The sequence below is a fragment of the Brachycentrus maculatus genome, unplaced genomic scaffold (assembly GCF_059751285.1).
Source record: "Brachycentrus maculatus isolate JH-2025_06_01 unplaced genomic scaffold, ASM5975128v1 h1tg000914l, whole genome shotgun sequence".
NCBI lineage: Eukaryota > Metazoa > Arthropoda > Insecta > Trichoptera > Brachycentridae > Brachycentrus > Brachycentrus maculatus.
In genome coordinates, this window is record NW_028281639.1 from 123,034 (window position 1) to 195,122 (window position 72,089).

General features: G+C 29.1%; 2 protein-coding genes across 2 annotated transcripts; both read left to right on the forward strand.

Annotated features, from left to right (window-relative positions):
- Positions 1-41,747: 41,747 nt before the first annotated feature.
- LOC148299856 (cuticle protein 19-like) lies at positions 41,748-45,335 on the forward strand. The gene is made up of 4 exons (XM_088275596.1): positions 41,748-41,870; positions 43,698-43,811; positions 43,964-44,060; positions 44,872-45,335. The coding sequence occupies exons 1-4, from the start codon at positions 41,856-41,858 to the stop codon at positions 45,024-45,026; spliced, it is 381 nt and encodes a 126-aa protein (XP_088131722.1). The 5' UTR covers positions 41,748-41,855; the 3' UTR covers positions 45,027-45,335.
- A 6,393-nt stretch (positions 45,336-51,728) lies between these two features.
- Positions 51,729-58,879, forward strand: LOC148299857 (uncharacterized). The gene is made up of 4 exons (XM_088275606.1): positions 51,729-51,837; positions 54,325-54,432; positions 56,768-56,864; positions 57,417-58,879. Exons 1-4 carry the CDS (start codon positions 51,823-51,825, stop codon positions 58,622-58,624), a joined length of 1,428 nt encoding a protein of 475 aa, XP_088131732.1. The 5' UTR covers positions 51,729-51,822; the 3' UTR covers positions 58,625-58,879.
- The last annotated feature ends 13,210 nt before the right edge of the window (positions 58,880-72,089 follow it).

Genomic DNA, 72,089 nt, shown 5'->3' on the forward strand with positions numbered 1-72,089 from the left:
ATTACTGGATAAATAATTCATTGCTTGGTAGAAATCCATTATTTATTCAGTAATTGTAAGAGAAGATCACTAGTGGTCTAAATCCTGATTTTTAACTTATTGCTAATAGTGTTATCTGCTTGCACCGCGACCGTGGAGTATGACAAAATATTGAAATAGTAAAAAAAAATCGTCAATAATAAATAATCTTATTTGTATAATCACTAAAATAGCAACCATTTTATGTTCGCACGTAATTTGACTACGAGCAGATTTAAATTTTTGGATTTAAAACTTTAAGTAAAAGTAACAAAGTAAATATACTGTGCCTCAGTAAACTCAAACTCCAAACATTTATGGGACTTAATATTTGTGGGATCAAAAAAAAAAAACAAATAATACAACTTTAGATTCTGTGTTTAATTTTTTTTTTAATAAAAAAAAAAATTACCATTTGATAGTAATTATTTTTCGCTTATAATAATGTTCATTACGCTGAGCTAGACTAAGAACTTGAATGGCAAATACATACGTAGATTTTATTATCTTCAAATATATGGTTATACAAATTGTGCCTTGTGCAACAATATGCATAAACAAGATCCTACAGCTTCGTCGAGAATACCATCGACTAAACGAGTACATCAATAAATTTGATGAATCTTAAAAGTTTTTGATTTAGAATGTACCTACAAAAAACCCCAATGATTATAATCAACATGTAGTAGGTTTTTAAAAAATTATATCCATTTCGACATAAGAATTAAATAATTAAAAAAATGGAATAAAAACATGTTTTTGTTTAAACAGGGGTGTACTAGTACATAAAAACTTAAGAAGGTTTTGAATTTAACACTTCAATAATTCATGTACACAAAAAAATAAATGCTAAAGGGTCTTAACAGACGTGTGGATGAATGAAGTATAAAAATAAACATTTTTTAAATGCCTATACGTAATCATGTTCGCATAGTTGTATTCTTTAATGGTTCTTTATGGTATATAGAAGGATATAAAATTTCAATGATTTATCTTTTAAATAATAATTGAGCAAGATTTAATAGAAGAGATATTTTTACTACGTAGAAAATGCAGCTGAGATTGAAGGATTCAGATATAGTCATAAATTGAAATTCTTCGTGCATATTCATTAAAATGGTAAGCTATTTTCCATTTCATTATATATGTGCTTCTAATAAATCCAAAAGCAGCTGCATAATGTAACATTCAACATTCTTAATTTATTATCTCTCGCGTAATGTGCAGCAAAAACACTCACGGATATATTTATTTTTTAAACCCAGTGTAAACTTAGATTTTTTCAATTTTAACGAGTTTGCCGGCTTTATTTCAATTGGGTCATTAAAACAAACAATTGTTACTTTTTTTTAGACTGAGATAATCATAAAACAAATTTCAAAAATGTTAGTGGCAAACGATAATATATTAACATAATATGTATCTCAATTACCAGGAACTGAAGTTAGTAATTGTAATGAATTAAAATATTTAAAAAATAATAATACGACCATTATTATTCTTTTTTACCAGTAATTTTAGTTGTTTTCGTGTCAAACTATTAAATTTTCAAAGTGAAAAATAAATAATTTTAATTTGGATATTTGCCTTCCAAGGCATGCAAAGTTTTTTTTCTGCAACATACATAAATAATAGGTGTCAAATGAAATATTGCTTGCTTATAAAATTACGTTTTTATTTCGTAGTATCAGAATACAAGTGATCTATTTGCAAAAAATAATATGTAAATGTGATCTTTGAAGCTTAATGTTTTTTATCATGTCCCCGTATACTTTATTATGCACAACATATGCACGCATACAGCGTTCTGACATCGCGATATGTCTCCTTTGGTGTCAGTATCGTTTAATGGCTATACTACGATTACGAAATAAGCGACGAATAGGTCAAAATATTTATTGACCAACTGTCGGATGCTCGAGTATTCCTCGTGAAGACTATTGCGGCGCATTCGAGGTGTATCTGTGTCGACATTGACAGGTGTAATGATAATCAAATATAGCACTCGAGCTTTTATTGTCATTTGTGGCATGACTGTATAATTAAATTGCTGTTTTATTTTATGGTTTATTTCGTAATATTATTTACTCAGAATTAAATCTGGATACACGATCGACAAGCAGTATGAACGACTGTATTGAAGATGATTATTCCACTTATTTCTATCCACACACTTTCAAAATTACATTTATCTGTCAACTGCAAAGATAAATTACAATTAATGAAGCTATAGAAATAAAGTATTGCTATTTTTAATTAAAAACAAAAGTTGAATAGTTGATTCAAACATTAAACTTACTCTTTATGTGAGGTGTATTGGTATACCTACTCGTATACACACTATTCAAGGATTTTTTCTTTGAATTAAATAGGTTAAATAGGCTTGGACAAGTATTTTAGGTATATATATATATATATATATATATATATATATATATATATATATATATATATATATATATATATATATATATATATATATATATATATATATATATATATATATATATATATATATATATATATATATATATATATATATATATATATATATATATATATATATATATATATATATATATATATGTATATATATATATATATATATATATATATATATATATATATATATATATATATATATATATATATATATATATATATATATATATATATATAAATATATATATATATATGATATTTATAAATAGTATCGCTAAACTTGTATTAGAGAGGTTTTATGTTCAAAGAAGATTTTGAAAATGTCAATTTTCTCTACTGATATTCTTAATTTTGCTCTTGAATCTTTCACATTGTATTTGTCAGTCCCTCATCATAGCGATCGGGTGCTACACATAGGCGTGCATTCCATATAGGCGGAAAAGTAGTGTCTACCTTGGATTACTCGCGTTCCATATAGAAACACGACCAGTGCCTACTTTGCCTTATCCTTGCCTACTCCTAAAGCCTATCCTGATTAAAAACTCTGTGCACGCCACTGGTACTGCATAGGTCACTTCGCCCTGCCTATATGTTTATTTACATTTGAATTAAGTACGAATTAAAATAAATACTGTTAAAATGTTTTATTTTATTAATTTAGTCCAAAACATGGCGTAGGATATATGATCGGTGTTATCGAGGTTGTCGGTGCAAGTCCATAACACATTGACACAAAACTCAAAAAGGAAACATCAAAATATTTTATCTGCGAAATTGAGATCACCATACTGAAATGTAAATTAAAATACAATATTTTTATGGTGGTACAGTAATGTTATTTAAATCGCGAAAAAATCACCACGATTTGACCGCCAGTAACAACATTATAAGACACAATTTCAAGGCTGCTATAGCAGTTATAAGGTAACGCGTTAACTACGCAGTGTTGATAATTTTAACATTACTTTTATTCGATTTGTTTTTTCTGGTTAACTTTGCTTTTTGACAAATCGACAGTGTTTTCAAAATGCCAAGGTCGTCAAAAATAAGAGACCGGAAGTAATGTTTAAGTAATTTACTGTAAGTTAACGCGTTATCTTTTCCCTGTAATTCCAGACCTGGTTAGGTAAGATCAAAATTTGTTAGAAGTTCTATGAAAGACCTCCTAACAGTCCTGTACCTGGGTATTAATTCGAAAGAAAGTAATGACTAACAATTATTATCGCAATTGTTTCACACTTTTCACGGTCTCACTTTACTTTCATTTCTTCCATACAAATTGCATGCTAAAAACCCTTCAATAGGTACAACTTGTATTCTGCATTTGTCACAGTGACACATTGATAAACCAAGAGCGTTTACACATCCGATGATTTAAGATCTGATTGGTTAGTTTTTGGCACTGATTCGATAAATTCAAGGTCTGAGTTACATAAGAAACATTGTAAACTCTGGTTCTTCAATAATTCATGAGAACGTGTTTAAAACCTTCACGTACGCAGCAAATGAAAAAGTGCATGGTTTTGATGACTCCAATCGAGGACACACAGGTTTCTCATTTTTGTTGAGTTTTTTTAATTAAAATATTATAAACATATTGTATGCTTAAAAAACTGATATTCGAAGAATATAATAGGTGTATTTTAAATTTAAAAAGTTTAAAAGTGATGTTTGAGATTAGGAAAGTGTTTTCTGAGAAGATTTTATTATTTTATTCATTAAGAAATGTTCAAATATTACAACGATTTTTAGATGTTCCTACACATTTGCGGATTACAGCCCCTTTTCTCATTTACGTTCACATATTTCATGTTTAGATAAATAGTCAAATAATATTTTTTTTTATTCAAAAGGTTGATAATATCGAGATTGCGACGAAAACGTTATCGACCAAAACCACGGGGACCAAAATAAGAACCTGTTACTTGTTGATTTCTGTTTATTCTCGATGACTATTCTCTATTCACAATGAGACTGGGTTGCAGCATCAACATTTAGCGAAGATGATGGTCTTTGCATTTCTATACGAAATGTTAGTATGAAATGCGAGAGGCAAGAGGCAAGTGTCATAATACCCGGAAAAACACCATCAATGCTCGCACATTGTTTTGCGAAACCTATTCCTACAAAAATATTCTTATACTACTACTATTGAGCCTTATCCACAACCAATGGTGCATAAGGTATTGCATCAAATATACGCAATGTTAAATTGATCGGTAATTATATTAATTATATTAAGGCAAGGTGATCAGTTCTGCACATCATATACCAGTACAGGGTAATTTAAGAAATATTACAGTGTGAAAATACTTTCTACATATTTAATTTTGACCCCCTGGGAATCAAACTCGGGATGGTAGCGAAACACACTATCAATTGCACAAGAGATGTGATCAAAAATACGTGCGTTGTTAGACTGTCCTTGGTGTCGTGTTATTATGTTCCTGCAACTGTAGTAAAGGACTGAACACTCTCTTCATGTAACGATCAACTTTAATTTTTTTATAATTTTTATTTTTAATTTTCATTTACGAAACTCATTAACAAAAAAAACATAGCAGTTTATTAAGTTATCACCAAATTGCTCCATAACTCAAATGCATGGTTTGGATAATGCTGTTAAATCCAGTGCGCAAAAGTTGCTACCTTCGCTTTTTTACGAAATATATCAACGAGGTATATGAAGTATGCGTAATTCTATTTACGAGGTATAAATATATATATATATATATATATATATATATATATATATATATATATATATATATATATATATGTATATATATATATATATATATATATATATATATATATATATATAAATATATATATATATATATATATATATATATATATATATATATATATATATATATATATATATATATATATATATATATATATATATATATATATATATATATTTATATATATATATATATATATATATATATATATATATATATATATATATATATATATATATATATATATATATATATATATATATATATAATATATATATATATATATATATATATATATATATATATATATATATATATATATATATATATATATATATATATATATATATATATATAAAGTTCAATAAAAAGTTTTATATCTTCTCTTTTTCTTAACATATTTCAACAAGAGTGGTACCGACTCTCTTGTGAATTGTATTTTAATTTGTTTTCGGATCAGAAAAATACATGATAATAGCCTCCGAATTAAATAAACATATCAATTGATTTTTATTCATACCGTTGCATTGTTATAAATTAGGTAGGTGGTGAGAGTTCAGTAGGCAGACAGAATACACAATCCTCGGCGATTTCCTAATCATCTATACTTTTATTTCTATTCGAAAATGGGTACGTACCTCTTCTAACATTTATTAGAATGTGGGCAACGTAAACATAAGGAAATATAGAGGTCTTAACCAAATTTAGTAACGTTCTTATCTTGAATATTGTTCTACAAACAAAACTACTGTTAACTGATATATCGATTTGTGAGTTAGTTTTTTTAAAATTCTTATTCTTTATGTGTTCTACCGGGTCCCACGCACGTTGACGATCACTTGGGAGAAACCTTGTCCGTCCTGGGCAGCACGAAAAAGCTCCTCCACACCTCTCATCCCTGTCTACTTTTGAATGTTTCGAAGCCAGGAAAGCTGCCTTCTTCCAAACCCTCTGTGACCCTCATTCTTTCGTTTTACCTTTCATTATGTGACCAAAATATGAAGTTTTACGGAGCTTGATTGCTGTGAACAATTCTCTGTGTGCATTTGCTCTACGCAGTACTTCAACGTTACTTATCATGTCCAGGACATTCTCAAAAATTAAAATAAAATTAAGTAAGGTTTTCTTAATCAGACAAATGAAACTAACGAACTGTGCGTCGTCAAGCTAGTTCAGTATAAATTAATATTTCAGTCTGATAATGTCGGTTACGACCAATCAAAACTGGATCGTTGGTTATATAAATGATTTAAGCCAACTAATTGTCGTTTTAATTTGTAATAAAATACTTTCAATCAGCAATATTCTATAATTTTCGTTTTAAGTAGTCAAATTATTTTTCTTTGATGACTTTTACCCTTTAAGTATATTTAAGGAACTCGACACTAGACATTACCTTCACCAAACTTCAGACATAACCTAGGACAAGTATGGATATGCAATTCTGAATACCCTGGGCATTTCTGATATTCGGCTTTTCCAACCTACTATTTTTCATCTTTTTTCCCATATAGCAGTAACGTCCTTCAGTTACATCATACGTACATATGATGTATTTCGCTCACGATTTTCAAGAATCTGGAGCGCTGGACTGATTGCATTGCCTTTGAACGCATCGAACTCGCATGTGAATGGATATTTAGACATTGATTACAGACAAGTTCCAAAATAGACGTTCAATGAGGGGCAGAATGGTGTGTTGTATATTTTATACAGTGTGTTAAATGATCATTTCAACTATCCAATGACAGGTCATAAGTTCTGAAATTCGATATCCTTATTTCCTTCTCATAAATTGCTTTGCCCCTGTTTGAATATTAATAAAACCTTACTTTTTCCCTAAATAAATTGTAAACAGTGCCTTATGCTCTATTGGATGCGGATAAGGGCTAAAAGAAGATATAAGAAGATATATAAAAAAATATTTCATTTTCTTCGCAATCATGTTTTCGAAACCTGTAGTTATTTTTTTGAAAATAATTTTTGATGGTACGTTAAATTACCGCTTTTCTTCTGTTTGGCAAAAATAGAACCCAATTTTTGTGCCTGTAATATTAAAGTCTTGATAAAACGTATTGATGACCGTTTTCAAAATGTCAATAGAAAGAACCGTACAATATTTATCTACACTCCTTAGTCCGCGCATTTGTAATTCCACCCCTGAACCGTTAATTCAACCATAATACTATATAATAACATTACTTCATAGAAACAAATGATGTAGTTAGATAGGTAAGATAAGATAGTCATGAAAAAAAACATTTATAAGAAACTGTCAGAAAAAAACGAAAATCAATTGACTTATTTCTAATGAGATTTAAAAAAAGAAATAAGTATTGTTTGTTTAGCTCAATTGTTTTGTTTGTAAATTGTTGTTATTGCAGTCTATTTTTTATAAATATAATTATTTTAAGAAGTTTGGAGAACGCCTTACTATGATAATGAACAATTACACAATACGTTTGAGTACAACATTAACATTTGAATGATTTGATAAATACATTAATCTTTCCGCACACATTTTTTAAATCGCATTTCAGATACATTACATTTGAATTCAACGGATTGTTATCATGATGCTGTTATTTAATGCATTATCTTATTTTTTACGAATCGATTAAGAAAGTTCATATTTATTTCAATATAATTATACTCCAAGCAGACCTTGTCGACTTCGATAAAAACGTAAGTAGCGCGTATATTATGCTAGTAGATTATTAATAATCCTAAAAATTTGGATCTCCATTTAAAGGTTTTATAATTGCAATATATACAATACGTATGTATGTTGTTATTGTAGTATAATAAAAATAATTATTGTGTAATTTTAATACAACATTTTGAGTGTATCCAAATACTTGTTCACAAAATCTGGATTATCTCCAATTACAGGAGTTATTTTTATATTCTTTTTTGACATCTCATCAAAGATGAAGAAGAATATGAAAGTCTGGGCAATTACGGGGCTGACGACCGTCGTAGGCTGGTTTAAGTGATCACTTTACACACGTAACATTCACCAATTCTACCCATTATTGACAACCACACTACTCAAATTCTTGGAAGTTCTATATATATGAACCAATTTAGAAACCTTATTCTTGAATCACTAGAACTTTACCAGAGACATCTATTGGTGAGGTGTAAAGAAGCTTTTTACTAAGCAGAACCTCTTATATTAGTATGTGAGGTCCGAATCCTGGATTATAATCCATTTTTTTATACCATTTTTATTTTTATTATTCAGACTTCCATATTCTTCTTCATCTTTGATGAGATGTCAAAAAATAATGTGTAATTTTAATGCAAAAATTGGTCGTTGGTAGGTATGGTAAACTTAACCCGTAAATTGAAAAAAGGATTAGAATGTATTATTTTATTACTAGAGGCAAAAGTAGAATTCTCTAATATTAAAAAATGGAAGAACGAGATGTTTTTGTCAAAATTAGTAGTGTATAATTATGTACCTAATATATGGTACACATGCGTTTTAAAACGATTTTAATAATTAATAATTAGAGATTATTTTATATATACTATTAATTCTTGGGATTTTAGAAATTATTTGATAAATTTGAGTTAATTGACGTCGTCAACTTAAAATTTATTTAAATGAAAAAAATCTTAAAAAAAAAATAAAAATATGCGAACCCGAGCTATACGTGTAAAGACAAATGACACTTTTTCACTTATATACAGGGAAATATAAAGGTAAACATGATGTGATAAAAAATGAGGTATTTATATTTAAATAATTTTCCACACAACTCCTACGCGTATGTATGATGCATGATATTTTTTTCTGCCAAATTTAAACGTTCTCCGAATTAGCTTCTACACTTCATATATGTAAATTGTTTTTATCTTACAGACTGTGACTTGTGGAAATGAAATGTGTATTTGTAATTATAAAGAATATCAATTGTTGCATGAATCAATAAATAGGCATAAGATACGTTAATATTTTTTGTAGCAAACTTTCTTATTTCATTAAAAAAAACCCTTCAAAAACTGGATTTCACAAAATAATATGATAATTGAATTATTTTCTCTATTGCGACAAAATAGTCAAGTCTATTTTTAACCCTTCTATTGACAGAATAATTGTTTTCATAAGAAAACAATTATTAATGTTATCAATGTTATAAAACAAAAATAATTTCAAAGGTTAAAAAGGTATTTGTTTTATTGCAAAAAAATATTTGGACTGAAATGTAGAAATGGAATAAGTATTAGCATTTTTAAATAATATAAATGGTCACTCAGAGAAATTACGGTACAATCGTTGTGAATTTCAAAACAGATACACAAAATCTTTAAATGCAAATATGAGTCATGTGATGCAAATTTGAGTCAATTTTAATAAATCATATGTAGCTTTTGACCAACATATTTTTAAAATTCATATTAATCATAAGTACTAATTTATTACTTTTGATTGTTTATTTCATTTATAGATTCGAAAATTCACTTTGTAGTAATATTCATCCATTTTTAAGTAAAATTCTACTTGGTAAATACCACTATTTCTCATATTTATTGTGACACGTGTTTCGATGAATTTCATCATCAATCAAACACATTTATTTTGCATTTTCTTAACAGCGCTGGCATCAAAACTTACCTATATTGATTCCAAGTCAAATTTAATTTTACTTGGAATCAAAAATAGATAGCACAAAGTGATTGCCGAATCAATAAATCTTTTTTTTAATCCAGTACAAAAGGTGTTTGAAAATGAATCGGAACATGTGTCATAATAGACAATAAGAAGTAGTGGAATTTACCAAGTAAAATTTGAATTAAAATATATAGATAGTACCACAATGTAACTGCCGAATCAATTAATGAAAGCGTTATTTTGATGAAATCCGCCAATAAAATATAATGCTTTCTTAAAAAGATTTTTTATATCAAAAGATGCATGTATATGTGCAATAGCTTCAAAATTTTGCGACAAATAATCTATTACGCTTTTTATTAATTCAGACAGAAGCGATTCATTATTGTTGTTGAAACCGAGACAGTCATTGTTAAGGCGTCAAAAATTATCTCACTATTTCATAAACCCAACCTATTATTATTCTAAACCTTTCATAACTAACATATCCTGGGGCATACAAAGAGTTGCGTGAATTATTTACAAACTGCTATCGAATTATCGAACAGGTAATGTATAATAGAAAGCCAATTGAAGTCGGGAAGTCACGAAGGGTGTAAGTGCCAAAGTTGTTTTTAAATTTCGGTTTAATGGATAATATTTTTTGAAATCATTAATTTTCTTTTTTGTGATTTGATTCTATTTTATTACTAATTTGGGATGAAATATTGAAATTTTAAATAATTTCCGTCAGTTTTAATTTAATTTGTAATCTGTTTTTGTGGTGAAAAATGGATTTCAAGAAATGCTTTTCTCAGAAAGATTTTTTAAGAAAGTGAATATAAAGATTTTTCTCAAACATATATGTTACATAAATAAGTATGTCATTGAAATCTAAAAATAGAAGAACAAGTATATGGAGATCACTAACTATGGTTGGGAGGAGTATATATATATCTATATATATATATATATATATATATATATATATATATATATATATATATATATATATATATATATATATATATATATATATATATATATATATATTTATATTTATGTATATATATATATATATATATATATATATATATATATAAAAATATATATGTTTATATATATATATATATATATATATATATATATATATATATATATATATATATATATATATATATATATATATATATAATATATATATGTGTGTGTGTGTGTGTTCCTTAATTCGGTTAAAATTACATTTATTCAAGTAATAGTCACAATAAGTGTCAATCAATATCAGTAATTCGATGATTCTCAAAATGGGATATACATCCTTTGCACCTTCCCGGCATGATTTTTTTAGGATTGTAATACCAAAGTAATGTGATTAATGTGTCTGAAGAGTTCTTCACTTCATTTATAAAATTACAGATTAGGTACATATTATATGTGTACATATGTTACGTAGGTTATGACATACGCTGACCCCAGAAAAATGGTTTCGCATATTACGTAACATCTAATGTTACAAAAAGACGAGGTTAACCTTTCCATACTTGACTCTTCTGAACTGTTCTAACATTCCTTTCGTATGTGAGGTGTCTTTTTGAGAGATTCGGAATTTTGACTGATGGTGTTATCATCAGTTTCTTTCAAGTTTGTAGCTTTCTTCAATATAAAATCTTCATCTTCTTCTTTATGAGCCCTCTGACCTCCACTGCTGGATATAGGCCTCTTCCACTTTTATTCCATTTCCTCCGGTTGGTTGCTGCTCGCAGACAGTTTTTATCCCCCAAAGCGACTTTGTCTCTTTTGTTGTCTTCCGACACCTCTTTTGTATTTCCAAGGCCTCCATCGTAAAATTCTTGGGGTCCATCTTGTGAGGTCCTGTCTTGCAATGAAAAAAAGTCAAACTCCTTTCAAATAAAATAATATATACAATGGTGTTATTTTTGTTTCAATTAATACAAGAGCTCAGTCTCTTTTTTGGAGAGGCACAGCGAATCTAAAACTATAAGTTTGCCATATGTATCAATGTTTAGAAATTGTATTACGTTGTACTTAAAAATGTAGCCATATTAAATAAAATAAAAATAAGAATAAAATTAATTCATTTTTTAGAGAGGCAACCTGAAATAACATTATTTGATAATTCTAATTTGACTTGTTGGTAATATATAATATATTTTTTAATTATTTATTAAGTTTTTAAACGTCTAAACGATTCAACCATCTCCGAATCTTAAAAAAAAATAATATCTATCTGATAGAATTTTCTTTTAGTTTTTATAATAAATTATAAACGAGTTTTTTTTAATAATATGTACAAATGTTTTTCCACACTAACATAACAAAAATTGGTAATCGAGAAAAGCTTGTCAAATGCCAAAACCAGAAAACTCAAACAATGCCATGCTCAAGAAATAGTTTAGTATTAAATCTTTATTCTTACAATACGTAGGTGGGTTATTAATCATCCCAACTTCATCTTATTTGATTGCTCCAATTTAAATGCCGGAGGTTTCCTGAACAGTGGACCTCCAAATGTCAAGGTTTGTGTAATCCACTTATGAGAAATTGGACTCCGATTCATAACTGAATTCTAATGTGAGACATTTTGATTGTGTTTACTGCTTGGATGATATTTAACACGTCTGTTGTCTTAAACAAATAGCCTTAAAAATAATCAACAAATTTTCCTTCAGTGTTTAATGCTAAGATTTTTTTTATTGTTTATTCTAATATACACATATAGTTCAGAAATCATAAAAAAAGGTAAACAAAAGCGATTTAACAATATCCGCTGTCAATTAAAATTTCTCAAACGAACGAAAGCTTAAAAAAGTATATGCAAGAACTACAGTTTTCCAATTTTCAACTTAATGTTGTAAGAAATTTCGTAAACGTAACGAGTTTGGTTGGATTCATAATGATTTTAAGTATATGAAGTACAAACCAACTTCAATTTACTTCAATGGTTTTGTAAATAAATGAGGATAGGATATGGGGAGAGAAATTTCCCCATATTCTAACCTTTAAAATTGTATTCATTCGTTTAAGCTATAAAAAATAATCAACTATTCGTAACATATAGTTGATTAATATTTTTTAAATCATATAGAGCTCAATACTTAATAAGATGCCTTATATTTTTTTACATTTAAAATGCATCAAAATCTGTGTATTTTTTAACGTATTAAGCATCTAAAAGTAATCTTTAAATAAACTACTTCATTTGGGGGGTTAATGATCGAACTGATAGCCTAATGCATGTGCAAATGTTAAATTGTTTTATGACCGGTCTAGCGGCTACTGAATACTGACGTCTACTAACTGCTGACATTGCGAAATATGTAGATCGAAGCGTGAGATTTCCGTCTCAAGATACTTATACAAATCACACCGAATATTAATCATTTTATTTCGACCAAATTGAAAAGAATTCAAATTTGTTTGTTGGAATTAAAGGATTTACTAAATATGTTAATTTGTTAATATATAAATGTCTAAAATCTGTATTGATTTGAAGCTGAGTAATAGTTTCGTGAACGACATTTCTCAGTCTGATTTGTTTTTTTTTTGTATTGTGAGATACATAAAAATTGTTTTTGACTAAAAAACGAGTAATGTTCTTAAATTGTTTAATGACCATCTCTACATTATTAAATGGCTCATCGTCTCCAAATTCAGCGTATCATATGGTAACTTGGCCACCCAAATCACCAGATTAGATAACACTAGAAAAAGTGGTTTTATCTGAAAACGGTATTCCTTAATCTTTTTTTAATCTTAAATATAACATTGAAGTATTTCGTTAGAAACACTGCGCCACGTCAAAGGAAGTGGCCAACAATAAGTCGACGCTTGCGTCGATGCTAAAGTGACCATTTTATGTTTAGTATGTATTGTGTATTTTCATAACTCAATAAATATAATTAATATTTTAAGTAGTAATATTATGGTTTTCAATTTATTACTTAAAAATAGCTATATTATATTTTAAATCAGGATAACCCTCTTTATAACTTAATTATGGTGGTGACTTGTCGTATTAATAAGTCTTGAGGAAGAAGCTATTTGCTTCAAAATCCGTCGACATCATAGTTAAATTGTACTGTTTTTATAGCTAAGTTATGTTATAAGTTGTAAGTTGCAATAAACTGGAATCTCCTACACAACACTCTAAATACGTTTTATACAAAACGTGGCAGATAAATATAACAGTAACATTTGAAATAAAATAAAACATATACTTTCCTTGTATGTTTCACATTCTTTCTCACGTATTTTTCAACAAGAACACAATACTAACAGAATTACTTTTTTATGTGTCAGTATAAAATTTGAAGCCAAATTGAATTGACTTTTTAATTAACACGTTTTTTCGAGAAAATATGTTTTGAAATCCTGGATAAGACGATCGTTAATTAAATTACCATTGTACAAGTGAAATCAAGCGTAGGTTGGTAATTGAATAGAATTCCAAGATCTAAACATTTCCATTGACTGACTTCTTACGGCTCGACTATTCTCAAAGTAACGAACACAATGCCTCAGCATTTGAATAAATTGATATTTTCGCACGAGTCCTGGTTTGATATCTTAGATAAAACGACTTAACACGCTGTCTGATCCCATCTCTCTAGGACCTTCCTCTCTTGAAGAAGGACCTTGGATGTTTCCTCTGATTAATTCACGATTGTTGATGTTTCTTCCGGGTGCAAAACAATTCTTAAATTATTTAAATACTTGTTACTAAAATTTAATTGTTCCATTGTCTCTCATTGTCAAATTTGTCTTTGGATATTCCTAGTACAAAATGCAATAAAACTCGTCAATGCCTATCGCAAGGTGTATCATCAAATTTTTATGGTTACGCTCGTTATTTAAGAGTCGATCGTCATATGTTTATTAAATAAATCATTATAGCATGAAATACATCATTGATGACTATTTACATAACATCGTATATCTTTACATACTTATATAATGTTTCATACTTTGATTGCCCATCAAATTTTAACATTTTTATGACGATAATAATACAATGATAGTATTTTTTTATTTGCCGAGCCAATGTTAAATAATTGAGTTTTGAAATACAAGCATTTAAATTCTTAGTATCAGATATAAAGTATTGAAATATTTTAATTCCAATGAAAGGTTTGGAAATATATTTCATGTACAAAAGTATTTTAAGATATGGTAAAAATTAAAAGGTTTTACGAAAACATTCAGATCAAAGTTCGTTATTAATTCCCATCGACCGTCACAGGTATTTTTTTCTCGATCCATCTCGAAAAAGTCTTATGATATTGTTTTTCTCCATAATTAAATAATTAGGAACATTGGGTCAAATATAGTAAACTATAGATTATAAATATTAATAAAAAAAACATTGACACAATACATTACCGCAACATAAACACAATTATTTTAGTAATTGTGTTTGATGCATAAATCCATTATTGGATAATTTTTCAAACAAATCTGAGAAGTACAAATTGTGGTGAACTAAATTAGGAAATTAGAAAAGCAATTAATCTTCCGCGAGTAGCTCACTCGCTGTGCTCTCCTTGCATCATGATGGATTTAATTTAACAGAAATTAATTGTTGTACTTGTATTATACTACTGATTCGAGTGGCCCCTTTACTTCACAACGACTAATAGTAAACACATTGCGGTTATTCAATTATTCCACTAAATCATAAGCGGGTAATCAGACTAAACGATTGGGTAATAATCTGTTCTCATCCTACCAAAGACCGAATCATTAGTATATGTGCATATTTACCGTAGCAGACAACTGAATATGTTCATAATATATATATATATATATATATATATATATATATATATATATATATATATATATATATATATATATATATATATATATATATATATATATATATATATATATATATATATATATATATATATATATATATATATATATATATATATATATATATATATATATATATATATATATATATATATATATATATATATATATATATATATATATATATATATATTCATACATGTGTGTGTGTGTCGAGCGGACTGTTGGCGACAAGGGATAGATTCGGACTCACTTATCCCATACATTTTTTTTCTAGTCAACACAGGTTGGTCAAATGGGTATTTTATATTTGCAGCACAATCGTTTATTTTAATCAATCTCTACCGAAAAAGCTTAAACAAGATTCGTTTCATTTTAACAAGCAGGAATGAAGCATTAAAATCTTTAAAATATTTTTTTTAATGCTCAAATATAACCAATATCTACATATCTTATAACAGGTCCAAAATAATAAATTTACTTTTCTTGGTTTTTACTTGAAAGGCTTTACAGTATCAGTTACATTTACCCTTATACCAACTCGTTTTGTGAGGCCCAGTCATAAAGACGATTATAATTCAGCTTTACGCGTGCATCGACGATGTTGGTCAGTATATGCATTGATTTATTTTAAATGTGCCATGAATTTTACATCATGGATAATTTGAAATAATCGATTTCACTGTTCATTTGTTATTGCTTAGAGAATATTAAAGAATCGAAAATATGGTATTTTTTTTATTATTTATACGCATTTTTCGATAAGGAAATGCAAAATTTATTACACATTTTTATTTATTTATTATTTTGTATTTACCTACACGACTTAGTATTTGTATACTGCAAGAGGTTAAAGAATAATTTAAAAATAAGAAACATGATGTACATACATATAGATACTGACATCACAAAAAAGGATAAGAATATAAAAACAATGGTGTGTTTTTAATAAAAAGACCATAAGTACGTAAATAATAGCGAATTTCGAAACAAAGCAAATAATCATCAATAATTACAGCTGCAATTGATTTACGTCACTTAGAACACAATAACAACATAAAACTGTAAAACGAAAGCAGAATTGATAGACAAGATATCTTATTAAATAAATTATAGTAAAGGTAATTTAGTTTTAAGTTGAATGCTGCACAATGAGGGAAAGATATGTAATTTTGACCATAAATCTAACGAAGTTTTAAATAATAACGCTAAATGAGCTTTTCCGTATCTCAAGAAAAGAAGCTTTTTCATATTTTACTAAAATGAAGAAAAAAAGATCTTAAAAGGAAGGATAATCTGCCATATATCTATAGGTAGATTATCGTAATTGTCAAAGTCTTTGTTATATGACTAAACATGAAAATAAGGAGCGTCAGTATAGAACGATCAATTATATGAGAAAATGTATGTGATTCAATTTGTATTTTCTTATATTAGGTAATATGGTATTATTGCGCTTTTTGTTTTTTTCACCTGCATATTCTCGTAAATATTACCATCATTTGGAAAAGCAGTTTGCATATATTTATTGATTTTTTTACTTATGACAATTAACAAGTGAAACTATGATTATTTAAAAAAAAATACCCAGTAAACAATTTTAATTTTCGACCACAAATGACGTTAAACACCCCACTGTACGACGGTTGATTCAGTGCTGCTAATTGGGAAAAAATAACGCAGCTGCACCAGGATATAATAATTCTTAGACTTTTCTTTAAAGTACGCCCTTCACTTCTATTGTTTGCTCAGTTAACTGCTCCTTCTGTAGGTCTTAAATCCAATAGTAATTATTGTTTTTAAAAGATATCGTAATTGTCTATCAAATAGTAATTACTACACCAATGCAATCCTTTGTCTATCTTATAAGTTATGGTATTAAAAAAGGTCGGGAATGATACCGGCGCGGTATATAATGTTTCATATTTTGAAGACTTCTACCTGTTGGGACAATTTTTTTTATTATACCATGAGGAGTAAACCGTTCTCCAAAAAAAAGTATGGACTGCATCGTTCGGAAAAAAAATAATACACCAATATCGATTGAATATGGTGGTATAGAACTTCTCCCTCGATTGACACTTTTTACAGGTCGAGGAACATTGAAAAAAACCGTGTTCATATTCAAATGTCTAACTGAATAACCCTCCCAAGTTTTTTATGTATGCTTACAATGGAAGCGTAATATGAAGTTATCGTTTTGTATTATTTTCTACTTGTAATATTTTCAATATTTAAAAAGGTAAGATGTTATTTATTATCATGTTATATGATTGCTTCTGAAAATATTAATTTATGATACAACTAAATCATTTATTATCTCAACTTAATTATATTTTTGTTTTATAAAGGAACGTTTACTGCATAATTATGATACATTGAATTCGTTAAAACGGCAACAGTTTATACCCAAAATATCAATAACTCAGTATGCGTATGTTTTCTAATCTAAGACGAAATCATTTTTGATGGATAGAGTTTTTACAGTAATATGGAATATGAAATATGTAATAGGTTTATTAGCAACAATACAGATTTGTACTTTGTAGATAGAGAAACACACGGTTATTTCTGTCATCCTCTGTTGATCATGTATTATGTTAGATGAAGGGCTTAACATATTCGCAGACGATATGAAATCATACCAATGATTCGGGTGACCCTATTTACCCAATAATAAAGTATTCTTTTTTTGACTGTCTTTAATCACATAAGTCTTTTCCATCAATCTTAGTTTTCATAATAAGTTGTACAACTCAACATTTCATGATGGTGTTTTAGAGCTAAAAAATAGATGACAATAGTGAGTCTGGTGTTTTGTAAATTGATTGTATATAATATAATACTGGCACATGTTTAAATTATATCTATGGTTACCGTAATTTATTGGCTTGATACTTTTGAAACATAAAAGAAAATTGCGACATATGCCAATATACCCGTATGTGCAAACGTCGAGATGGCAGTCAGTCAAGTACCAACATAGATTCGATTGTCGTTGATCTGCGAAATTAACATATTTTTAAAACAACAAAAAAATTGTAAAGTATATTTTTCGGCTTCATTAGTGTATTTCATTAGTATTTTTTATATGAGAAGCCTCTACAAAAATCGATCTGAAACTGCATAGATGCTGAATTCTACAAAGAGAGCGCGAAACAACAATTTTCAACAAAGAATATTGCTTAAGGGAATACATGGAAGCGCTATTGTTTTTTTGTAAACCTAGAATACGCCATAAAAAGATTCAAAGCTACATATATGCCTATTCATAATAAGTATGCAAATTTACTATACAACATTCTGGAGTAAGTACGTGATAAAGGATTTAATATTGTGATTAATTAAAGGTTGAAATTTGCATTGGAAATCACCACATACTGCATCAAATGCCAAAACATGAGAATAAGTAAATAAAATCAATGTTAATATTTTATTTTCGGACAGATTGTTAGAACGTAAAAAATATATAAAGGGAAAATCGATGTCATAATCAGAAAGTGGAATTAACGAAATTTAGAAAAAAAATAAAAAACGAAAAAACGAAGAGGAAATCATTAAATTTACCTCGAATGCTTTTTAAGACGGCCGATATTCATTTTAAAATTGTATTACTTTTCAAATAATTCAATTAGCGGTTTAATAAAACTTTATTGTATTTTTTAGGGGTTAACCACAAAGTAAATGCATGATACAGTATCTGCATTAATTGTAGAAATATTACTTATTGCAATTCATTCTTTATTTTATTATATTATCTTTTTTATGTAATAACATAAAAATGTAGTTTTTTAACTCAATATTTTACGTGGTTACACGATAGACGGAAGTTTTTTTAGAATTTTAAAATAAATATTTTAGTGATATTGTTTTGATTTTTATAAAACATTTATAAATATCTTTTATAGGATTTGACATCATCAATTTGATAAATATATCCAAAATGAAAAAAAGACACTTAAATTAAAAATACACTTCAGTAACAGCCCTTTTGATGAACAAAAGAATCTGGAAAAGTTTGTTTGCACTTGAATTTAATGTTTTTTAAGGGACTTAATGTTAATATTTACAAAAAAATATTTCTTTGAATATATATTTTCTTAAATTTTTTATGCTTTAAAATAATATTTTCTTAATATTTTTTATGCTTTAACGTTATAAGTATTACCGCATAACTTATAGAACACCAATTAGTTATAGGTATTCTGTAATAAAATTATCCAATATAGTTTTTTATTCATATTATTTTTGCATTTTTTAAAATATGTTAAATACATTTTATGAGACAAGTAATAACATACACAGCTGCATAATTATTAGTTGTCGAAAATCATCAATCTATCGAGATAGTGATCAGGTTTTCAGCAATTATGAACTCCTCTAGGTCATTGTCTTTTGTACGAGCAAAGTGTTCAAGAACGTACTTCCTAATAGTCGCTCTTGTATGTATAGTGCAAGTAGCTCTACGATCAAAGCCTCTGTTTAACTTTTATACCTACAGAATAATGGATCGTTCAAATTCTTAAATATTTTCAATGTGTATTTAATCTACTCTTCGAATCATAATAAAGAAATATAAACATGTATTATCTTAATTTAATATTTTTTGTTTGTTTCGGAAATAATGTATTATGAACCAAAAAAAATAGCATTATGTACTAAAATTTAGTTTGCCAGGCAAGTATAAGTATCAAATACATCTTAATTTCCTTTTAAACAGGAAATAAACAATTCTAGAAGGTAGAATCGTCTCTTTTAAGTTATTACGTCCTAAAATTGGGAGAGAAAAAAAACATTTTGATGTTAAAAAAATATTTATTGGTATTATTTTAATTTTTTGTTTGATTGTTCTCCGAATGTGGTTAAGTCACAAAATTTCATGAAAATTAGAAAGAAAAAATATTTTAGTTTTTTAATTTCGTTGCAGAATATGAAAATGAATTATTTTTTCAAAATAAATAAACAAAATTATAAAATACATTCTTTAAATAAATATTATATGTACGTAGTTTTGCTTAATATGTTGCGCACCAATAAAGACAATATATTTGGTATCAAGGACACATTACATAATTATTTTGAATAGGAAGAAAACATTTACTATAATAATAAAAACAGTCCGTCAAATATTGAATATACAATATTACATGTAACTAAAAAAGGAAAATATGACAAACATACTACATAGATACCTATTGTACCTAATAATACTAACTTCTATTTGAATACCGGCAATATCATTAAACATTAAACAAAGAGTGTAAGTCCCTCTCCAAGCACAAGAGCACTTTTATGAAGAGTCTCTTTTATGGAGAGGCACAGCGAATCGAAATATAAAAGTTCTCCATTTGTATAAATGACTCAAATGTTATACATAAAAATATAAATATATTAAATGAATAAAAAAATTGAAAAATCATGAATTATTTTTTATTTGTTCTAGACATGTCAATCAAAGAAGTATATAAATTGGAAATCAAATACAATAAAGATAAACTAATTTCGTTGATCTCTTCATTCATTTTTGACCTTAAAAAAAGAGTGGATGAAAAATAAAATAATTACACCACGGTTTATGGTAATGAACGATAGAGTCACTGATGATCTCCAAACTGGTCACGATGCAAACCAACCGCATTACGCATTATTAATTATAAACTTGTATGTATATTACATAATAATACACAGTTCACCAAGTATACTTACAGTAGTATATACGAGTCTACGTAAATTGTTCAATCTCGTAATATCTTAATTGAAAGTTTAATACTATAACAGCAGCAGAACTATCAAAGTTTTTTTTCTTTAACTTATTTCTTCTAAATGCGAGTAAAAACTAGAACCATAATCCAGTAAATACATGCTTAAATCTAAATAACCACGATTTTGGATTATAATCAGTCAGATTTGTTAACTTTTACTTTACTCATCTAGATGTGCTACTAAAAGATAAAATAGTTTTTGGTTTCTTATTAATTCGATTTGCATATCAAAAAAAGATAAAAACCTAGTATTTTAATTAAATATGAGATTACTCACAATTGTTTAATATTACATAGAAAAAAATATAGAATATGTTAAATGGAGTGAAAAACAATTATTTAAACATCTATAAAAAAAATCAGGAAAAAAATTAACGCTATCATCTAAATTCTTGGAAAATAGTTTCATTTTATTTAGAAAGATTATTAAAGGAAATTATAAATTCAGTATCTCAGCATCTACTTTAAAAGAGTTTAAAATATCTCCTTTTAATTAAACCGAATAACGTTCTTTCATCTATTAATTGAATTGAAATATTTCACTAAGTAACAAGAGTGTGTACAAATACACAAATAATGTATGTATTATATGTATGTATATATAAGCCGCACTTCATTATAACTATCCGTAAAAACAACATAATAAAAAACAGAAAATTAGATGCATTTAAAAATTTTAAATGTGATTTATTTCTTATAGTTACACACCAAAAAATCCATCACATGATCATTATAAAAGCAATAACATATAAAAACATTAAATAGCCCAGAGGATTAATGGGTTTGCAAAGAAAACGGGTCCTGGGAACATTTATAAGATGTTCACATTTAAAGGTGATCTTGTTTGTGAACTAATAATTCTTTGGAGCAACGATAAACCGGTTAGATTGCTTGCCATTTTAAGTATAAGTCCATCACCCATCAGAAAGGAAGGGGTATTGGTAGTTTATTTAGTACCTGCCGTACTTAGTAGGTTCATGTGTCCTAGTATGTAAATGTCACTATGATATTTTCCGGGTCGAAAATTTAAGGACATTGATAAAAAAACGTTAAAAAAGTAACTATGGGAAATTAATTTTTTGAAAAAAGGAATAGTAGTATTTTGCGGATAACAATAAATCAAAACAATTTATGAGTTACGAGTATATAAGAATAAAGATGAAAGAATGAAATGAAAACATTAGCAATTGTTTATGAGAAAGTGCGCTACTTGTGAAAAGGATCCATAATATAATGTAAACGAATAATGTATTGGCACCACTCCGTGGCTGTACACTGTGCTGGTTGGGGTTATGGAGGCGTCTGTAAAGCGCTACCGTCGGTTTGAAACTTGGATCTAACTAACTGAACTGACTTATAATGATTTACTCCTAATATCTTTCACTGCCTTCGCATTTCTAGAAAATGGTGATGGTTTTTAAATTCGTATTTATAATATTTAGATTGGCAGTGACGGAGAATTGATACTGAATATTAATTCACAGTAAAAGCTTAGAGCTTGGATATCAGATCTGGGATTGCGGCGGGAGCTTTTAATGTTGGTGTGAGAAAGAAAACGGCACGATTTACAAATAATTTACTCTAAATAAATTATCCAAATTTATTATTATTATTGAAATACCTGACAAATGTGACTTGTGCGCTTGTTGTCTCGCAGTAAAGCACGTGGTACTTTTAATAATTTATACGCATTTTGTACGTACTATCACGATATATATCATATATATTATTAATCTTCCTGTAAAGGGCGTGCGTACAAATCCACCTATTATTGTTATTTGTCCCTAGTTGTTTTTTCGCATTATAGCAGTATGGGAATAGTGGTCTAAAACATGAACGAGACAGAGAGTAAGTGTATAATATTATATAAGTATACATACGTATCTGATAAATGTACTCGTCTAAGCTGAACAGGTTTTACTCTCCTTGTATGGAAGGTATTTACAATAGACACAAAGAATACAAAACAAATAACTTTTGTCTCTATCAAATGATTAATATATTTGATTTTAACTGTGCGTGTTAAATATATTTCCTTAATCTAATTGGTCGCAGCAACTTTCGTTGGTGGCACCAATGAGATCCATAGCTGCAAACAGCTATGATTTTTCACACAATTTAACGTGCCCAAACAAATAATGCACATCAAAATAACATCAAATAACAGATATTTAAATAAAGGCCAAGCCCTCTTAATGAAAAACGATATCATTTTACTGTATTTTATTAATATCTGTGCAAACTTTTTTGGTATTTTCTTCTTGAATGTAAATTGAACAGAGTTGTGAAATGTGCTTATAGAAATATCTCCAGTTACTCGTATCAAGAGTTTTGATAAACACAAGATAACGCCTAGGCTTAAAGGTATATAACATTCATATATGGAAATTAAATTTATTATTTAACTTTAGTAATAGTTTTATGTTACAGGAAGTCCATATTTAGACCCAACAGCATTGATTGTCACATTCAACGTTATTTAACATTAATTAATATCAGAAAATAAAGCCAGTGTCTAATTAAATAGACCATTACGTATAAATAAAGGGATGAATTAGTAAGTCGATGCTAAAATTAGTTAGTTTTCATCACAAAATAAAATTAATTGTTTAATGTCAAGTGAGTCGTACATACTAACAATTTCTAAGTTACATAAGCTAGTATGAGTATGGGTATGCAATCCCTAGTGCCTATGTCATTGCTGGTATTATTATTTTCATCCTTCATTTGTTGCCCATAAAGCAGAAATTGCCTTGACTCTAGTTTAGAGTGAAGGCAATTGAATTGATTTTTATGCAATTAAATGAGTTTTCATTTAATTGCGTCATAAAATATGTATATTCCACTTCAACAAACCCATAAATCTGGAGACAAAACTGATCACTGTATAATTAATGATAAAGTTAGGGGAACAGAATCGGAACTAAATAAATGTGTAAACCTGTCTTATTGATTTGTTCACCAATGAGGTTCAGTGAGTAATGAATCAGGAAAATTGTTGAATTGAAATATTTACTCATAGTTAGCTGAATCTTGTTTTAGTTCCTATACATATTAGAGGAAACAAACTAATGGGTAATAAAGAAAACAGAAAGTGGATTAGTAATAAATACACACGAGATTAATTCTTCCTGCTTGAAAAATTGCTTTTTCTGACTCGATGAATAAGATATAAAAATTATATGAAATATTTACTCATAGTTAGCTGAATCTTGTTTTAGTTCCTATACATATTAGAGGAAACAAACTAATGGGTAATAAAGAAAACAGAAAGTGGATTAGTAATAAATACACACGAGATTAATTCTTCCTGCTTGAAAAATTGCTTTTTCTGACTCGATGAATAAGATATAAAAATTATATGAAATATTTACTCATAGTTAGCTGAATCTTGTTTTAGTTCCTATACATATTAGAGGAAACAAACTAATGGGTAATAAAGAAAACAGAAAGTGGATTAGTAATAAATACACACGAGATTAATTCTTCCTGCTTGAAAAATTGCTTTTTCTGACTCGATGAATAAGATATCAAAATTATATGACTATTCGTACATATTTTATTTATTGTTTGGCCATTTATTTTGTGGTAAGACGTGTTAAAATGATTAAGGAAATACTTGTTTTTATACCGCTTGAGTTTAAAATGACAACTAGTTTCGGAAGCTATACTTCCACCGTCAGATCTGAATAATAACTATTCGTAGAAACAATATCTTACATAACTGGCAAAGGAACTTTAAAAAAATAAGTGTTGCTTTTAACTTTTGTATAGCCACCAAACAAACCTTGAATAGCATGCTGAGAACCTCGTAACAAACATTGTTTATTTTTATGTTTATCCGTCAAATAACATGGAAGGCGATATATTCATAAGGGTTTGAATTTACGTTTATTTATTTCTACGTTTACTTTTCAACAAATTTAATATTTGTTAATTAGTATATAATTGTAATATGTATTTGTTAAATCAAATTTATTTTTGAACAAATATTTAATTTATTTCTTCCTCCATAATACATTCCTAATCTACCCTACCTGCAAATAATCCTCTAAAATAGAAAATCCGATAAAATACTTTTTTTGTCAAATATTTCATAAACTCTTTTGAGAATATTTTGCTGAATTACTCTTTAACGTAACTAAAAGGCGTGAAATGTTTTTTCAATGAATTGAGTACATTTTTCACAAAAACGTACGTATATGAATATTTATATGTATTTAAAGTTCATACGTACTAAAAACGATCGTTTATAGGATATACACGATATGAAATATCCTATATATAAGCGTATTTTACAAAGGTTTACAAATTTACTAAGAAGATAATTTATTAGCCAGAAGATACATTGTAGTCAATTATACTAGATATCTTTATAAACTTTGTTCTTATTGTAAACCTTTATGTTTGTAATATTTACCTTACTAATCTGTAACTGAACTAACTGAAAAAACAATATAAAAAAGGAAATTATTTGAAGTAATAACAGTTTTATTCATATTTTATAAAACACCTTGTATGCACGATTCCATGTTAATTATTACTTATAAGAAATCTTCATTCATATTGTAAAGATACGTGTGCCTACATAAAACTATAATTTGCATTAACTTATTTTACTCTCACGAATATCAACAATTTAAAAAAATAGTCGATCCAGTTTCGCGAAGGTGACATTGAGCAATGACATTCAACATTTAAGTATTTTTGTATAAAATTAGAGTGGGTGTATTAAATGTGGTTTAAAGAGTAACTTGTCAACTTTATTAATAAACCCTATCGTTCTCAAGTTGTCTATATTTTTATAATTAAAAAATTATCAAATGCATGAAAATCTTTAAATTAATTTCATTTTTCTAATCCTTATCCCCACCCAATGGTGCATAGGGTACTGCATCGTATTGACGCAGTTTTAAATCACTCATATTTATTTTAACCCCCCCCCCCCTCGGGAATCGAACCCGGAACCTAGAGGTCGGTAGCTAAACACGCCAACCACGGAGGCGACAAAAATTAATTAATTAAATTCTATAAATAGTTTACAATATTATAACTATTATCCTCAATTGGTTCATATTTTATTGTCCCCAAAAACAATGCATATTCAAATCTTTGCCCATGACTTCAAAATTGAATCAAGTGATGCGCGATGCACGATGCATGATGCACGATGATACAATGTATGTAGGTACCAATGATGTAAGTAAAAATATTCTTTGTTTTCAACAATGATCAATGACGTATTTTAATTATGACTGCCAACTACATTACGCAATCATAATGGAAATAAAATTACTATTAACTCAATTCTTAAGTTAAGTTCTTTAACATTTTCTGGCTTCATCGCAACTTTACTTCAAATGTGAATGACATGGAATGACCTTCCATAGTTAATTAATATCAATAAGCAGTCCAAAGAAACTATAAAATTTTATCTTGTCAGGGAGTTTACCTTCATAAAGGGTTTATTTACGCTCTCAATATGTTTTTGACCATAATACTTTATAATTTATTGAGTTCATTTATTCGTTTTATTCATACAAATATTTTTTGTATTATAGCATTGTATTTTTCACTCAACCATTATGAAAAACTATTTTTCAATTAATGTATTGTTGTAAGAGGTATATATGTATGTACTTGTATAGGCTTACTATTGTTTAATTTTATCACGTTCATTGCATTCAAATTTAATATAATTAAACTTAATTTAAAACAAAAAAATATATAATTTAAAATATTGATTTAATATTTCATAGTTGTAGAATATTATTTGAGAAAAAAATGGCGGTCGTTTTGACGGTAAAATATATTTAAAACACATATTTATTTGGTTTCCGCGGTTGCATGCTGTTATTACATTTAACATCCCTTTCACAAATGTGTCATTAGCTTGCCACTCTGCTTATTTTACGAAAAAAAAATACTTCCTTTGTTATTGATTACGAAGTATTTCAGAACGAATCAATGATACACGAAGAAGAGTCTGATGGCAAAATTTTTGAAGAAGGGATCACCGTTTGTAACTCTGGCTGTCCACGGAATTTAAAGCATATATATGTTATGTACCTCCTGTAAGCTCTGATGGTATTTGGAAGTACATACACGATGATTATGAGGAGATGAAGTAACACCAGCTCAGTGGCCAATATTTATTCCATGTTCCCATAAAAAGAACCTTTTCAGGTCCTCTTTTAACGGTGTTTATTATAACCGATTAGAATTTGTACAAGTGTCAACTAATTTAGGAGGATAACATCCTCACTAAATTCTAAAATTAAACTTCCATGTTTCGCCTCCGTATAATACTAAAGTGTTGTAAGGGTTTTTTAAGTATTATTAAAATTTATTTGAGATGATCCCCGATTATGACCTAATCCATGCTTGATAAGATGTGAAGAGATGGAGTAAATAAGAAAGTAATATGGCAAAAAGTACAAAAAAAATATTTAATCATTTTTAGTTGCTCTTTCATGGTAATGGGAGTAGTTGACTAATCCGAACATTTGATTCTCCAATCTTTCTTTTTCTTGTGTCATGTTCCCTGACGTCGACTATTACTTGAGGGTATTGTCCTTGTCTTCTGCAGTTCTAAATTGTGCCTCCAATCTCCACGTAATTTAATTTATATTAACTAGAATAGTTAGCATAAATATAATACAAAGCTAATAAATAAATATATTTATTTGCACAAATAAGAAAACAAATCCACCGCATGAGGTTAGCAAATTAAAATGATAAACTGACTGCGATACGAATAGAGGCCTAGAGTTTCTAAACTAGGCCCAGGAATGTGGCGGAAGCTTTCAGGTACTTTTTTATTAAAAAAAACTGGGCAGTTCAGCTTTAAACCGGACGCCTGGTAATCCTGTAAACGTTTAGTGCCGTGTATTGACGAGAATGCTTGGTTGCTAGCTGACAGATGAAATAAGTAATTCAATATTATTTACTCCACCCGTTCGCATAATTATAAAGTTTTTTTCCATGATTAAAACAATAATTTAATGTTATGTAGTATTGTGTTATTTCTAATAATATGCTTCTCCGTATTAGAAGTTTTTTTATGTTATATTTTTTTATATGAGCTTTTTTATATGTTGTGATATCTTTATTGATAAAAAAAAGTCACTGAAAATACACGGATAAAACTTTTATTTATTCTCAGCAATGAATTTGTAGACTATATCGATATCCGTATGTCGACTATATCGATATGTATGATATGGTGAAATAAGGAAGGAATGCAAAGCTGAGATAAGCATTATCGATAAAATTAAGAAAGGTGTGATGAGATGGTTTGGACATGTGGAACGAATGGAGTGAGGAAAGAACGGTAAAACAAATTTATGAGGCGAATGTAAGTGGAAAAAGGAGCAGAGGAAGACCGAGAAAAAGATGGCACGATCAGGTATGCCAAATACTTGAAAGTGGTCAGGTTAGGAGTCGTAACAATCGGCGGGTATGTATGAGGAGATGCATAAACGTGGAAGAGGCGAACAATGTTTGCAAAGACAGAGTGGTGTGGCGTTCTTTTCTCTCTGCCTACCCCTGCGGGGAAGTGGCGTGATGGTTAATTAGTTACGTCGATATCCGGAATTTGTCTCTTTCTTAGAACAGAGAAAAAATAATTGCGACATTTGCACAAAAATACGATTCCCAAATATCTAGAATTCTTTAGAGTAATTCAATTTCTGCTCTTTGTATAAATAGAATTACCAACATTACATACAATACTTTACTCGACGATGAACAACATTCTACATCATATTTTTTTCTTCCTTTAGTTTGATGCCAAAATTAAATGTACACCACTTCGATATGCTTAAAAAATTAACATTGTGGATACTTCTATGTATCGCTATGTTTTCTATGTGTGTAACTACCTTCTAACGATGTTATATTCTTTATAAAATTGACTTAAATTCCCATATAATTTATTTTCAAAATCTTTGTAATTTTCAATCCATACCAAAAATAATACGCAAAACATAGAGTTAACCCCTCTGTGCAAACGTGGTTGTCCAATATCCATACGCGCAAATGAAAAATTATCGCTCTATTGTGTGAGTGAAAAAATGACCGGAGAAGGTCACAAACTAAATTATTCACTAGTCATTACCAAAGCATCGCGATAGAAAAACCAGTTTCAAAGTGACTTATCTTTGGACGATGATTGTGTTACATAAAAAAGTTGACTCATTATTTTTGATTGCCATAATATCTATAGGTCTGTTGTTTTTCATTGTATAACTAAGATGACACTCATTTTTTTTTTCATTGAATGTTTAATGTTTTCCTTTCCCACTTATTTTGTTATTATTAAATTATTCGTTATTCGTTATTATTTGTTAAATAATTTTGAAACAGTACTCATTTTTTACCCTACTGAACAAGTACCAAAACTCGGTACAAGGAAAGAGTTGTTCGTTGCTGAGTTTCCTATACTTGTAATACCTTAAAGACCCATTTCCACTAATTGGTATATTATGCGATCTGAAGTAAGAGAAATATTGCATTTGGCAGTAAGTTTGTGGAATAACGTGATGATTTAAATATAAAAATAAAACACTTTTTTTTGATGACATTTTTGAGTTTATTAACATAGACTAGTTTCGAGAAGTAAAGAGGTTCACATAACAGTGGGGAAAAAACTCAAATATTTCAACAAAATACTTTTTCAACGGTTTTTTTTCTGTTGATGAGAACGTCTCTCGAAACTAGTCGTGACTCAAAAAATGGTATCATGGAAGAATTTTCTGTAGAAGTAAGAATAAGTTAAATACTGATTAATGCTCTAACGCTAATAACGAATCATGACTTAACTCAATTGGAATCCATTATTAACAGTCCTGGTTAACTTATATTTGTTTGTAACTTTTGAATTGTTTCTTTTTATACGCTAATCATAAGGTATTTTCAGAATTTTGATTAAAATTAGAAAAAACGTTCAATTACCCAAAGAAGTTTTTTAAATGCTTCATATGAATATACAAGTCCATTAATTTAACAGTAGCAATTATGTTTTAAAATCCTAGTTCTAACTACATATTTTTGTTGTTGAAAATGTTTTAATTTATTATGTGCCTGTATTGATAAAAAAAGTTCTCACATATTCTGTTCATTACTATTCATAAGGTTGTTTCAAGGTCTTTCGTTTATTTATATTCATCTTCACAATATCATCTAGTCTTGTTCATGTGGCATTCGTTATGTTCCATTGGCTATAGAAGTGTAAACCATGGTTTGGTTATCCTGTTTAAAAAATAGCTCATCAGCCTTATTAGGAGGCGTAGCTTATCATTTTGAAACCGGTCTCGATAAAATTAATATCCTCAGCTACATCAGGACATTACAAGGTGCCGTCGCGTCGCCTAAAGGTGATCCAGTTTTTGCAGTCGTCAATTATAACGCAAAAATCAAGATACATATTGAGATCCTTTGCATCCTTATATTGGAATTCTGTTTTTTTGTTATTTTGTCTTGTTTTGTTTTTTTGATTAATTATGTTTTGCTTGGAATAACCAATTTAGATAAGATCACGGGTTGACGTATGAAGAAGTACGTAAATTAGTGTCTAAATATTGATTTACAATGGGGATTTTGCGTCAGAGCTGCATAATAAAGCAATAATGCTTATATGAATATATTTTTTGTTAAGAAAGAAAAACTGTTTTTTACAATGTAAAATAAATTTTCTAAATCCGCTTAAAATATGAATATTTCAAATTACCCACATAAGGATATTTTCACATCCTACGAAATTCATGACGCATTAGTCGTTTTATTCATAATACTTCACAAAATCGAAAACTCCAGTTGTTTTTGTGCTTCCACACCAACCGTCCCTCTAAGTAAAAAATCTCGACACATAGCGAAGAATTGAAGTCCAAATTGCACGGGAGGCGAAGGACAAAGATTGTTTCGCCATTTTATTGATTAAAGCTGTTTCACACATCCTTATTTTAAAACGGAAAATTATAAATGAAAACACAATTAAAGTAGAATATATTTTTAGTAGGTACATCATTTTTATCATAAAAATATGTTTAAAATATTTATTGATGAAGAGATATGTTACAATAGATATCCATTATCCACTCTTTTTTAAAGTAAACTTCCGAAGCTACTTCATAAAGGCTATGCAAAGAAAAGTAAACGGTAGTTTTTTTTAATGAAAAAAATTATATAAAATAATGCGTTTGGAACTTTTTGCTTCATAGAAAATCCACAAATGAACGTTAACGCCAATATTACTAAATAATAATAAAAATAATATTTTTTCTTATGTATGTAGAATTACTTTTCCTCCCCATCACATGTCAACGAAATGGCGGTAAAAGTTCGAAATATTAAAAATGAAAGAAAACGGTCAATTGAATATAAATTAGTCTAAAAATCACACCCTCTTGGTAATTCATTACTTGGGACCATAAAAATCCGAGCAAACAGGAAGAAAAGAAAAACATTTGGATGCTGATTTTTTTTAAACCATTGATATCAAAATGTTCTAGCGTAGTTCGGTTAATTATGTCAATCCTAATGTAAAATAAAATGACTTACTTAGTAAAAAAAATTCCAGTATTACACGATGATGCACTTAGTTTTAATATACCTACACATATACATTATAAAAAATTATGAAAAAAGGTGATTGCCAGCTTTTAAAATATTTTATTTTATTGTGATTAACGTTTTGTCACAATATACTTATTATATTTTGTTGTTTCTTGACGATGTCAATATTGTTACTTTGAGCGCCATCTGTGGTCAAGTAGAAAAGTGTTTTTGCAAATCGTATCTCTTTCGTAAGTTCTTGTTAACATCGATAGATTAATATTGAAACCACCTTAAGATTATATAAATAGATGGCAGTAAATTTTTGAAATCAATTCAATTATATTGAAAAAAATATATACATGTGAATTCTGTCCATAATAATATCAAATTTATTTACTACTTATCTGGCGGAGGGTTATAGGCATTTAGGTTTCAGGCGAATTCAAATTATTATTTTTCTTATAAAAGAAACAATGAGAATTTCATGATCGCCCAGCATTTATACATATAATATCGACGTGCCCTACGTAAAGTGCTCTAACTACATTTTTGTCAATTTTGAGATATTTGATGTACGTTATCAACACACCGTTATCTACACATAGAAATAAACAAAAAAAACAATTATAAAATAAATTACACCTAGTTTTCAGGCGTATAAGACGCTATCTACATCGCATTTTCGAAATGAACAGAACTCCTAAAACACAACCTTATTTTGACAAAGCATAAAGCATAAGTTTTTAAACGATATAATACATTATTTTATCGTGTTTTAATGTATAATACTAGTTTAGAAATTCAGATAAAACCGTTGATAACAGATAAAAAAATTCAGAAAAAAAAATACGTTTAAAAAATCTTCTAAGCTCTCTCCTGTAATGTAACAGATTTGCAGATAGAGTACTGTATGTGTATATACACGGGCAGTGTTATCTTTAAATTGATATTATTTGTAGATCTAAGAGACACACATTCTTGAAAAAAGGAGTGATCGGGTAAGATTGAATTGAAAATATATTTGTAATCTGTAATCTGCTCTTTTACAGAAAATTCCTGTTAATGTAAAAAAACGACACGATTAAAATTAAGGTATTTTAATTAATTCATAAATGGTAATATTGAATAAATGTTTAAATAATTAAAAATACAAGTTGAATGGTGACCATAAATATAATAATATGAATTATTTATTAATAATTATTATTATTGAGCTGTTCCGGCTATTTACGAGAATTTGATGCAAGTTGTAAACGTTCATTTTCTACCGAGAAAGTGGGAAAATTGCATAGTAGTACTGGTTGTGACGTAAAAATCACTCACCAACGTCATTTACATATAAGCACTAAGTGCCGGCCCAGAACCGATTTAACTGAATGAACGCAACTCGGCCTAGTGGCTTTTGAAAACCCCGTTGATCCAAACACTTAAAACATAAAGAAAATAGTAATTATTATTTTATGCTTTTATTAAATTATTAGATACAAACCAATATTTTTAGCTTTTCCACTTTATTTTTATTTGACGTTACCGACATCATCAGACTGGTCTGATCACCAGTCTGATGATGTCGGTAACGACGAAACCCGGTCGCTGGTCAAATAAAAATAAAGTGGAAAAGCTAAAAATATTGGTTTTAATCTAATAATATATTAAAAATGCAATTCCATCACGAAGTGTCAGTGGATAATATAAATCTATTATGTTTTTATATTATTTCGTTACATGTTAAATCATTACATTTTAAATTGTATGTATATACATCTTCTTCGTCCTGGCTCCATCCCAACTTATCGTCTTTGTAAACTTTTGGGGACAGCTCTCCTCGTCCTCAGATCCATCTATCATATACTACGTCACCTAGGCCATGCCTTCGAATCATGTTGTCTTTTTGTGACATCTGATTTACAACACAAATTATCATTATAACTTGGCTGCAAGATAAACGAATCCAAATGTTTCATTGCACCTGAATATCTCCATGTGGTTCTTTCTCAATATTTCTATTCATTATTGAGTTAATAACTTATATAACATTAAAAAATAGAAAACCAACAATATATTTTATTTTATCAACTGACTTAAAACATCGTATTTGCAAAGCGCAACCTTATTTTACTTGTTAATATAAAGCTACAAAAATATTCGTTTTTGAATAATTGATATTCGTTTTCATGTAAAAAGGTGGAAAACCTGTTTTCAATTTATTATAATTAACGATTGACGGACGACATCCTAAATGCCTCCAAGATCAGGAGAGGAAGTACTGAACGACCAAGGAGCAGGCTCCTGTTCAATAGAGAACCAATAATGAATGGCTGAAATAGAAAATATTAGAATAAATGTGTGGGTAATTTTATGTCATGTTGGCTTACCTTACTTCCATTTTCGTAATCAAATATGTAAACAAAAGGCAAAAACCTTAGGAGTCTAAGAAAAATCGATCATCTAATAATAAAAATTTCAACTAACTTTGTGTAATCCACAGATCTTTTTTTTTAATTTTTGATTATTTTTGGGCTTCATTTTGCATATTTGAATATTTACTAAAGCCGGGACTGGAAGTAGTAATAGCACGTAATATAATGGGTATCAGCAACGTATCGGTGGTCACGGTATGCGATACACGGGGAACAAGCTGTTATTGTATATACATGGTTAACACTCTCGCTACCGATAGCGGTGGAATTTCACCCATACTATACACATATATATGACGAAAATTAACGGCCATTACAAAAAATTTGCACGGACTCAAATTTTATAAACCGCTAAAAATAAAATATAAATAAAAATTCTATTATAAAAATGGCATATTTTACAAGTAAAAGTCGAATTATATAGATTTTTTTCTTAGTTTAGTTGAATTATTTTCATCATAAATTGTATATAAATGGGTTAAGAATGAACGCGTGTTTAAAATCACACTTCCAAAAAACATTTAAAATCTACAATACGATTAACATGTTTTAGCGTAATATATGTGTGAAACGTCGTAAATGGGTATTATTAAAAACAGCTATGGATTTTTGAAAATATAGTTTTCAATTTTGAACTTTTATTTTTTATTTTTTATGATATACTCGTATAACAGGCCAAAAAACAGATCGTTGATCGTAGAAACGCGTATCAAAATAATAGGCTTCTCATAAAATTTTAGACCAATAATATGTATTCTTAAAATCATTATTTTGAGATACTGTAGTAACTATTAATTGATAACTACAAACACATATTATCTAAGATTTTTCGTTCCAGGAATATCCATGTTAAAAGTAATTTATTGGATACGTTTGTAAAATACACGACATTTTACAGCAAACAAGTGGTCACAGAGTTCGTAACCAAATTTCAAATAGTAACCAAGTTATCTTTGTTAATTTACCGTATCCTCATTAAAATTATCAGAAACGCTGTCTTTTTTTAAACATTGATCACCTTGCTTTGATCAGATAAGTAATCAAGTTAACATTGCACCAAATAGGTACGGTGCCCAATGCACTATTGGGTGAATTAGAGAGTCATGGGGAGTATTTATCTTTTATTTTACCATTTTTAAACTTTTATTCCGCTACATGCATACCAACTGATCGAAAGTGTGTGCCAAAACCACTGTTTAAAAATACACGCTTTGTATGTAAATTAATGTTTACCTGTAACAAAGCTGTATGATCTATATTAATATTTTAATGAGGTTACATATTCTCCATAAAAGCAACTCATCCTTATAAGTAATAAAATTACATAATTATTACAAAACATAGTGAACATGTTTATTATACATACTAACTATTATGTTTCCGATCATTTCAACAAAACGTTGTGTTTTTTATTGATATAATGTTAATGAGTATTAACATAGCTACAAACGTAGAATAATATAATTTTTTATTAGACTTTTATTAAATCAATGTCATACAAATAGAAAAATGATAATTCAGATCTACGTAAAGAACTTTTTAATTAGTAACATTTTGCGAAAGGTAGATATTTTTCGTTTTTAATTGACAAAACATCGTTTTTTTATTTTCGTGACACTCAAAAATACTTGAGGAAACTTGTTATTATTAAATCAAATGTATTTATTTGATTTAAATAAAATGGTACCTTGAAATCATATAACCCAGAGGCAATGAAATCGTGTTAAGTAATAATTATAGTGATATACTTATTGTAATGTTTCAGTATACATTTTATGAATATTATTGACACAATTTATCATTACACGTAACACGTCCATTTTACCACATAAGTTGCAATAAATTCTTTCTTGTCACAAATATATTAAGTATTGTAATAAATGTGAAACCATATTGTGTGTAAGTCCATAAGTTGACGTAATCATAAAAGTGAAAAATAAATCAAATGAGATATTAATCACCGTCCGTTTACCGATATTGTAACAGCCGAAAGATCATTCCGACCCATGAAATTTATGCGTTTTGATTTTAATTCCCTCGCACAACGTTCGTACTATATAATATTTCCTACCCGTCAATAGAATTAATATGGGCTAGTAGTTGTACGCCATAAAAAAATATGATTTTTTTTACTAAGCATTAATTAAGAAGTAAAGAAGTATCTCGATACTACAAACGATCTTTAAAATTAAGCGTATTTTGAAAAATGTCAATCTGAAATTGGATTTAAACAACCAATTTAATTTAAACAATTTCAAATATACATACATGCCAAGGGACTAAGTCGAATCGTCAATTGAGATTATTGAAGGTATTATTAGTATTCTAAAATGCCATTTAATTTAAGCCTTTCCTCCATCATGTTGCATTAAGTAAAAGCTCAGATAATAATTCTCAATTCCAATTAATTATAATCCGTTTTCTGACTTTCCAATGATAAAATATGCCTTGTAAATTTCCCATACGCACACTCACACACATATATTTATATATAGGCGGTGATATCTTAAAATTGATATTTTTTGTAGATCAAAGAGACACACATTATTGAAAATCGATCATTCTTGAGTGATCGAGTAAGATTAAATTGAAAACATTTTTCAATAATCATTGAAGTCTCACTATCGATTATATTAATTAATAGACATTTCTTTAACCAACGAATAGACAATTGAATTAAAAAGTGCACATTTACAGTTATTATAAGCATGTACTTAGGTTTTCAGAATACGCGTAATATTTTATTAATGAAGAGGTTCCACACGATGCATTATTTTTCCTCATGCATAACTAGGTTCTCACTATAATGTTACATAGGTAATTACTATTTACAATGGGTAGCCATCACATTAACACCACTGGAAAAATAATTGAAATATTATTCGGAAAATAATAAAATTGATATTTGATTAAAAATAAAGCAATTATAGACGTATTTTTCTCGTAACAAAGTAGATGTAAATATAACATACATAGGTACATACATATGTAGTACCTCTTTATATGTATCGCAAATCTAAGGGGCAGTAAGAAATCACCTTAGCGGATTTTTTTTTAATTTTACACCAACAGATAAGATGTCCAAACATAAAAAAATTCAAATAATATTCAAGATTTTAAATACATTTAATGTCATAGACTTGTTGTATGTATATTCACAGCGGACTGAGTCGACAGTGATTTTTCCATCTAATAAAACGATTTGATAAAAAAATCCCAAAAGCGTTATGAGATTGTTTAATAATTTTTGGATGTTTGAATATTTGTGTTTCTTATGTGAATCCCACCTACTGTATGTTAAAGAATAAACTACTCACGTTAAGTTTTCTTCCGATTAACGCGATTCACTGAGTAACAAGGCGATCAAGCGTGCGATTATATCATTCTGATTATAAGTCATACAAAATATTGCCTGACAAATATATTTGAAATATTTAACATAAGTATGTAATTTAATAAAATAAATACACCATTTCGTATATAAAAGGAGATGTTAATAATAATAGCAATCATTGTTTGTTACCATAATTTTAAGTTTATCCTTTAATGTGGTCATTATTTTTTTTATATTTAAAGCCGAATTCTTTAAAAAATACCATTTTGAGGATTTAAACATGTTTTTACATATTGTACATAATTTCCTTGCATTTTAGGGTAATTTGTGCCGCAAAGTATGTGCCGCGGCACATTTGTGTACCGTGGTGATTTGTAGGTGTGCCACGGAAAAAGTCTAGTTTTTTGAAGACAACATCCTTATTAACAATTGCTCAAAATTTTGATCGCCTACGCACAATTAAATAGGCTCACATTTCGCATTAAACATAACATGTTTGTTATATACAGTACCGAACAGATTAATTAAAAAAACTTTTTTTGTTGTATTTTCCTAAAAAGTTTTGCAAAATCTTTTGTTTATAATCACAAAGTAATATTTAAAATCAATCAAAGATTTTACTCTTCTTGGCATCTATTATATAAGATTTTGGCACGTGGATGCCATTTTTTCGTCTCGAAACCATACCTGAAATAGAATTTCAATTAGGTTTATGTCTGGAAAAATTCTTGATCAGTCCAACACAGTTCATTATTTTTGTGTGAAAAATTTCATAATTTTTTTTTGGATTTGTGGCAGGGGGTTAAATCTTGCTGAAATATTCCATTACCAATTTACCTTCGTTTTTGTATCTCTGGTAGTATCTTTTCCAGTAGAATTAGCTGATACTTCTCGCTATTCATAATCTCAGTTACTGAAAGAAGCAGTTTTGGTCCATAATACGAGGAACACCCTCAAAACATTTTTTTAGAGGGTGTAAAAAATACGAAAAAATGTTTTGTTTCAATTAACCTGTTCGACGCTGTATGTTTTATATTAATTTTTCTAATAAACCAATATTAAATAAAAATTTTTTTTTCTTTGGTGTACCTTAAAAATTTCATGATTTGGCAGGTGTACCTTGAACAGAAAAGTTTGCGGAAGTGGTTTACACTACGATATTGAGTAGCATATTTTATGGTTGTACATAAGGGAAATAAAAGTTTGATCATTCGATATACATATAACATAATATCTAGAGTTTTGTGGAGGAAATAATTTATTTAATGCATAATATAATTTATTTAATTAATACATAATATTTATTTTTGGTTTTTACAGCTTAGACCGATTAAAAACACAAAAGAATATTCAAACATAATTTATTTTGAGTCACCTATTTACTCGCTTTAAAGAAACTTTATATTTAAAAAAATATCAGAAAATTTATGAACTTATTTGTTTCAACTTTTTCATTTTTATAATGTGTCAAATTTTAAATTGTTAATGCCAATTCATTTAATGCGTACATAAGTGTGGATGTTAAGAAATTAAATCTGAAATGATTTATTAAAAAAGTGCTTTTCGAATGTTGTGAAAGACGGTTGGAATGTGAAATATATAATAAAAAAGAATTATTTTTATAACAATAAGAGCTAATAGAGCGGAAGTTATGACAGAAGCATGTAACAGTAACAGGAGGTAATAAGTGGATGGATAAGTGTGAGTAGAAAAAAATGTGTTGTTTCACAATTAAAACTGCATTCACGTGGTGTTGAATTACGACAAAGGCATTGACTTTACTTTGATGTTTTATTTATAAAACAACTTTATTATTACCATTTATTTTATAACTTAAAATTCTTTCAAATTTACTACGCATGTTTTTTTAAAGAAAATAAACTTTCGTTAAAAATAACAATAAAACATATCGTTTAAATAGTATGCAATACGACAAGGATGTGATTTTTTGCATATCCTTCAAAAATTAGATATTGAATCAAAAGCTTTCAAAAGTTTTGACATTAAATATATGTATGTCTAATATTTTACCATTATTCATAGAGTTTAAGCCAAATTCGTCCGTGATTACAATGGTGAATTATTTTTATGGAAAGAGCGCATATGACCATAAATTTATTTTGAATATCGGACAACATAAGCCATTCAAATTTTTTGTTGGACCATTAGTTTAAAAAAAGCGTGGCCTTCCGCCCCAACAGAAGTATACCCTTTGGGTAGGCTTAAATGGAGAAGCAGAAATATATCATTTAATTTTTATTAGAAATCGTTTAAAAAATCAGTTATTTCATGTTGCAGTATTCCATTTTTAGTGTTTAATAGCATAATAATAGTTCTATTCATTAAAACAAATATTTTTTTAATAGGGTCGTTTAATTTTTGACAATACGAATTTATAGCATTAAATACGATCGTTTTTACATACCATATATATATTTATATATATATATATATATATATATATATATATATATATATATATATATATATATATATATATATATATATATATATATATATATATATATATATATATATATATATATATATATATATATATATATAAAGGGTCCGCCAAATAACTTTTTTTTTTCAAAAACAGGGCGCAAAACATCGAGTGTAGCTTCGGCTGTGTGGCACGTAGCGCCGTCCTGTTGAAACCAAATGTTGCCAATATCCTCCTCTTCAATTTTTGTGAACAAAAATCCGTTCAACATGGCCCGATAACGATCGCCATTGACTGTAACGGCCACTCCTTGCTCATTTTCAAAGAAAAATGGCCCAATTATGCCTCTGGACCAAAATCCGCACCAAACAGTGACTCGTTTTGGGCGTACCGGCTTTTCAATGTATGCGTGCGGGTTTTCTGTGCCCCAAATACGACAATTTTGCTTGTTTACATACCCGCCAAGATCAAAATGAGCTTCATCCGAAAAGATGATTTTTTTGGCAAAATCGGCATCTTCTGTAAGTCGATCGCAGGCCCACTCAGCGAAGCGAAAACGCATTGGATGGTCAGTTGGCTTCAACTCCTGAACCAATTGGACTTTGTATGGCGTCATACCAAGGTCTTTATGCAAAATTCGTCTCAATGATGTCTCCGAAATGTTCAATTGTTGAGAACGACGGTGAATTGATGTTGATGGCGCTTCACGCACACTTTCTGCCACAACATCGATATTCTCGGGTGTACGCACTGTTTTTGGCTTTTCACGCTTTGGTTTATCGATGAGGATGCCAGTTTCTTTCACTTTTTTCACAAGATAACGAACATACGGAGCTGACGGTGCTTCTCTTCTTCCAAAAACCGTACGCAATTTTCGCACACATTCTGCAACATTACCATGATTTTCAAAGTAATGTCGCAATATTTCCCAGCGTTGTTCAAGCGTATACACAACCATATTCGCTCAGCGGAAAGATAAAACTAATTATCTGTCAAATCAGACATGAGCTAAGTGTTACCATTCACGAAATAAGCACTAGTTGAAAAAAAAAACTTTAGATGGCGGACCCTATATATATATATATATATAATATATATATATATATATATATATATATATATATATATATATATATATATATATATATATATATATATATATATATATATATATATATATATATATATATATATATATATATATATATATATATATATATATATATATATATATATATATATATATATATATATATATATATATTGTAAAAGGGTTGCGGAGTATGGGGGAAAATTGATATAAAAGTGATTTATTTATTTATTAAAAGATTTATTAGAATATTAATGCCTGTTATCAGAATGGAGCAATGTTAGTAATCTGGAACGATCTGTTAGTACGTTAAACAGTATGTGAAGTTAACTTCGCATTGAACAGTATTCATTACACAAAGTGTAGACCAAATATTCACCAATACACACAACAATAGATGAAATAACATGCATTTTCTCGCTTGGCATGGAGTAATAATAATCCGTGCACTGGTATAAATACGACCAGCTACGATATCGAAGGTATCAGTTCAACTCCTGTCTTGTGTTAAGTCACTCGAAGAGGAAGAAAGTGAGCAGTACCAAATTTAAAAATATTTCTCAAGTTTTTAGTAAAAATCCTTTTAGGAAACCCATTTAAAATGCGTTGCTCCCAAGTAAGGAAACTAACCTTTTTTATTGCATTAAATTTTAGCAATGTTTATGTGTATAAAATCACAAGTAAACATGATATTTTTACTATTTTTCAATTCATATACTTTAACATACACTTTTTTAATCCAATTTTAATTTTAATCTAATATTTCAAAAAAATCTAGTTTTAACTTTTGAAGTCGAAACATAATATTTTACAACACTCGTAAAAAATCCTGCGAATTGTTTTTCGATGGATTATTTATAATTTTAAATTAATTAATATTATGAATATTAGCGTTTTTTTTTAATTTTAAGAAAAGTAATTATATAAATAAACTGTATATTTCCATACATAAAATAATTTTATTTATTGTTTCGGCATTCACTTTGTGGTAAGACATGATAAAATTGTAAAAGAAAAATATATGATTTTTTACCACTTAAGTTTATTTTATGACGACTAGTTTCGGAAACTAGGCTTCTATCTTCAGGTAAGTTTACATTTAGACCTGAAGATAGAAGCATAGCTTCTGAAACTAGTCGTCATAAAATAAACTCAAGTGGTAAAAGAACAAGTGTTTTTCTTTTACAATTTGAAAATATAATTCATATGAATGTGTCTCTAAACAACCCAATTTTGGTTTTATAACTCTTTTGTTGTAATACGGTTTCTTAAATGAAATACGTTTAATCGTGGTCATTTATATTCACGATATACAATCGTGCGATTATGAAACGAAAGGAAATATAACCAAAATATTCATGGTATTCAAAATGGGTTTAATCCACTTTTCTCCAACAAACCACAAATGTGTAGACATGTCTGTTGTTATAGAAATGCAGCGGACACCAGATAAAATGTTATGAGCCCTAATTTGCATGAAACGTTACGTTACATGATACAATCCATTAAATTGTTTTCCTGTTTGTATTAGAAATAAGATCTTACCTTATGTCATTGCTTCCACATTTGGTACTTATGTGGAAAACTAGTTCAACTTGCTCACCCACGCTTATTGTGATTTCACTTATACTTGAAGATTTTTCTTATGGTTGCACGAGTGTCTATTTATTTCATTATGTCTTGATTCATTCAACATAGTGATATTTCACTCATTTATATCAATCAATCAAAAATTAATTGTGATCCAATTAGAGTTTATGTAAATGTTATCTATCTATGTTTTCGTTTTCCAGTATTATTATTTTGATGCATAAAATAAATGATTATTTCTTTTTACTTATTAACATCAACGTAAATATCAGTTTTTAACGCGACCAAAAATAAAGACACTTGATATGACAGATTTTATATTTGATATTTTTTTGTTTAAATTCTCAATACGTTTATTCAATTAGAGTTCATCTTCCAAACTCCAAAATCTATTGCTATTAATAAAATAAAAATATTATTTTATATTCCAGGGATGTAATTTTTTTTGTGAGGTGTTTTGTCTTGAGAGAGTATTGTCAAACGACGGCCTAATAAGAAACAGCTGTCATGACAAATAAAATAGTATACTAGATTATTTATTAAAAAAAATACTTATTATATATACATATATAAATTTACATATATCCCATATATGTCTATATCCCATGGCAGAATAATTTACTGAATATCTCACTTTTTGTAATCTTACGCTTTGCGTTACTAAGATATCTACTCTATGTGTTATAATTTGCAACCATCATTAAGAATCATTTTTCTCATAACTCTTTAAATATGAGGTAGAAAAATTTTACACCCAAAAAACAATTGGTGATTAAAAGCATTAAGTAAATTGTCGTATATTATGTGAAATTAAAAAAAGAATTGTTAGTGTATATATAATCACTTGCTTCAGGTATTCGTGGCTCTGGCTTTGATCGCCGCCTGCAATGCTGGATACATCGGAGCTGGATATGGCCACGCTCCAGTCGCTGCCTTCGCAGGACACGATGAACACGTCGATTATTACGTAAGCCAATTTTATAATACGTAAATTTAAAGTAAGATTTACAATTTTTAATGAACAAGTAAATTTAAAAAAAAACGTATAATCAAAATTATTTATCATTCTGAAAATTTGGTCCCAAAACAATAATTAATCAGGAAAATATTTGTTTTCAGGCACATCCAAAATACACATTCGATTATTCTGTAAAAGATCCCCATACCGGAGATAACAAGAACCAATGGGAGACCAGGGATGGAGATGTAGTCAAGGGTAGGTTTTGTACCCTCCTTACTTTTTTAAAAATTATTGTTTCTTTTAAAACCCATTTTATATATTTTTAATGAAACATTTTTTGATATTTAAAGTTCGTTAAGAATGTTATGGGAAACATTTTCGTAAGATTGGAACGAGTGAATTCTCTCATAAACATGTATATATGTATATTTAAAAAAAAATCATTTAAAATGTATTTTAAACCGAAATAAAAATCGTAATTGAAGTATTATATTACATTATGATAAACTGAATTAATGTGAAAATATTCGGTAATTTCAGTTTTTATTTCATCATCGAGTATTGTTCGTATGTCTTTTCATAGTACAAAAGTACAACATTTACGTAAAAGTACAAGTAATTTACTCTTTTATAAAATAAATAACTTAAACAATTCATTCAATAAAAAATGAAAAAAAATGTTCTTGATTCATTATGAAAATTCAGAGTTGACATAACAATGGTTTTTTATTACGATCATACTTTCTTGTAAGCTTGATGCAAGTGACACACGACGTAATTCTAAAATCATGTCAATATAACAAACCTAGTTTTAAACCTTAATATGTAACATTAATTTTACTTATCATAATTCAATTCATAAATACCAGAGAAAACTACATTCAAATTATTCAAAACATGAATATAATGTTATCTCTCTGAGCTATCTCGAAATAATATGTAATACCTAGCTCATTAAGTAATCAAAATGTTAGTTTTCTCTTACGAAATAATCATATCCGGAATTTAATTACGAAAGAAATTTCATCGTGACATTTATGTGTATCAATTTTTTTAATTTTTCAAGGATCTTATTCGTTGGCCGAGGCTGATGGAACGACCAGGATCGTAGAGTACACCGCCGATAAACACAATGGCTTCAACGCTATCGTCAAGAGGGTGGGACATGCTCAACACCCCCAGATCTACGGGCACGAAGAAGCCCATCATGGACATTACTAACTCTCCGCCACCAGGCAACAGCCATCTTGTAAATAATGGAATGAGAAGTGTTATCACCTACAAACTGCGTAATTTTGCTAAATCTTTTAATCACGCTCTAAGCCAAGGTTATGAATTATTGCTAAGGATTCAATTCTTGTAAACATGTAATATGTATTATATTATGAAATATATATTTATATTTTTTACAGATTCAATAAGCAAACATATATACATACATGCTTTGCTTTTTATTATTTTTTGCTACACAAACGCATTTTTTTAAAAAATCATTTGAATGATTTATGCCATGTAAATAATTATAAAGGTATTTCCTTTATTATTAGTATTTTTACATATATATCATATAATCATTTTACAACATATGTTTTATTGATTTATTCATGTTCTTATAGCAGTTTGTAAGAATCAATGTTATTATTAGCACCCAAAAGTTACTACAATTGTTAATGTTTTTTTTACGTTTGTACTCAAATATATATTCTCAAATAATATCTTTGTTTTTTACTTACTTTTGAACGCTTAATATTTATAACATAAGCAATACTTAAATAACAAAACATTATTATTATTTTCAAATCTCTGTTTCTCCCTCTATTTTTCCATAATGTACACAATTCGAATGATATAAAATCTCCTTAATGAAGTGCTTATCTGTGGTGATACAGAAGAGTGAAACAAGTCTAGTATATTATGTGTCAGACTTGTGCCCGTCTTCCATTTCACCTGAGATATGTAATATATGTACCTAAATATAGACAAAAATAATAACATATCATAATTTATTCACCACTTCATTTCATTTGAAAATATAACGACTGAGTGGAAATTGAATGTTTCGTGTACTAAAATAGTATTTTGCGTATTTCTTTAAAACCTTAAAATTAGAGAAAATATTAAGATCGATTCATGATTTTTTAATGAACGTGGTTAGAGCCGCGGACTCTTGAGTTAGAGTTTCTGGGTTCGAACCCAAATCTTCCGCAATTTGATGCCTATTTTTAATAATGAGCTCACATAAATTAGTATGAAGTTGAAGTATTTTTGTAAATAAAAAAAATTAAAATTTCTTTAAAAAATATATTTATAAATATATATTTTCCGAGAAAGCGCTCTAAAGATTTATTGTAATCATTATTACTGGTCACCAGAATCAGGCATCTAAATGTACAAATTATGATACTATGTTTATAACTACTTGTTACTAATTTCTCAAGGAAACGAAGCACTGTCAGCATCGTAATAACTAATACCTACTGTTAATACGGTAGTACAACTTGTACTGGTACCTAACTAGTTACCGTTATGGAGACGTCAATCATTATTTCATTACTTACTTTCTTCACTTGTCCGTTATATCTTTAATTTTTACCATGAAAGTTGAGTTATTTCAGTTAAAACAGTAATTAACTTCAAATAACGTTTTGATCCAAACTCGTCGAATAACAATTATTTTTAACTACTACCATTACTTAATGGTTTATCCGCTCCCTATGTGAAGCATATGAAGTCTATAAACTGGCTCCAGCCTCTTCTGTCGGCTACTAGCTCCCTTGCATCCCCCCAAATCAGGTCCGTGTCCCGAAATTCATACAGGAACAGGCGACGGATTATCAGCAGTAGACGTCCTGGGCGGCGGGAACCAGATACCTTGTAAAAAACGCAAGCTTAATGGCGGCTCTCAGGAGGCATGCGAAGAAGCCTACCCAATTGAATCGCCTTTTTATACCATGATTTTATACAATAATTATGACCATGGGTTTCTGCGTCCCACGCAGTATTTCCTCGCTCCTCAAAAACATAAATTAACCGCAGTTCTTCATTAAAACTTTCGTGAATATCTTCATTAAAAGTGTATTTTACTAAATCGTTTTTTTTCTTTTTTTTTCTTCTAAATATTTTCTATTTAGAAATAAAAATGCATTGTATAGAAGTGTCACTAATTATTAAGTTATCAAAAATTGCAAAACAAATTCTAGACCTTTAATAATAATAATAAAAAATGTTATTAAATAATTTAACATCCAAAGCTACGGAATATTGCTGTTTATGTTCTCTGTAATTGTGGAACCGACTTTTTTCACTGACTTAAAATCCAAAACATCCGGATCGCTTTCCATTTCATATAATCCCGGTAAATCTACAGTTTCATATAATTCCCTTTATTGCATAGATCATTCAAGATCGTATTTAAAAATACATTTCTATAATTTTATGAGCATATTGACTTCACGCTAATTTTTTTTTAGCTGAAAACAATCTTAAAATAAAATAAAAACTAAAACATGCGAGTACTTAAGTTGACTCTTAGGAGCAAATCATAATGGAAACCTGTTTTGGCAAAATATATTAAAAGAGAGATTTTTCAATCGCGTAAGATTATAAAAAAAGCATTTTAGGAAATTTACAAATATTTGTACCTAGGATCTATATAATACCTAATCACTTATCATTTTATTTATGCCATCTTACGGTGATTCACTAAATTGTTGACTGGAAGCCGTCGGCTGGAAGGCTATATTATACAATATATTTTTGATGTATTCAAGTAGATGGCGCTATAATGTATAGGGTAGACTGGGTACGGTTGAAACAATTTTGCTTATATTGTCCATAGAATTGTTCTTAACAAGTCAAGCGATGATGAAGATGCATTAAATACAAGAGTGTGTTTCTGTCTACTAATGGGAAGTATTATTTCAGTACCCGGTGTGTTATTTTTAGTGGCAGATCAAATTTAAAAAATATATCCGATTTGTTTCAACCGTCCCCATACCAGGGGCAGTTGAAACAGTGATTGGGGTCAGTTGAAACACACGCAAATAAATCAATATTTAATATTGTAAGACGTTTTATTCATTATTTATGTTTGTTTTATAAATAATTATGGCACCGCATGACAATATTAATCAGTCTACAGATATGTAATGAACAAAAACAACTAAAAACAATGGCATTTAAAAAAAAACAAATCGAACGAAAATAATCTGTGAATAAACTAAAAGGAAACACTTCTTTCATTTTGATTAGTCATAAATCAAGCGAAAATCTAGCTTTGGGATCATTCCGAGTCGCAATTGTGGCAAACATAGCTAAGACCACCTTTTGTGCAGTCTTCTTGAGTCCACAGTTTACAAGTGGTGCACTGTATCCACTTTTCACCGGATTTACTCTCTGAATACAGTGACAGACAAACAAGAAAATAGCATTCGTCCTCTTCTGATGATGATTCCTGTTGCGTATTGTGATTATTTTTCCTTTAACGATCCTTCTACTTTTTCCTCCATCCAATCTTTTCTTGACTTACTTAGTTTTCATCCGTTTCAACCTTATTTCATGTTCCTTTCTTATCTCTTCTTTCTCTGTTTTTTTTAGTAGCAAGTATTTTGCAAGCTCCTGCTCCTGCTCTTTATTAAAAACTTCGTTATGGGGTTCATATCCCATTTTCTTCTTCACCAGATGCATCTCGCTTTTGTATATATATAATGAGCGAACAGTGGTTTAATCCATGCTTCTCCGCCGCTTTTCGCAGTGAATCTCCTGCTTTAACCTCCTCATAAGCGTATGTATACCTCGACAAGTCGACCTCCCCTCTCGAAGTCTTTCTTGCGCGTACTCTCGGCATCAAGAAAACAGGAAAACTGAAAAAATATGTTGTTTCAACCGTACCCACAAAAAATGTTTCAACCGTCCCCAACCCCTCCTTTAGGTGGAAAACAGAAAATAGTAATGTTAACAAAATGGCACATTAAAACTAATCACTATATCGTGTTCTACAAGCTTCATTTCAAACACGAAATCATACTCAATAATATCGTTTCAATAGAAACCGTAATAAAAGGAAAATTCTCGGAACAAAAATACTTACTTTTGGTTATCAAAATACAATAAGACCTCCTACAAGCAACTGCACCGTGCGGCGAGCGATGCAACACTGATATTCGTGTTTGAACTTGTTGTCCACTTTGTTCGTCCCTTGGACCCTTCACCCTACCGCATACGGTTTGCAAGATATTTGCCCTATTTCAACCGTCCTTTGTTTCAACCGTACCCAGTCTACACTACTGAATTTTTCCCTATAAAAATAAGTCAATATTCCATTATAAAGAATGCATCCGTAAAAATAATCTTGTGTAGGTCTATCTATAAAAAATAGTATATTTATTTGCAAACTTATTGTGCCCGTTTTTCACCTGTCTTTGGAATAGACTTCCTCAATCTCAGCGAGAGATTCCTATCTTGGCAAGCATTCCTTTGAAGATCGGCAGCCCATTGCATCTATTGACGTCCTAAGCTTCCTGCTTCTAGCAGTTGCCGTCATTCTAGAACTCTCTGATCCTCTTCTATGTAGAAGTCTCACTACGTGGCCGGTTTGACCAAACCCGTTGGGCTATAATTTGTGCGGTTTGTGCAACCCAGGTCCTTTACCTTATCCACTCATTAAATGTTCTCTCTCTCAAGAACATATCTACCATCGCTCGCTCCGTGGCTCTCTGCATAGCTTGTTTTGTGAATCTATGTGCGTGCTTCATGTCAGTACAGGAAATATGCACTTATTGAAAACGTGTGTTCGTAGGTGTTGCTGTATAATATGTATGCTTTATAGCTATGTATAAATGAATATTAAAAAATATTGATAGTAAATAACATTAAGACTTAACTCATTCACTATTACGTTTCTTTTATTAAAATGAGAAACAAAATTAAAAGATGGATCAATAAGTCATTCCTCAAAAAGATTTTCAAATAAAAATAATAAATAATATATACATATACGAGTATAATGTAAATGTTCTTTGGTTCATAATATTAAATCTTTATAAATTATGAACCTTATGCTTGCAATTTCTGACACAACGTTGCATTCAAATATGCTCGCGTTTTTATGTGTTGTTAATTGTAACGTGTTTTTACCTGTGAGATATTAAATAATTTTTTTCAGTGGCAGCGCCATCTATAAACCGTAACAGCAACACACAAGCAAAACTTAACAATACTCAGTGTGCTTCTTGACAGCTGCTGTCACTTAGCATTTTCAATGTTTCGATTGCATCGTTGTCCCATGGATAATTAATATTTTAATTGCTTCACAAGCATTGTCAAATTAAACTTATTAGAAATGTTTGGTTTCTCTTTTCTTTCTTTTCCATTTTAGTAGACTGAGCCACAGCAACGTGTGGCCAATTACATCTGGTATTTTAATGTATTTTAATACCGTTGAATATCATTTTAAGTTCCTTACGAAGATTCATGTTCATATTTGATATTTTTAAATTTGTTGACCAAATTCAAATCTAGGGCAAACCCAGTTAATCTCCTCATTCCGATTTGTTCCTGTCACAATATTTCTGAGTACAAATTATGGAAAGTGTGGTCTGATTAATAATGTGACGATCAGATTAATTATGTGGTGTGTGAAAACACTCAAACCCTGAATCGAATTCATAAGGTCTATCTATAACTTGATATACATATATTTACATATCTTTTTTTGTAATTCCGGAAACATAAATAAACATCCATTGTCGTCTAAACATCAAATATGAAAATACGGCTGTAAAATTCATAATAAAGTGTAACAATGCATATCCATTCTATAGCGGAATGCATTGTGTATTACTTAATACTTTCTTGCACTCGGAAGAATACTTTACATAAGTCGAATATTTCCATTTAAAGAAATATAAAATTTCTTTCCTTTTTCCTTAATCGATTAATTTTAATCTTATTAAGGTGATAAAAAAAAAACTTTCATACTTCTTTTATTGAATAATGCATTTCGTATTTGTATTATGCATTCGTACAGTGTTTGTTTTTGTAAAGTTCTAATGTTACAATTTCGAATAGAAAAATATAAAACGATTCCGTATGACGTTTTCTTTATATCATAAAAATTATAATCGTTATTCTCCGAAATAAATCTGGAATCCAGAGAAAATTATTTGCTTGCAAAATTCACATAAAAAATTACAAATATGTAATCTATATATTTAAATGGCTTTTCTTTAAGTGGCTTTTCTTAATATATTATTTGAATTACCTAATGTCCAAGTGCTATCCAAGCTACAGCTCATGCAACATCACTTATCATGGCCCTACTTAGACTTTAACTTTGTAAGTTTTATAGCATTATAAACATTTTTTTTGATAATTACCTTCGAAGTATAATTAAATCCTTGTGAGTGGATTTACTTTATAAGTATACAGTAACTATTATTTTATGTAATTCATGAGTGAAAATTCAAGGCAAAAATCACTCCCTATCTTTTTTTTATGAATAAACGGAACAGTAAATATTTCAGTGTGTTTATTTACTTACAGCTCATATATTTCTTAATTTTCTCGACAATACATTAAAAAAAAATTGTACATTGCGTGGTTATGTTGAAAAATGGAATTAAAAATTCTAAAATTCCTTTAGTATGTGATAAAAAAATATTTTATTTTATAGTGAATCAAGTTTTCGAAAACGCAATTCAATTATATTCAATATCTGTTATAATTAAAAGTCATCATTGAAACAAATTAATTAAAAATATTTTATCTTAATGATATTTTAAAATGTTCAATATCCCTGGTATAGGGTGTCTTGTTATATTCCGCTGACTATGAGTGGGGATGAGAGCGAGTGGAGGAAACTTGCAATGTAAAATTTCTTTATAAATAAGAGCCACAACCCGAGTCAAGGCAATCAGCTCTAATCAACCTTGGCCGAGACATTTCAGCAAGTGGTGTATCTCCGTTATTTTAGTGAACTCCGTTTATTGATGCGCTTTGTCAAGTGACATCTAAAACCATGGGAATTTGGAAGGTAAATAAAATTGATAAACTTGACTACTATAATATATATGTATATCCTATTCTGTCCCTAGTATTGATACATATTTTGTAATTACATTTTTAGATAAATTGATGTTTATTTGAAAAACCAAATCTTCAATTAATATATTTAGATGGATAAAACTTTATATATAATATTGGTACAGCACAGCTTTTGAAGATGATAACGTATTTACACATGTTAATTTGCCTAGTCTCATTGAATAAGAAAATTAGTACAAAAGTCAGAAATATCTACATGTCTTATACATTAAAAAATCCTTACATGGCTTAGAATTTAAAGCTTATTAATAAATCTTCAGTACAATGTAACTATTTTTTATGTTCCTTGTATTACTGTTCGTAGTGAACCATGCAAACGGTCAAAAACGTTGTAATTGTTTATTAGCTTTTTATTAGCTGTGATAATGTTTTATAAAATGACCTTTCAAGTTTATTTGATTTCAAGGAATAAACATGCTGTTATTCGACCTATTACTGGCATGCGTATCTGGGGCCAAGTTTACTGAGTAGTAAGTACATGCAAGTAATGTAACACCGTGTTTTTTCGGATCCGTTAAAAGGAAATAATACAGGCTTTTATTTTTTTACCTTTATGTTTTAAAACTCTAAAACTAAATAATACTTAATCTTGACAAATCGTAGTTTGATATAAAAATATTTATTATATTTATATACGTTTTTTTCTTTAGGCATTAAAATATTTCATTCAAAATGCATTATGGTGACCGCTACGTAGTGTTTCATACATATTTATTGGGTCATAAGCTCTTTACTTTCGAATGATATATTTATAAACTAAGTTCCGAAAAAAATAGATTGCCGTATATCAAATTCTATAAACCTAATACTTTTCAAAACTATCATTTCAATTTACAAAGTTTTTGAGTGATTCGTTATTTAACAGTGTATTGTAAAATAAGTTTCTTTGAATGTGTAACTTCCCCTTAAGTTATATTTCATGTTTCATCCCTTTTTATTGTAACGTCAACTCAATAATACCTACCATTAACATCCAAGTATCATAATATTTACAATTTTGTTGATTATAAGTATTCTTTAAAAAGAAGATTTCACAAAGAAAGTGATGCGTGCATCATATACTCGTATGTATTTATTTCCACTTTATGATCTGAAATGGAGATAATGTAATACCTAATAAAACTATCAGCAATAACTTACCATTGATTTAGATCCACTCAAGCTTGTTAGATACTTTGTCTGAAACGGAAAGGAATTAGATGAAAGTTGGGATATGTAAAGATATAACACTTCCTTTTATACACTTCCTGTTACTTAATTATATAAACACATACCTTAACATTTCACTTTCTTTTGATATCTAGATATACCTTTATACAAGTGTTTATTTTTTAATGAATCTAATTATGTTAACATTTTAAGCGAGCTCAAGGGTTATTTGCTAACCAACGTTTTGAGCTACGATTCAGGTCAGACGACATGATGCTATAAAATGCGACACACTAGCTTTAACACAGAAAATAATATTTTCAACCTCAGAACATCATTAAAAGCATAAACAAATATATTATTTACTCACTTAAAATCAATCATGCAATAATTATAATAAATATACATACTTATACATATTTGTCAAGTAAATGAAAAAACTAGGAGAAACTCGGTAGCTGGTCAAATAAAATTCATGTGGAAAAAATTACATGGTTATTTGTAAAAACGGTAAAACATTTTCATAAATTATTGTTAATTTAATACCTTTATGTCTACATATGCATTGTACATAATATGACGATATAAGATATAAGAGCGGCCGGGTATGTATGAGGAGATGCATGAATGTACAAGAGGCAAAGAATGTTTGCAAAGACAGAGTGGTGTGGCGTTTGATTCTCTCTGCCTACCCCTGCGGGGAAGCGGCGTGATGGTTAGTTAGTTAGTTAGTTAGTATAAGAGTTGTGCAGTACTAAGGAAGTACTATTTTGTAACACGGTGTTTCGAATGTTGTTAAATTTAAACAATATTTCATAATTATTGATTTTGGTGGATAATTCCATATTTATTTCCAACATCTTTATATTTTAATATTCATTTATGATCCTTTACGTATTTGTTATTTTTTTTTGTATACTTACCTATTTTTTTATTGACAAACATTGTTTAATTCTTTATTTCGAATTATTAACTCAAGTAATGTAGATTATACGCGTAAATTACTTATTGTCATATTCATATAAGTTATATTATAAAACGTAAATAAAATGGCTCATTAATTTAAGACACAATTACGTAAATTACGATAACATACATAAGTAAGTCAAAATAATTTTACGATCAGAATCACGTAGGTTATATTAAAATAAAATATTTTATGTCATTTTCACGTAAATATATAATTTGGTTTTATTTCGTCATAAGGTTATTAAAAATATTATTTACTTTTTGTAATCTTTGACTTCTAAAACGTATTCATTTTCAGGAATGGACCGTTTTATGCGGCGTGATAATAGTAACAGGAAGTGTTTCCGTATCTCCTGTAACTCCAGAAGAATATGCTCCAGAGGACCACGTATATGCTGCTGAATACGTAATTATTAATTACTTTTTTTCTGAGTGCTTTATTCATATTTTCCTCACACTCGTCAGTAGTGACATAGTTTTATTACGCAACCTCGAGAGGAAGTGCACTGTCAAACATTATATATACCAAGGAACAGAGTAGTTAAAATTTTTAGGAAAATTCGACAAAGGATTTGAATTTTTTATTTCAGGATATTGAAAAGTAAAGTTCATTCCAAATCAACATTCCACGCGCTAATTCCTCTCTACACCAAATTGTTTATCGGCGTATTTAATATTACCCTCATTCATCTATTTGATGATTTTTTCTACATATATTTGAACGCAGTCTGAACATGTGAAAAAATATAGTAATATGAAAATAACTCCTGCAATTGGAGATACTCCAGATTTTGTGAACCAGTATTTGGACACACTCAAAATGTTATTTTTAGACTATTAATTTGATTGATTTCATTGATCATTTGTGAGTTACATTTTAAATTCATCATGAAGACAATGTAGTTGTTATTCAAACAGTAATCTAGATGTTTAACGCAACGGAGATGAAGAAATTATTGTATTTGGTGAGATATTTATCATAATAACAACCCTCGTGGGGTTGACTTCAGTACGCGTGAACAAATATTTTAGATCTTACAAGCGCTTTAAGATCAGAAGTTAGAATAATTATATGTCGCGAAAAATGTTGGCTAAGGTAGACTTATATGCTATATTATCTTCTCTGCCTACGCCTGAAACGGGATGATGGTACGTTAGTTATTTAATTTAAAAAGGTTCAAAGCAGAGTAAAATGCTAAAGATTCAATGTTTGAAAATATTTTATTAATTAAACATATTTTATTCTATTTTATTTTAACGAAAATGTACAATACATTAAATTTCGAAGAAAACAATCGATTTAAAAAATATGAACAGGTCCCATTAAATATTAAATAACTACTGTGTTGAATATGTTAATGTGATTAATATACGTAATACGTACTACCTCTTAAATGTGATTTATATCTTACTAACAAGAAAGTGTTAAGAAACTTTTTATCAATCACGATTCCTTATTACCAATCATAAAATTTATGTTTTGAAGATATCAAAATGACCGGAGATGGTATCATTAAAAAGTGACAAATTTAAGTAGATAGATTTTGAACAACTTTTACTTTTAATGCTAGATTGATATCATTTAATGAATTTTAGCACTCCTAAAATAAATTTAATGCAAATAAATTTCAGCATAGACTACAAACTTGATACTAATTCCAATATTTGTAAAAAATCCAGTAGCTTAAGTACCCTAAAGCTTGTAAAAGTGCGAGTATAACTCGTGCCCAAAACATTATTCTCCTTTCTTTACCAACCTTTTTCTCACCATTTTTTTACCATATACCAGTAATCCTTTACACTAATTTCCTGTATTTATATCATCCATACCAAATCAAATACACTTCACACTTATGTCCTGAAAATCTGGACCGATCACGTTTGCCTTTTTTTTATCAAGTTAACACTCTGTCAATCCGATGCGGTGCCTTATGCGCTATTTATTACTCAAAGTTAAACTTTCAATTTCAAGCTTTATAAATTGTTATTTAAACCTGTTATAAAAACTTTTATTTGTATCCAGTATGTGTGTTTTATATTTTGCACTTTTCTTTTTGTGCTAATACAGTGCCATATATTTACTTTCAACTTTTTCTTTTACAAAGTGAACTGTGCGACTGTTATAAATTTAAACAATTTATATGTATTTCCTCAATCGCATTGTAATATTTGCAATTCCGATTAAAATGCAATTTTGAAACATCACTAGGTTATATATTATTGCTATTGTATTTATACTTTTACATGAACCATTTCCTCAATAAGCAAAAAATAGAAAATAGGGGTCATAGAAAAAGAATAACAATGTCTTCTCTTTTTTAATAGTCCAACACTTTATTATTATTAATGATAATAATGTGTCGTAAACAAGTCTTAACTTTCTATACCGAGAGTGCATCATCGCGAATTGTTTCTCATCTTAGTTACCATGTACTGGAATCGGTCACTTTCTTACTAGAATATTGTAGGACTCTCTATAGATGTTACAGTTTCAAACCTGAAACTAAAACCGGTCTCACTGCCTACGCGTTGAAATCTCTTTTCACACTAGACATAATATTATAATTAAAACCATATTAGGAAATTAGCAAGTAAATATATATATATATATATATATATATATATATATATATATATATATATATATATATATATATATATATATATATATATATATATATATATATATATATATATATATATGTATACACATATGCATATTAATATATAATATTTTTCAGAGCAATCCATCGTACTCCTATAGCTATGGAGTAAAGGATTATCATACTGGAGATGTAAAGTCACAGTGGGAGTCTAGGGATGGTGATAACGTCAAAGGTTACTGTCACAATTTTATTCCACTAATACAAATATCAAAGCACAATGTAAATTCAAGATAATAATATCAATTAAAAGTAATTTACAGTGTTTATAATAAACGTCCAAAATATTTTTTTTTATTTGTGTTTGAATTCATGTCATAACTTATAATTAATACTTCAATTATAAATAAAACTATTTTTATATTATTTCGAGAAATAAAAATACTTTGTGTTCTGATCCACTCACATTGTGAAGTGAGTGGATCAGAACACAAAGTAAAGTATAATGTCTACCGGGTCCGAAGCTAACCGTTTCTTTATCAAGAACCGATAAAGAAGCGGTTAGCTTCGAAACCGGTAGACATTATAATTAAATTATTATAATATATTTATAGTAATTTTAAAACAAAGTTGCATTTTAATTAACCATATACGAGTTATAATTAGCCATACTTTTTTTATTATTATCAGCATTTTAAAAAATAAAGACAAATAAAAATTAAAATAAAACAACGTGGCTTTATGCTCACCAATGGGTTTAATTATACTTTTTTCTACTGTATTTCAGGTCAATATAGTATATTAGAACCGGATGGTTCCGTCAGGACTGTGGATTACACATCTGATTCCAAAAGAGGATTTAATGCAGTTGTAAAAACTGAGGGACCTAACGTTCATCCTGAGCCACGTAAATCGTTATATCCTTCGTTTAAAGAAGCAAGGAGTCAGCAGCCCAAAAATCTTTTTAAGGACAATACAAAGCCGGAAACTGTTTTTCCAGGTTCAGAGTTAAAAAGCTTTATTTTTTTGGATGAAGATAAACATCATGTTCGGTCCAAAAAATACAACTTTCCCCAAGAAGATATTAAAGAATCACAAAGTGTTATAAATGTTCATTCTTATTCAAATATTGGTGAACCGGGGAATGTCGAAGGCTTTGAATCATCACCAATTCACTCAGGTTTTGAGTCCTCCAAAACTCAACAAAGTGATTTCAATGAGTGGAAAGTTTCAAAAATAGAATCTCCAAAAAATATTGACAACGGAAAGTTGAAACTCTTTAATGTGGTTAATTCTAAACTTAAAGATTCGTTGAAATTAGAAAATGGTGAGAATTATTTTAAACCGATTGGAGAGACAGGATTTAAATTTTTCGAACCTGCTGTTGAAAGTGGTTTTAAATTTTCATCTCCCGTATTAGAAAATGTTTATAAAGTTCCGGAAATAAAAGGTAAAAAAGAATTCAAATCTTCCGAACCAATCTCCGATGAAGGATATAAATTTTCCAGTCCGATAGTAGTAAATGAAAACCACTTTACACCTCCCGTTATTCAGGGAGGATTCAAGCCATTCTCCAGTATTTTAGGAGAAAGTGTTATTAAACAACAACCTGCTCCAGTAACTACCTATGAACCTAAATACATCCCACAACCAGATCAACAATTAAAACCGATTCACGGAAAACCCGCGGGAGAAAGACCTAAGAAAAAGAAGCCATTCACAACTCCGGGTCTTTCTCATTACGCTACCCACGGTAGAGGAAAATTCAACGCGCGTCAACGCAATAAGGGGTCAAAACCAGATTATTCCCGTTACTTTGCAAACAGCAAATCTAGTGGAGCACCAGTAATTTTCCCGTTGGCAGCAAATCAAAATGGTAAAGTTGATCAAAATACCGCTGCAACTCGAATCGTCAGGCAGCTTGTGCATAAAGGTGGATACGGAATTAGATATTTGCCTAGGGAAAGTCAAAGTCATTTCTTGCGTGCTCATTAATTTTTTTTACCAAATGGACATACATTTAACATTTTAAGAAATGTTTAAATATAATTATTTATTTTTCAAATTAATCTTAGTACTATACATGTGAATCTCATTATTATTTTAATATTAAGTGTTGAAGATGTTAAAATGTAATTAATGGTTTTAACAATATATCGTGATATTCCAGGGCAATATTTTCAAGTTGATAGTTGTATTAAATGACTAATTTTTCTAAAACGATGAAGTGATTTTTAATCAAATAAAATGTTCAAACGATTACTTTGTTTTTGTTTATCCCTAGATATTATAATAAACCTAAAAGCTGCCCTTTTGTTTGTTCATTGCCATTTTTTTTTATTTTAGAGAATACATGTTATGTTTGGCTCATCTCTGCCTCTACTTTCAATTTTCAAGTATCGATGAGAATATTTATTAAAAACACATTATGTTTGCTTTTATTTGGTACACAAATTATTATAATTCATCGTTATCTGTGACTTTAAAAATAAACAACTAAAAACTAACTAATCATCACGCCGCTTCCCCGCAGGGGTAAGTAGAGAGAATAGAACGCCACACCACTCTGTCTTTGCAAACATTCTTAGCCTCTTTCACGTTCACACATCTGCTCATACATATCCGCCGATTGTTACGACTCCTAACCTGACCACTTTCAAGTATTTGGCATACCTGATCGTGTCATGTTTTTTTCGGTCTTTGGAAACAACTAATCATGTACCTACAATATGAAAATTTGTTGCATAAATTGTGCAATAAGGAAGGTATCTAAATTAACTTTATTATTCCTTGTTGTTGAGAGAGTTGCATTGAATATCAAAAGCGAAGGTCGAGATTTTGAAAACAAAAAGTAAGTCGATTAGTTTTTTTTATTTTTTTTATTGGAAGGAAGAACAACAGTTACAATATATGATACATACAGAATACAAAAAATAAAATCATGAGTACCAATTATAGTTCTTCACAACTATACATAAGAGAGGTCTATATAAAGGAAGAGACATGAGACAAGGATGGGATAAAGAGAAAAGGAGATGGCAGTGATAGGAAAGAAAGAAAAGGAAAGGACAGGGAATAGAATTACTTTTTTAGGTGTATAAGATTTCGAACAATTTAGCTTTAAATTTTGAAAGATTGGAGTAGAACATATCAAGGTCGGTACAACATTCATTAAATTTCCCACAACTTCGATAAATAAAGGAATTTTTTGAATAGTTCTTTGTTGGTGCTGGATTATAAAAGGTATGACTAGTTTTAAATCAGATAGCATTGTGCACCATCTGCCGACAATTTTCACAAAATATTACTCACAATACAAAACATAAATAGTTTATATACATGCAACCAGGTGGCGCTCGAAAGTATATAATGCGCATAATGTTTATCGGTACAATCACATTTCTTCCAGGCGCTAAAAATGGTTTAAGTACGCAGAGTAGATAACTTAAACTTTTCTAAACTTGGATTTCTTTTAACCGGTTACGATCCGTATTGCCAGAATATTAAATAAATCGAAAACAAATCACGTTTTTTACTGAATAGAAGTAAGATTAAAGTATTTACACTACGTATTCAACGCGTAAACTTTGGTATGGAATCTCAGGTCCAAAATAATCAGAAATCAGTACTGACTCACACTCTATTAACCTAATGAAGAATTGAGTTTCATCCCAATACATCGAAATATGTCACTATTATTCACTATGGTATGCGAAGTCACTTGACACTTGGAGTGGTATAGAGAATTACACGGAGGAGGTGATAAGGACAAAGGAGGGAGACGAACACTCTCGAACATAGATGGACAAACTTTAAAACTTCGTGTAGACCGCAAGGGAAATGGTTTGTTTAAGGCAAGGGGGTTTTATTCGGTAGTCCAGCACTACCTACAAGTGTCTATGATAGATTAACCCCCCCCCCCAAATTAACTCTACATTCTTTTATTGAGAATCAAAAACCTAATGGGTTTTTGATATATTTTTTAAAACTTTAAGTATCATAAAAGAGTAACTGGTCAAATAAAATATGAATGTAAAAAGCTATATACTTATGGATTTTTTATCTATATAAAAGTAATCCCACCAAGAAATGTCAAAACAATGTTTTCATTTAATTTTTTAAGTTAAAAAAAAACACGTAAAAGGCAGTAATGCCGTTAATATTTTTTTTTTAAATATATAAACAAATAAATTATTGCGTAAAATAATACAGCAATCATAGTAAAATAATCATAAATAAGTCAAAAAAAGGGGGTAAAAAATTATTTACTGATGTAAATTTGAGAGCCTAAGTAAAAAAAAAATATTTTACCTTTATCGTACGAGTAGAAAATGAATTATGTTTTGAATATTGAAAGCATTAACTTTGTGGATCATATTGATATATTATTTCAAGAAATAAAAATACTTTGTGTTTTGATCCACTCACATTTTTATTTAACCAACTAGTTTCGGCAACAACCTGTTGCCCTCTTCAGGGTTACATTTATTACTAATAAGTAATAGTAATAAATGTAACCCTGAAGAGGGCAACAGGTTGTTACCGAAACTAGTTGGTTGAATAAAAATGTGAGTGGATCAGAACACAAAGTATTTTTATTTCTTGAAATAATATAGAAAATGAATTGCCTTTTGATTATAATTATGAATTCATTATTTATATTTTAGAATAATATTATTATTTGAATCATTAATAAATGATAAATAAAAAAATTAATTACGTATAAATAAAAATTAAGGAGTTTTTTGGGTTTACCGGAAAAATATAAATATTATTATGGAATCAAATTAAAAGTGACAGGTCGAAAAAGAGGATCTAGATTTAACTAAAACTGAATGAGAAATCATTTTTTGAATTCACCGTTTTGGAAAACACATCCGGATACTGTGATTCCAATACAATTAAACCAAGCCTAAAATTCTAATAAATTATTGCCGCAATATTCTATATTACGGCAAAAATTCATTAGAATTTATATTCCATATGAAATATTAATTGAAATTATAAATATTTTCACATAAAATTGGTGGTATTTTACAACATCAATACCATCAACCTTTTTTGAATTTGCAGAGTATTGTATTTATTAATTACAGATATCCAGGTACAGTGAACGCCTTAATGAAGTAATCAATGATAATACAATAATGTAACCCACAAGAATGTTTTCTTGAATGTATTTCATGCACTCTTCGTGTCAAGTGGATTGCTATGAGAATTGTTGTTACGAAAATTAATTGTTGGTAATTAGCTAGTAAATGTCTAAGGAAAGTGTTTTACACAGGTATTTGACACATGCAGACCGTTTGAACAAGTTATAATAATTTATTGTAGGAAGTACCTAAAAAGGGAGGATTTTGAAATTAATGTATTAGCTAGCTATGTATATTGAAAATACTCATAAATTGTATAAATCCAAAAATGCATTTAACGGGATTACCTTTAAGCTAAGGTTTAGGGAAAACAAAATAAAATAAAGAGATTTTTCACTCAATATATAATTAGTAATTTGCCCATATGTAATTAACGATAAGGAGTCGTGATAATCGTCGGGTATGTATGAGGAGATGCATGAATGTAGAAGACGAATAATGTTTGCAAAGACAGAGTAGTGTGGCGTTCGATTCTCTCTGCCTACCCCTGCAGGGAAGCGGCGTGATGGTTAGTTAGTTAGTTAGAAAATACCGCGTTTAAACAACATATTTCAACTTATTTCATTAAACTTTGCCATAAAATATTAGTCTAATATTTAATACTAAAAATCTACTTCATTAAACAAGTACTTGGATGTTTATAAAACAAGCATTTTAATGTTTGTTATTAAAGTGTGCAAATAGGACATACCAAGTTTAATTATTTTTAATGGCCTCTCCGAATTCTTTGTAAAACTGCAAAAATTGAAAATATGTGCGTTCTCATTAAAAGTGTAACAGTGTCGCTACCGATATATTCACTGTTTATTCCATATAAGCGGTACACGGACACGACATGTGTCGGCACCGCGCACCGTGGCAGCGTAGAACAACTCTAATCCACAATTGCCTCACTAGAAATGCGTTTTGTATTGCGAAACTTCACCTGTCTCTAACTATACGTGTATTATGATACGGCAAACTGCTAAACACAGTGCTGTGTTGATTTACTGCCGGAATTAAAATGGTTTCATATCCAACATACTAATTATTTGAATCCAGCCAGTGACTATCTTCTTACTGTACTACATCATTACCTGAAAACGCTTAGGATTCATAATTCGTGTCTTATTTTGATAAATATAATATTTTCATCACGTTAAATAGGTACCCTGTAATAATATTCTTACGTTTCTTTTTTATAACTCCTTGATTCGAATGTGCTTGTACATACTCGTAATTGTGTAACAACTTCATAACAGAGTAATAAAGTATTTATCTCATATATTATACATATATATATATATATATATATATATATATATATATATATATATATATATATATATATATATATATATATATTATATATATATATATATATATATATATATATATATATATATATATATATATGTATATATATATTTATGTATATATATATATATATATATATATATATATATATATATATATATATATATATATATACATAAATATATATATACATATATATATATATATATATATATATATATATATATATATATATATATATATATATATATATATAAATATACATATAAAATACAGCTAATACAAATCATTTTTATGTGTGTATTTGGCAGGATTGATAACTTCTCAATCCATATTATCAGAATTAATTAAAGATTGATTGAATTATTTATTGGGAACTAGGATGTCATGCGTCATTCCTTGGACCAGAAAAGTAGACATACCTACATAGATCTGTTCTGAATCCGCCATTTACAATAATAATTATTACATATAGAACGCGCTATACGATAACGCGTTTCATACAGAATCCTTGAGCATTAAATAATCATGATAGTAAGGTATCTTGTACGTAGAAACTTAACTGAGATTGTTAACTGGCAAAATAAATTTTGCACCATGTGACATAACAATATGGATCACTTAAGATATTCATGATTAGAGTTTTGCACTGCGTCACCATCATTATCTTCATTTCACGAGGTATTGAAAAATTATGATCATTGGCTGTTGTTCGCATTCAGAACGCGATAATTCTTTTTTTTTATACTGAACGCAAATATTCAATACAAAAACCGTATTTCAAGCAATAAATTCAATTACGTCAAATGTTACGTAGGTTTGATGAAAATTATTAAAGGTTGCGATTATTGTATATTGGGCCTTAAATTTTGTAACCAGGAGATTTTTTTTTTGCCACATCAGCTATAGTTGCAACTTTAAACACCTCTCATATGGTATTTTTATTTTATAAAGTAGTTATTTTACTTCAATTTTGTTTTAAATAAAAAATACAGTTCTTCCACTTTCAAGGAGAATAATTATCGAAAATTAATATACCATCATAATTGTGGCACTTTATTAATTTGTATTATATAAATCTTCTCCCCCAGAACACTTTAAAAGTTTTTATGTTTATTTTTTTCCATAGGCATCAGAACATAATATTACCAAGGTACAACAAGGTAATAATATCCAATCCATTATTACGTAAGTTTTCTAAATTTTTATATATATTTCTAGTCCTAATTATAATTCCCATAAATAGTTTCAAACACCTTATAATGCACAATATTCTAAAAATCAATATTCATCACGCAAGCTTGATGTCGGATATTTATTATCGCAAGCAGTTTCATAATGTTGATAAATTACTCTCTGATTATTAACTACTTTAAATAGAGCTTAGATTCTAGAGATATACAGTCTTGTAAGTAGATACAAATATTGTGTGGATAAACATATCAATATAAGCACATGTCTTTAAATACTTATCTGTAATATACATGCGTGTCAACTTAAAAATTTACAGATAATAATCATATTATCCATAGGTTATAAGCAGCGCCAGCGCTATTGTTTTGACCCCAAAAGCGCCGGCCCTAGACGTTCATTCTCTTTGGATTTTAGACCTGTGTGATCATACGTAAGTTATCAATGTTAATTTTTTTTTAAATTCGATTGAAAAAAATGTTATTACAAATATATACTATTTGTGTGACGTAAATAGAAAATAATTAGGTACCTAGCTAGTATTTGCAAAACATTGACATTTTACAAGACCACTCATGGGCGAATCTAGCGGCAAACGAGTTCAGATATTTAAAATTCTTCTACTTGTATTTGTAAGAATTGCGGAACATTGCAAAAAACCAGCGTTTAATGGGAAAATAATTTGATATTGCGATTACCAGAGAAATCATATAGTGTAATATTATATTTCAAAGATATATAGACTGCTCGTATAAAATAGGCACTCGCTTAATTTAAAAACTTGTACGTGCAAGGTCAGTATATGTATATATTTTCATCTATGACTGTATTTCATGAAGGGACTGGGTGGGCATTAAGTTACACGAGTACCTACACGAAATGCCCACGGCATGGTTAGGCGTGGCCCTTTAATAAGGTCCAAAGTAATAAGGGAACCAGACACGTAAGCCCGGACAGAGCTTGCGCAACACCTCGCTTGTGAAACTAGACCGACTTACTAAAGGTAAAATGAGCTATTCACAAGTATATTCTTCGTGAGGACACATCCACGAGTGAATTCGGCGATTGGGCGTACTCGTATCAGCGTCAACGGTTTCATTTCGACACGGTCACTAAGGACACGGAACGTTCGATGATATTGAAATATATTTTAATACTTAATATTATCAGTATAATAATACTTGTATTATCAGTATTGTGAAACAATGAAATAAAACCTAAGTCTATTACTCGTAAAGGTTTTACATATTAAAAAAAATGAAGGTATGTTGAGATGGTTTGGGCATGTGAATCGAATGAGTGGAGAAAGGACAGTTAAACAATTTTATGAGACAAATGTGGTTGGTGATAGAAGTAGAAAATGACCGAGAAAAAACTTTGCATGATCGTGTAATTCGAATACTTGAAAGTGTCAGGTCAGGAATCGGAATAATCGACGTGTATGTATGAGAAGAAGAGGCGAAGATTGTGTGCAAAGACAGATTGGTATGGCGTTTTATTCTCTCTGCTTACCCCTGCGGGGAAGCGGTGTGATTTGGTTAATCAGTCAGCTACATATTTGAATCATATCTCATATATAATATACCTTTTTAAATTTGAAAAAATATGTTTCCTTTATTACATGTACATATGTAGGTACTCTTTCCAATTAGTGCATTAAAAAACATAATTATTTTAAATTTATACAATAAATTATATCATTTATACGCATTATTTATCTTTACGCGCTATTAGCAGATCTTTAGTTATGAAATGTGTATTTATACATAAATTTTAAATACAGAGCATTTTATGATCATAAGAGTATTATATTATTATAAAATGTACTAACGTCGACAAGTTGCTACATTAATTTATGTATGGAGGATTTTTTTTTAGAAATACTTCATTTTAATAATCATATTTCATTCAACCAATATCCCCATAAGTCCGCCTCCGTGGTGTAATGGTAAGCACGCTCGGTTACCATACTGGGGGTCCCGGATTCGATTCCCAGGGGGGGTCAAATAAATATAAGTGATTTTTTACTCTAATATTTATTCAATATTATAACACTGCGTTTATATGATGCAGTGCCCTATGCACCATCGGATGCGGATAAGGGTTTTAAGATATATATTTTTAAACAGATTCCGTATGTAAGTGTCCTCAAAACTCAGTCGAAAGTAGTCAATGGTTAACTTGAAAATATTACAAACACGGCCTTATGTTATATCAGATAAATTAATGTAGCCTTTAGAAATGAAATGGTTCCACACCCCTGATGATGCAGTGCCCTATGCACCATTGAGTGCGTATTAGGGACCTTTAGAAAACTTCATGTTTATTTGCACAGTACTTTTGTTAAAATAAATTTATCTCTGTTACAATTACAATGTACAGTGATTATTAATCTGTTCAATTCAATAAATAATAAAAGAATCAAATAGATATTTAAATCACGTGTAAAAAAATTATCTTGTTAAAAAAAAATCTTTTCCTTCAGAAACCGGTTCCTTGTCAACGATTATTTTCATATCGTTTTAACGCCTGCGTTATTGATAGACTAACGTATGTATTTTGATTAAATCATAGTTAAACATATCAATCAATTACGTAATTGGCATGTAATGGTTGCGTTTGTCGTCTTACAACTTGCATCTCTTTACGTTTAGATTGGTAGAGGTCGATGAACAACTGAATAATAATAGATCGATCTATTTATAATTTCGTTATATCTGGGTCACGGCGCGTTACCGCCCAAACATATATTCAAATTAAACCGACTGCATTATCTTTACTAGACCTTACAAGGTGTTTACAGAAGCGTATTAGTGTAAATATAAGTATCATATAGGTAGTTATCTATCTACCTGTTTTTTTTTTATAATTAATATTTCTAAGCCGCCAAACATCACGGCTGCCCTTCGAAACATTGTTAATCTTTTATTTTAATGGAAAACCTTAAAACCTAAGCACAAGAAGGGTAGGGTGGGGATGAAAGTGCCATTTTTTACATCGTATTGTACAATTCGAGTACTTGTGCGTATAGAGAAATTCTGAGTTTATCTACTTGTAATTACATTATTGCAGCACAGTTTATATTGAAAAGAATAAAATAACTCTCCAAGGTAAAAAGAATAATGGCATTTTCTTGAAAAACACACCCCGGAACACCCCGTTGACGGGGTGAAAAGTTCTGGGTGCGGGGTGAAAAGTGCCAATACCTACAAATAAATAAACAACTCATGTGAAGAACAATAATAAGCCTTATATTTATCAAAATAAATATTTATAAACACCTATATATATAATGGAATATTAAAATTACATACATTTATCGTCATCAGAATCACAATTTTGACAAACGAAAGTAGAAGATCCCCTTGTAATGCATTTTTCGTGGGCCTATTGTTTACATAAAATACACTGCACCCAATAATCTTCTCTTGTTAAATTTTCTTAATAAGACTCACAGCACGTTATGCAAAAATATTCTTCATTTTCTGAGCTTGAAAATGTTTTCTTTCTTGGAAGATTTTCTTCTGGTTCCCAGAGCCTTAATCTTTTGACTGCTCTTATTCGGGGCTGCTTTTTTAGGAATATCGGCTAAAATAGTAGTCCGATGACGTTTCCTCCCTCTAGTTGTCGCGGACCAATCTTAGGTAGGGGTTTCACTTCCTCAGGAGAAAACTGATGTTTTGAAGTGGATGTACTAGGCATAGAGTTTGCAGTATTCCAAGTGTGGTGTAGTATCTGCTAAGTCAGAATCAATAAAGTTTCTGTTGTTGGATCTGGACGATATGTCACATATGATTAGCATTGATTTTAAATGGAAATATTCCAGGCCTTTCAAATCCTTGATAAATGTTAACTGGTGATGAAGCTAGAAGCAATGCAATTCGAACAATTGTAGGGAAAATATATATGGTCATTGTAGTGCATGCATTATTCTTCATCCATGCATTTTGAGCAGAAGAGTTTTTTTTTGGTGGACCATATACTGAAAAATCAAGGGGCTGCAGTTTATAAAAGCAATGTGACGGAAATAAAAGCATTATAACTCCATTTTCTTTGGTGCATGTTTTTATCGCCAAATGACTTGAATCCACCAAAAGCAAGACTAGATTTTCTTAGGATCGTTTAACATGCTAAATAAAATGTTGAACGAACGCATAGAATTCTACGTTGGTTATTCAACCAGATCCATTTCCCATTATAATTTAATCTTTGGGGTGAAAAGTGCCAAATGCCACTTTTCACCCCAAGGGGTACTGTGAAAACAAATATGTTTTTTTACTTAAAACTGTCTTAATTTGATGTCTTCAAAGTACTGATGTCTGAAATATAACTAGAGAAATTATTCGAATGAACTCACATGATGGGAAAATACCTTCAAAGTTGCAATCTATCCAAAATTCTTTGCGATTCGAAAAAAATACTTTTGAGGGGAAAAATATTCAAAACGGTCGTGTAACCGCTAGGACCGACGGACGGTGGCTGAATCAAAACTCGAGCCCCTGTGCATGTCGAGGTATCCGCGAGAAGGAAATTCGTGCTTTAAAAATGCACGTAGGCCGAAATACACCAGTTGGCACTTTTTACCCGCGGCACTTTACTCGTCACCCAACCCTACTTACGAACAGGTGAAAAACTGAAATGTATAAATAAAACAAAGTTTGTAACTGTATTAACCTCTTTTTTTAGATTTATGCAATCGATTTCAGCACCATCCTACCATGACATTGAAGCACAAGAGATCTACTTGAAACTCCTATTTTATGTACAGGAAAGAAACATTAGAAAAAAATCTATATATACTTGTACAGTACTCGTATGAGCGTAAAATATTGCAAAATTTTGAATAAGAATAACGAAAAAAATACATTTATCCATTTTTTTAAATCCGATGTATTTTCAATACATAAAAATAAATAAATATGTTATAATATTAATTTTTCTTTTTTCCTTGATATGCGATGGCAGTACTAAAACATTTCTACTTTTCAGGACTTTTTTATCATGTGATTGCTCAAAATAAATAAAAGTTATTTTTCGCAATAATATTTATTTTATATTACCGGTACCTGGAGCGCGCAAGTCTGAACAACCTTTCTTCGCGTACTTAACGATCAGATTAACATTACCTCTTATGATAATCAACGATCGAATTACGTTTTTAGGTTATGACCGCTAGTTCACAAAATATTCTTTATTGAATATTGATATCTATTGAATACATCGTAGTCGTAAAGGAGAAAGTGACCAACTGACAAAATGTAAAGTGTTCAGGAGGGCCATTTAAGTCACTTTTGCTTGACAAGAAAATAAACATCAATCCAGTTAGTCATTTTTAACAAGTCAATATATTATACTTACAAGTTAAAAATCCTTTGGGATTTTTTTCAGGGCAATATTAAGCTAGTAAGATATCAAATAGTCAATGATCACGTTTTTGTAAAATAATGCACTTGGTCACTTTCTCCTGTATGATTACGATATTGATATCATAAAGTACATATTATGTAAGCTCAAAAAGCGAATAAGTAAAAGTTAGAGCAAATTTGATGGTTGACATAAAAACCTCTTCTTTAATTCCAGATTTATGAGAAAAGCTATAGATTATCAGTTAAATACGTTATTCTGTTCCACGGCAATTGAAATATTATGATGTCTTTTTTATTGTCCAAGCATTAAGCTTTGCTTGCCCGAAGCGATGGAAATATACGTAATATACCGAACTACGTTTGACCTACGGTAAAAATATTAAAATAATTGTGTGATGCAACCTTGTAAATTCCTACCATTTATTTATCTCGAGCACTCAGACTTGTATGTTCATAACAATTTATACTTAAGCAATAGTAAAATGCACGAAATGTTTTTAAATAACTTGGAATTTCTCAATGGAATAAATTTTATCAATTATATCAGTATTAAAATATCAGAAACATGTTCTACGATGAAATTGAATTATAAGTTTGATTGCCCTCATTTGCAGTCCAAATTCGAACAACCAAACGATAAAGCATTTTTCTGTTACGATCATATCTCTCAAATTTATGGACATACATTGCATTCTGAAGGTAATTATTGATCACATTGATTATATTGATACAAATTTCCTCTCTAAAATGCTTTAAAATTTTATAAAATCCAGCACTATTATATAGAAATGTTGAAGTAATTAATACAAATATATTGTTCCTGTCAAAATGTTCTCATCAATTTTGATGCGTAAATTACTTATTCCTTTTGCGCCAAAATCTATATACCAATAAAATGTTATGATAAATTGTAACTAACCATTTTAGGGCTTTTAGGTACGTTAGTGATTAGGTTTTCGTTAGTGATTAGGTTTTTCGTCCACCTCCTGGTGTAATGGTCAGCGTGTTTAGCTACCGTGCTGGAGGTCCCGGGTTCGATTCCCAGGGGGGGTGAAAATAAATATTAGTGATTTAACACTGTAATATTTATTTAATATTACCCTGGACTGGTTCCTGAAGCGCAAGAGTGTTCACCTTGCCTTCATGTAAGTAATGATCAAGATAACACTGCGTCAATTTGATGCAGTGCCCTATGCACCATTAAGTGCGGATAAGGGTTATAATAGTGATTAGGTTATATATTTTACTTTGTTAGTGAAATGGCCATACATGATATTTAAAAAAAATGATAGTATTAAGGAAAATTAGAATTAATCACTTATCGACAAGATATACGTACATATAAAATAATGGTTCATAAATATTCAAATATTCAATATAAACTTCTTTGTACTTACAAGCAAATTGAACTCTCAAACGGAAAAACAACGCGCATGTTTAAAAAATGCTGTATTTACTCGTACTTACGTTATGAGCGCTCCATGACTCTTCTAAAATCAGTGGACCAAATGATTTGTTCTTTATTTTGCAACAAGAAGTATTGATAATTGTTGAAAATTTAATTCCCCATCGACCTAAGGTACAATCTACCCGGATCTATATAATATAGCCATCTGCAGAACGGATTTAGCCGAGGTTGTAACTCAATATGTTTCTTTGAACGCTTAAAATTGATCTGGAAACGAAGAAAAAACAACATAAAAATGTGTAGCGCGGATAATGAACATTTAACCAATTTAATTAAAGTTAAAAAAACTTTCATTCTTTTCATGTAATACGGAGCATTAGGACAATGATCCGTTTTACTTTTAAAATAAATTAATTGTTTGAATATGGGATACTGGAATAAAAAATAAATAAAAAAAATTAAAATATATATATATATATATATATATATATATATATATATATATATATATATATATATATATATATATATATATATATATATATGTATATATATATATATATATATATATATATATATATATATATATATATATATATATATATATATATATATATATATATATATATATATATATATATATATATATGTATATATACTAAACGTCGTGTACCGTTATATAAAATCATAATAGACTGATATTTTTTTCAAAAATATATAACTGCATCCACTTTTATTAATAAAACCAAATGTCGATAGTATTTTTAATTTTTTTTCTTTCCTTCTTCTTGCTCATGATATATCTTTTTAATTTATTTTAAAATAAATATATTTTTATTATTTAATCTAATTTCTCTCTATGAAAGAACTTTTTCTTATATAACATATATTCATATATAACACTACCGACAAGAATAAAATTCCAAACGAATATATATGTAAATGCCATATTACATGTTCAAATATGTATGTAGATGTGATTCAAAGGTAAAACAGTTTACAGTTCGTCTAGTTTTTACCTGAAATTAAACTATTATTTTTTGACA

What these genes read in the sequence shown, in the direction of transcription:
- LOC148299856 (XM_088275596.1), top strand. An exon ending in ATGAACACGTCGATTATTAC is followed by an intron (nt 43,812 to 43,963) that starts GTAAGCCAATTT and finishes ATTTGTTTTCAG; the next exon opens with GCACATCCAAAATACACATT. An exon ending in GGATGGAGATGTAGTCAAGG is followed by an intron (nt 44,061 to 44,871) that starts GTAGGTTTTGTA and finishes TAATTTTTCAAG; the next exon opens with GATCTTATTCGTTGGCCGAG.
- LOC148299857 (XM_088275606.1), top strand. An exon ending in ACGTATATGCTGCTGAATAC is followed by an intron (nt 54,433 to 56,767) that starts GTAATTATTAAT and finishes AATATTTTTCAG; the next exon opens with AGCAATCCATCGTACTCCTA. An exon ending in GGATGGTGATAACGTCAAAG is followed by an intron (nt 56,865 to 57,416) that starts GTTACTGTCACA and finishes ACTGTATTTCAG; the next exon opens with GTCAATATAGTATATTAGAA.